Here is a 72,089-nt window from a genome sequence, read left to right as displayed (position 1 = left end):
GCGAATGTTGTTGCGTTTAATGTTGTCCCAGAGGTCTCTTAGGCTGTCTTCATTTCTTTTCATTCTTTTTTCTTTAGTCTGTTCCGCAGCAGTGAATTCCACCATTCTGTCTTCCAGGTCACTTATCCGTTCTTCTGCCTCAGTTATTCTACTATTGATTCCTTCTAGTGTAGTTTTCATTTCAGTTATTGTATTGGTCATCTCTGTTTGTTTGTTCTTTAATTCTTCTAGGTCTTTGTTAATCATTTCTTGCATCTTCTCAATCTTTGCCTCCATTCTTATTCCAAGGTCCTGGATCATCTTCACTATCATTATTCTGAATTCTTTTTCTGGAAGGTTGCCTATCTCCACTTCATTTAGTTGTTTTTCTGGGGTTTTTTCTTGTTCCTTCATCTGGTATATAGCCCTCTGCCTTTTCATCTTGTCTATCTTTCTGTAAATGTGGTTTCTGTTCCACAGGCTGCAGGACTGTAGTTTTTCTTGCTTCTGCTGTCTGCCCTCTGGTAGTTGAGGCTATCTAAGAGGCTTGATGGGAGGCTCTGGAGGTGGGTAGAGCTGACTGTTGCTGTGGTGGTCAGAGCTCTGTAAAACTTTAATCCACTTGACTGTTGCTGGGTGGGGCTGGGTTCCCTCCCTGTTGGTTGTTTTGCCTGAGGCAACCCAACACTGGAGCCTACCCGGGCTCTTTGGTGGGGCTAATGGCAGACTCTGGGAGGGCTCACGCCAAGGAGTACTTCCCAGAACCTCCACTGCCAGTGTCCTTGTCCCCACGGTGAAACAGAGCCAGCCCCCGCCTCTGCAGGAGACCCCCCAACACCAGCAGTTATGTCTGGTTCAGTCTCCCCCAGGGTCACTGCTCCTTCCCCTGGGTCCCGATGCACACACTATTTTGTGTACGCCCTCCAAGAGTGGGTTCTCTGTTTCCCCCAGTCCTGTCGAAGTCCTGCAATCAATTCCCACTAGCCTTCAAAGTCTGATTCTCTATGAATTCCTCCTCCCATTGCCGGACCCCCAGGTTGGGAAGCCTGACGTGGGGCTCAGAACTTTCACTCCAGTGGGTGGACTTCTGTGGTATAAGTGCTCGCCAGTCTGTGAGTCACCCACCCAGCAGTTATGGGATTTGATTTTACTCTGATTGCACCCCTCCTACCGTCTCACTGTGGCTTCTCCTCTGTCCTTGGACGTGGGGTATCCTCCTTGGTGAAGTCCAGTGTCTTCCTGTCGATGATTGTCCAGCAGCCAGTTGTGATTCTGGTGCTCTCGCAAGAGGGAGCGAGAGCACGTCCTTCTACTCCGCCATCTTGGTTAATCCTCTCCCTACCCCTGTTATGTGTTTTTTAACAATAAAAAACAAAACTAAAATTCACTGTAAATTAGACTGGTGAATATGTCATTATTATTTATGCAATAGAAAGATAATTCTGGACAATTCATTCTATATTTCTCCTCTCTGATTCAAAAGATAGCTCAAAAAAGCCAATTTTATTCTAATTATTGAATAAAATTTTCAAATAATGTTGGACAAAAAGATGACAGTTAATGGCCTGACTGGTTTTGTTAAAAAACAATAGCTAGCTCTACATAATCACTTTGACACATTACCAGAGACTTTATAACTTATTTTGGATCAGTTTCACTTCAGGAAAATTATTGTAGATAGAGAAGAGATTATCTTTGGATATTAAGAAAAACCATATTAAATAAAGAAATCAGTGCATAGTACACCATGGTGGTCAACTGATAGATGCAGCTCTTACAGTCAGATCTTGAAAGAATTTCTGATTTCAACTCTAAGCCATTAGGTTCCACCAAGCCAATACACAGCATGTTGTGTCCATTAAAGACTCTGCTCTGGGCCATTTTTTTCTTCTTCTTCTTTTTTTTTTTTTTGGATGCGTTGTGTCTTCGTTGCTGCGCACAGGTTTTTTTTTCTCTAGTTGTGACGAGCGGGGGCTACTCTTCATTGCAGTGCGCGGGCTTCTCATTGCGGTGGCGTCTTTTGCAGAGCACGGGCTCTAGGCACTCGGGCTTCAGTAGTTGTGGAGCGTGGGCTCTAGAGCACAGGCTCAGTAGTTGTGGTGCACGGACTTAGTTGCTCCATGGCATGTGGGATCTTCCTGGACCAGGGCTGGAACCCGTGTCCCCTGCATTGGCAGGTGGATTCTTAATCACTGCACCACCAGTGAAGCCCCTGGGCCATTCTTTTCTGAAGTTGCCAATGGCAGCAACTCTGTCTCATTTCTCAAACCTATAGATTCTATCCTCCTTGTGTCCCCCATTTCTTAATCAGTTTGCAAGCACCATCTGAAGACCCTAAAAATGCATTAGTGAAGAGAAAACATGAATAACATGACATAGAACACACTTGCAGCTGGCCATCTTTGCTGCTCTCTATCTACACAGTAGTTCCAAAAAGCCAGTTGAGGACCAACAGAGATTTAGGTCCACAGGATAATGAAAACAGTAAGAATGATATAATAAATTTCTCTTAAAACTAAATTTGTTTGAATATGAAAGATTAATTCTGAAATTATGCACATCTTAAATATTCTTTCTTTGAAGAGCACTAAATTTTCTTTCTTGAAGAAATGAATATCATGATAGATTTTTAAAGTCTTCATTTGGAAAAACAAAAAAACAAAAAAACAAGGGAAAAGTCCAAACTTAATTCTGGTGCACCAAAAGCTCTGTTTGTTTACTCATCCAATAAATATAAAACTTGAAATTATTTCTCCGAGGCAGTGATCCCCAATGAGGTACATATGTGCCCCAGGAATTACACAAGAAAGCAGCAATACCCTCCCATGGTCCTTGTCAGATGGTCCCTGTCACACGGGATTCATGAAGCCTCTTGAGAAAAGAGGGTATTAAGAGAATCAATATGTCATAAACCCTGAACATTCCTGTACATTCTGGTTGGATAGGATAAGAATTCAAGACCTTGACTGTTCTTTATGCAGGTATTTCTTAGGGTTGTAAGTGCAACAAGTAACCTTGAGAGATGAGGTAATATTTTCCCACAAAAATAGAGAAAATTTTCTTCTGCTCACTATAAAAAGGTGAATCTTCCTAGTTCTTCTACCTTTCTACTATATTGCAACCCACTGCATCTGTAGACATTCACTGTGGACCCTTTTGTACTCCTGTGGTTCTTGAGGGATTGGGGAACTATTGAGGACATGAAGCCATTGCTACTGCTTTTGCAATAAATAATAAAGTCTGTTGTGTCTGACCTGGTGTCTTGTGTCTTCTGCAGCATACATGAAACACTAATAAGCTAATCTGTTAGTTTGCAGGTTTAGTAAAACCCTAGATTTTGTGTAATTTTTGTTACAGGACTGTCCCCAATACAGAGGAGTTGACAGTGGGATCTCTCTTGTTGGTTCACTCTGAGCATGGTGCCCCTCTGTGCAGATTTACTGATCACATCTAGTTTTAACCAAATAACTCTCACAAAATGGACAAGTAGCTTTAAAAAATGTCCTACAAAGAACTTGCAGTTTGAAGGTACTAATAATGAAAACACAAGGGAACAACAAGGAAAATGTTGAATTGGTAGATTCTTACCACTTGTTTAAACTCTTTATATACCATATTGCTGGTAAAACCAATGACAAATTAATCATACCTAAAAATTCAGCCCCACAAATTAGATATTGTCAAGAAGACTTTGAAATATGGATTTATGAACAATCAATCTTGTCCTAAGTGTCTATTGTACACTGATGTTATCTAGCCAGAATGATTAGCAACATATAAACAATGCTCTTCAATATTAACCTATTATTTAGTATTTCTTTTTATATATGTTTAATAATGCTCACAATATATAGTATATCATGGTCTATCTATCATCTATCTGTCATCTATCTATCTATCTATCTATCTATCTATCTATCTATCTATCTATCTATCATCTATCTATCTATCATCATTTATGTGTCCTTTGTTTCTGATAAGGTGAGCAATCAATCACAGTTTTGGAGATCCTTTCTGGGGAGAATAGCCCACAGACCTACTGACTCCTTTGGTTCTGGAAAAGCTCCTATCTGCGAAAAGCAACCCCAATTCCAGCCCATGATTGGAGTTTAAGGGAAAAGTTGCCACTCCAAAATGTCTCTCTGGCATGCAGATTATTTCTAGCTGAAAACACTAAAGGCCCACAAGACTCAAGAAGAAACTTTGACCTTCCCCCTAACTGCCTAAAAAGAATTTAGATAGAGGGCCTGTTCCTGGAATAGAGCTGTCACCAGAGATATCTGCAAAGAATATGAGCTAAGAATGGTGGGGGAAACTTGCCAGGGCTAGAGATTAGAGTCCATTCTGTGTTCTACTGTCTCTGCATGGCCCAACAAACATTTATTTACCAAACATTTGCTTTTCCATCTCTCTGTGAATTGCCTTCCTCCCCTTTGAAGTCCCAAACCACTACACCCAACATCTCTGTCTTTAGTTGAAAGTGGTATTTAAGGTGAGGATTTCAGCCATTTGGGAGATTTACTGAGTTCTCCTGGGTCTCTTCCATGTATACGTATTATTAAATTTTGTTTGATTTTCTCCTGTTAATCTTAATCTCTCTCATGTCAATTTAATTCCTAGACTAACCAGAAAAATCCAGAAGGGTACAGGAAACTTTCTTCCTGCCCAACAGGACATCATAGTGCAGGGCACATTGCCTACCTTTGAAAACATCTGAACTTATACACATTGAGAACCCTCTCCTTTCCATGCCCCTTTACCATAGGCATAAAGATTTCTGTGCACATCGAGGCTGAGAAGAACTCCTGAGTCCATCATTGTTTCTCAAGGCAGTCATGAAGACTGTCAGAGAGGAAGAAATTTTCCTCTGCCCTTCTGTAGGCAAATGGAGTAGGGGGTCCCCAGAGAAAAAGAATCAAATATAACTTTTTGACATAAGAGAAGCCATTTTAAGCCTAAATCATTTGTGATCTAAGCCTGGTCATGATGCTTGCTCTTGAACAGGTCTCAGTAATTAATGATCTTGCCAAATAAAATTGTCACTTACCATCTGGTTCTATAAGAATGAAGTCACTAGCCACTGTAGCCTCTGACCTTGACAAAAAAGTAATCACTTGATCTAAGAGAGAACTGAAAATCTTTATTTGAGCCAAATTTGAGGATTATAACCTGGGAAGAGCATCTCAGAAAACTCTGAAAACTGTTCTGCTCGTTAGAAACCAAGGGAGGTATATAAGTTTTTTTTGAGACAGAGGGTTGTACATCAAATGACATTTTATTGACAGTTTACATAATTCAGATCTAAGTGCCATCCTGCTAGGTCATGTAACCCCTTACAAGTTCAAGAAGAAATATTATCTCTTAAGGAAGGAGTTGTCTTGTTGATGTTAGGAGAATGTTGCTCTTTATGGTTGAGAAAGTGTCCCTGCCTATGGGGGAGGTTTGGTCAATGTATAATGCAGATGCACAATGCACAGTGTGGGGAGAGAGGAGGCCAAGGGGCAGAGAAGAATTTATGCTTAAATTTCTCTTGTCTTGCCATAAAGTATAAATTTTGTTTCACAACCTTCAACACACCCTGAATGGAATTCAGGGCAGAGATCAGGAATGAGGCAGTCTATGCTCTGGGAAAACCTGGCAGAACAGGCCATCAGATAGTTAGATATTTTCAGAAGATTTTATGAGCCCAGTTTCTTTTATCTTCTCATATCTAGAAAAGCACTAAAATCATTAATGGAGACATCTGCTCTTTGTGACTAGCAGCAACCATTTTGTGACTAGCAGCAAATTTCTGCCAAAATGTGTCCTTGATTGCATATATCCCCCTTCACCAAAATCATATATATACTGACGTTTTCCCCCTACCTCTTTTGAGCAGTTCCTCAGAGCTATCTGAGAGGCTGTTTCCTTGGCTATAGTCCTCATTTTGCCCCCAATAAAACTTAACTCACAACTCTCAGTTTGTGCTTTTTTTTTTCCAGTTGACAGTTTAAAACTTTCCCAATTTGGCTGTTCAAGGAGACACTGTTTTGGAAAAATCCCTGGTGTTCTCCTTACTTGCTGCAAGTAATAAACCCTTCCTTCTCCTGCCCTTTGGCTTGGTTGTGTCTTTTGGCTCAACAAAAGAAGTGTTTCAGGTAACACTTTTAGCTGGTCTAAGAATTAAATTGACGTGAGACTGATTAACAGGAGAAAATAAAACAAAAGTTTAATAATATGTATATCTAGGAGTCATTTTTGGCCTAAGCCATTTTGCGATCTAAGCCTGGCCAGGATGCTTGCCCTTGAAAAGGTCTCAGTAATTAATGATCTTAAGGGTACAAAATAATGCAGAATTAAAGGACTGTTTTCAGGTAAGGGAAGTAACAATAACAAAGATAATTGTAAAGACTCCCAGTTCTCTTTCAATGGTAAAGATTAGCCTGATCAACTGGGAACATAAGAAATGATGATATTGACCTTTTCTGACCCTCATGACTTCAGTCCACTAAAGCTTGGACTCTATGGACCACCCAAACCCCTTCATGAATATGCATATACCCTTAGCTTAAAAATTCCCCAATTTTGTGTTCAGGAAGACACTGCTTTGGGAAAGATCCCTGGTGTTCTCTTTACTTGTTGCAAGTAACAAATCCTTTCTTCTCCCAATCTTTGTTTTTGTTGTGCCTTTCAGCTTGACACCCACCAAGAGGCAAACCCAGGTTTTTGGGTAACATTAGCTCTTTGGCTGGCAATGAAAATGACATAAGGCAGATTAACAAGAGAAAATTAAATTATTATGTGCGCATGGGGAATTCACATAAGTATGAAGAATTCCAAAGACAGCAAGGCAAGGTGACATATATATATTCTTGACTAAGAGAAGTGAAACTGAGCAGGACCCTGTGGGGCTCCTGGGCATGAAAGTCTTTCTGTGTCCCCCATTTCTTGTTTGCAGGGACTAGGCTTCAGCCTCCACAACCTTCCCTGAATTCCAAAGGGTAGGGTCAAATAGTTGCTAATCAGGGAAGGGAAGGGATGCAGAGACAAGGGAGGAACTGTCAAGAAACAATAGTGCAGCTTTGGGACAAGATCCTGGTTCTGCCTCAAGGGAAACACATAACAATAACTTTGAGCTCTTCTACAGAACTAAAATCCCCAACAAATGGAAGATGTTAACTACTTGATGAAGCATCCTTCATTCTAGAGAGAAGGTCACAGTTTGATAACCTTGAGAAGCATAGAAGCTCATCAGGAGGCCACCTGAGGCCAGATTAAAGGATTGCAGGCCCTGCACACACCATAATCCTTGTCAGCAACCCTGCCCTTGAACCATTGCTATAAAACTCCTCACCAAATCCCCCCAGGTTGGGACACACAGTTTTGAGGGCATTAGCCTGCTGTGTCCCCCTTTGCCTGGCAACGAAATAAGTGTATTCTTTTCTACTTCACCCAAACTCTGCCTCCAAATTCGATTCCATGCCAGTGCACAGAGGCCAAATTTCGGCATCAGAAGGAGGTATGGGTCTGAAATTTCAAGGGGAAGTAAGGTAATTCACAGGAAGTTAAAAAGAGTTAATGTTTGGTAAACAAATGTTTGCTGAGCCATCCAAAGACAATGAGACACAGGGAGGATTTTGATCAAATGGGATTTTCAATGTTCCTCCTGTTCTACCACACCTAATATTATACTATATTTATCTCTAGTGATAGCTTCTTCCTGGGACAGGCCTCCTGTCTTAAATTATTTTAGGCAGTAAGGGGGGAGTTCAAAGGCTCTTCCTGAGTCTTTTGGGTCTTGATTTTTTTCAGCTCAAAATAATCCACATGCCATAGTGGCACATCTTGTGGTTGCCTGCACTTAGACCCATTGGCTCCCACGTGCAAATGAGAACCATGCAATGACTCAGGGAGAGCCCTGAGCACATTATTTAGGAAGACATCAACATGATGCAATTTTTCTTCGGTGTGTTCAGTGAGAGAAAGCAATACAAGAGGCACTGTCCTTTTACTGTGGGAGAGGTTGAAAGTCCCTTCTTGGAAAGGAAAAATAAGTACTTTTAGAGCATTTAGAAAACCTAAAACCTGTGACTCGATCTTTTTAAGTGCCGAGTTAATTTTACCCAAATGTGTTTTCTTAAAAATTGCAACCAGTCAAGATCAATATCTTCAAGGGGTGCACCAGTTGTGATATTTGCTGACTTTACACTGTTCTGAAATTGCGGATATCTTCCCTCTACTCAGTTAATGTTTATTTTTATTAAGTCTTAAAACTATTTTAAGTAGGAGATCTTTTACTGGAGCCTAAGGATTGATAATGTTAACCACTGTGACACTGCCCTGTTACCTCACATCAACCAATCAAAGAATTGTGCAGGAGCTGATCACATACCCTGTGATTCCCCTCTCTCACCTGGTATTTAAAAATGCTTTCATGAAACCCTTCAGGAAAGGGAATTCAGGTGTTTTGAGCACTAGATGACCTGGACTCCTTGCTTGGCACACTGCAATAAACGCTGCACTTTCCTTCACCATAACCTGGTGTCAGTAGATTTGCTTTACTGCACGTGGGAGAGCAGACCCAAGTTTTTTTCATCAACATATTTATATATATTATAATATATTGTAGGCAATGGAGATATTTTACTTCTTTCCTATTGTGCTGTTTTATTTTTTAACTGAGTTAACCATGAAAGTCAATTTTTTTGATAGAGGAGAAAAGGTACAAATTAATTAGCTATAGTTAAAAATTTAAAGCTTTTAAAATACTTGTTATTTATAATGAGATTTATATAACAGAGAATTAGGAAATAATTCTGTATTTAAATGGTTAGATTGTGATTGTGGAACATGAAATTGGTAGTCCACAGGACATATACTAAATTTTCACCCTTAGTGATAATATATTTGTACTGTCCATGTCAAGCTAAAAAGTTGTTTTTCAACAATCTTTAGCAAACATCTTAGTTTTATTACTCAGAGGGAACATAGGAGCTCAATTTGATATAGGGAACTTGAGCATTCCATCAACATGAATTTGAAGACTACACTAAGAATATCTTCTACATTACATTGGAGTAGTGAATTACTGGTAATTATTTAGGGAATTCTTTTGAAAAATATAGTCATCAGGGGCCAATAATTGAATTCTATTGAAATATAGAGATAGATATTAATAAGAATGGAAAATCATATTTTCATTTTATATTACCCATATTTTCATTTTATTTGTAGTTTTTGAAAGTTTGCAAGAGAAAGATATAAGAATTTATACTTCATTCAGCAGAATCCCTTGGGCCAAATGATCACACACTCAGAGTACATAGGTGGAGACATTACTGACTGTGGTCCAGGAGACAAGGACAAGACCTAGAAAAGACACAGTAAATAATGGAGGGAAAAAAAGATTGGAATAGACAGGCATTTCTCTTCATGAAAAATGTTAACAGTAGAATCCTTGAGGGAGAATCTTTGAAAACATTGGATTTCTATAACAATAAAAAATTGAGTCCCAAAGTACAATGAGAAATAACAATAATGAATAAATAGGACAAAGAAATTCTATGTTAACTGGCATACATTCCAGGAGATTATCAGACTCCTGCAGAAACCAGGGCTTTCTGGCCTTTAATTCCTCCTGGGCAGAACTGCAGCGCCCCTGTCCCCAGCCTCCAGCCACCAACCCCAGGACTACAGAGGCAGAGTCCTGGCCCTTAAGGCAGGCTGCCTCACTGACTTGGATGCCCATGGAAAATGGAACATTGATCCTGACCTGAGACACAGCCCTCAGATGTTCATAAGCTGGAAAGTCTGCATCAGACTTCCTCCTTGCATCTCTCTAGGGTGAACTAGGGAAAACAAAACATCACAAAATGCTTTCCCACAGAAGAAGTCTGGGAAAAAACACATGACTATCTTGGGCTTGGTGCCAGGTGAGGATGATACAACTAGAGCACACCTTCTCCTGGGTTTGGTACCGGAAGCCAGGGCCCTGGTGGGAGGACCTGGGCTCTGCCCTGGGTTCCATGGACACAGACAAGCAAGTATGATCTCAGCAACCTTCAAGGACCCAGATGTAAGAGGCAATGAAGACACAATGGCTACTTCAGGGTGGCTTGGTGTCAGCTTAGAACAGCTGGACTTCATAAGGCACACTGTGGAGGGAAGTAATAAAGAATTTATAATAGGAACAGAAAATAGTTTTATTTGAGCCAAGCTGAGGGCTATAATCTGGGAGGCAGCCCCTCAAAAGGGTCTAAGGAACTTCTCCACTGAAGCATGGTAGTCTTATACTTTATCAGAACAAAGAACATACATCAAACATGACAGGGGTATATTCCTTAAAGATTTCAAAAGAGACAGATTTAGTACGTATATAGTGAGACAGTAGGATCCTGGTACCTAGGAAATGAACCTCATCTTCGAGAGGGTGTTAACATGGACATCATAAGAAGGGAGTCCTTATTTTTGAATCAGACATTTCTTTTCCTTAATGGTTAAAGCAGATGTGCTGTGTGTGTTTGACAGGCTCTTTCAGTTCACACAAAGTTTAGACTGAACCATGTATAAGCCTAAATGACTTCCCCATACCTCATTACGTGAAAAATTTCTCCGTCAACACTATAATTTGGGGCTTGACTAATCTTGGTGATAAACCAGACACATAATACCCTCAGCTCTCTAGGCCTCTCCACCTGCAGATCCTGCTGTCTCCTCCCTCCAGGGCACAGCCCCACAGGAGGCTGTCAGGTGAGGGGTTTGGGACTCAGAGAATTGACTCCCGAAAGTGTTTCCGTTTTCCAACATAAACAACAATACAGTTTGGATTCTAAAAATCATCCAAATAAGTGAAGAAAAAAAAATGCTACACCAACAATGAATCACAGCGTTTTTCATAAGATAAATGAATGTTAAATAATGAAAGAGTAAATAGAGCCCAGAGGCTTTAAGAAGTAAAATTAAAATGGAGTTCAGTAGTGTTTAAAACACATCAAAAGGTCATATTTATGAGCTGCAAGTCCAACTGTATTCCACAAGAATTTAGGCAAATGCATGAAAGATGAGTTATGAGTAAAGCATTATCCCCAAACTGTGGGTGTGGGGAAACTCATCCTAGCACTTTGTGCAGAACTAATACATTGCAACCATATCTGGTTTCAAAACTGATATTTTCTGCAACTAAAAAGGCAGAAATAAGCTAAATAAGCTACCTATACCCCCTCTGTCCTTCAGTTATTAAGACTTCTATTTCTTCCTCTCTTATCTATTTTTAAAAAAATTTATTTATTTATTTATTTTTGGCTGTGTTGGGTCTTCGTTTCTGTGCGAGGGCTTTCTCTAGTTGCGGCAAGTGGGGGCCACTCTTCATCGCAGTGCGTGGGCCTCTCACTATCGCCGTCTCTTCCGTTGCGGAGCACAGGCTCCAGACGCGCAGGCTCAGTAATTGTGGCTCACGGGCCTAGTTGCTCCGCGGCATGTGGGATCTTCCCAGACCAGGGCTCGAACCCGTGTCCCTGCATTGGCAGGCAGATTCTCAACCACTGCGCCACCAGGGAAGCCCAAGATGAAGCATTTTTGCAAAAGCATCTATGAATGATAAAAAGACTTAAAAAGACACAGTTAAAGATCTGGTTAAAATGCAATTGACAAAAAAAATTTGTTTACTGCTGTAACATACAAATTTGACATATTCAAATTTTAGAAATTTTATATAATTTCATATAATTTATAAGAATATCTATATTAATGATATTTAGTATAATCTAAATGTATAGCCTAAGAAGGTTTATCTCCAATCAATTGACAGTGCCTCCTATAACACACCAAATAATCCTAATTAGTTTAATATCTCTCTTTGAGATGACTTAGGGGCCCTCTGAAACATCCTAAAGCTATCTAGAGGTCAAAATAACTTTAATTAGGATTCTATCCTTGAGAAGTTTATCCAAAATGTTAAAAAGTTTCAAAACACTAGGTCAAATAGGATTACAGATCACTGTGAAACAATGCTTATCCACTTAACCAAAGTGACAATGAAAGATTTTAAAAGCAAATACAGAAAGTTGTAACAGATTATTTAAAAGGTAAAGAAAATTTGCAATCTGTAATCAAAAGCAAATCAATATTCCAAGAAAACGTTTTTCTCTTAACAGAGAGAGAAAAAAAATTCAAGTTTTTGTACCACTTTACCTTTAATCTTAAAATTCATTTACTCAATTAAATTCATTCTAATCTTAGTGAGTCCTGACAACACATAGAATTTCTTTCTAAGGATTACTTTTTCCCCAGAAATCTACAACTTTCTATATTCATATTAACTTGTCCTTTATTTTATTTCCTATTTAGAAATAACCAGCTTTAAGACAAAATTACTTCCTTTTTCCTTAACAAAATAAATTTCTATTCTTCATACCTTCTTTTAATGAAAACACACATCCTATTACCCTGTATACTAAAATGTTCTCCTTATTATTTCTAGTAGCTTTAATTCCATATTTAATTAGAATTCTCGTTTTAAAAACCTAAATTCCTAGTGAAAATTAAGAAGTAAGCAATTATGAGCTGTTCTTTACATTAGCATTCTGTAGATTGGCAAATTTATAAATAAATGCTATTTATAATTTCTAAAAATATGTGCTTTCTTATGGAAAATGTCTCAGTGTGACACCAAACATATTTATTAATAGTCTTAAATATCTTTACTTTCTCTGTAAAAGGAAGCCAATGTTTAGTAATTAATATTTCAGTATATTATTTTATTTGGAAAAGACCTCTATATTCAATGAATTCTCATCATTTAGCTTAATTTAGTTAAACTCTAAAATTTCAAGTTACTAAAAATTCCAGAAAAGCTATTTTTAAGTAGACATTCCTAAAACATAATTATTCCCAGAGTTCACCTAAAAACTCTTGTCTCATTTACCTCTATTTATTCACTTGTTCTCAAAAATTATGTTTAGATTACCCAAGAAAACTTTATGAGACATTAGACCAAGTCAGCCATTATCCCAAATTTAATATTGAATATTTTTCAGATCATATGAATCTGAAATTCATTCAAGTTAGTTTCTTTTATATTTCTGAGAATTTCTATAAGTGCTTAATTTCCTTTAAGTCAATTAAATAGAGCTCGTTTACAAACTAAGTTTGATAATACCATCCAAAGGAAAAGAGATATATTTATAATGTACACATAGACATACATACATCCAGACAAACAGAGATCTCACAGTTTTCCTGCCTGAGTTTAAAAAGGACTCTTCTCCCTTTTTTCCCCCCTCAGTCTCAGGAATTGGAGATGGTATAGACAAGAGTGAGCGAGAGTACATTAGAGCCCAGGGTAGAATATTTACATCTCAAAGGCACAGGGAGAAAAATGTAAGTTCCTCCTAGTAAGATTTGTTTCCTTAGGGTCAGAATAGTGAAGAGATACTTTTAACCAGCCAGCTTTTTCATATGCAAAAACAAGTTTTAGAATGTCAAAAAGTGCCCCATCTGGATCATTATTCTCCAGAGCCTAAAGAATACTGTGACCACATGTTTTTAGAAAAATATCACCTTCTCCTTTTCATGGGTATGAACCTATGAAACTAAGAGCTAAGAATTTCCCAATTCTGCAAAATACACTGTAGGGAATACAAGATGAAACAGAGCTCTGATTACCAATTCTCAGTTGTTTATGGCTGGTAATTTTAAAATCTCAAACAAACAAACAAATGTAGTCTCTCAGGGTTGCAAATTCCTCAGCCCAAAAGGGAAAATCCCAACAAATGTTTAGCCACTGACAGACCCAAATGGCTAAGAGAATGAATACCCTGGTATTATCACACACAAGTTCCACTACTTACTAGAGAAATCTCAACCAGCAAAGCATGTGTCTTTTTCCCTTTACCACAGAAATCAAAAATGCCATGGGCCAATGACGCCTGGTCAGTGACAAGTGTTCAGGGCCACCCCTGAGACAAAGGTGCTCAAGCAGCTGCTGAGTAGTATCCATGAGCTACAGCTGGTCAGAGCCCAGTGTGCTATGGTTGAGATGCCCACTAGGGATGGTGCCCCTTCATGGTTGCCAAAATTATTGCCAAACCAAACACAGATTCACTCACCCAATGCACAGCAAAGCCAATCTACTGATACCAGTTGTGGTGAAGGAAAGTACAGTGTTTATTTGCAGGATGCCAAGCAAGAATAACAAGCAGCTAATGCTCAAAAGACCCAAACTCCCTGACGACTTTTGGGCAAGTGTTTCTAAAGGCAACATTAGGAGTGAGGGTCTCAGGGTGCATTATCAGTTCATGGACATTCTTTTGATTAGTTGGTGGAGAGGTGACAGGGTGATGTTTTGGGAACCTTAATCATCAGCCTTCTTGTTCCAACCAGTCTGGGACCTACATGCTTGTGATCAGCATGTAGTCAAATCCTCCACCAGGTGGAGAGCCTTAGTGTCTACAAAAAAGGCTCAAGTGTCGTGGTCCAAACGTGGGTTGGAAAAGAATTTCCAGACACAAGGCAGAATGTAAAGAAGATAGAATTTATTAGAGGAAAGTGTCTCTGCCAGAACAGCAGACTGACTTCCTAGTAGTCTGGGAGAGTCGACCCCAAACATGGGCTATTGATCAGTTTTTATAGCCAGAAAGCAAAGGAATGGTCCAAGGTGAAAATTTCATTTACTAATTGGTCGAGGCACATATACCTTCCTTCTATAGGGGGGCAGTGGGACAGGGAAGATGGCTTTTCTTATTTGGGACAGGTCCCATCGCCCAGCTGGGCTCAGGAATTTCATAACCATCACAACATGGTGGGGAGGGCAATTAAGGGTCTGGTAAGGGGTATAACGCTGACACTTTTTCAGAGAGGGTTGTCCTTTGTCCTTGAAGCACCATTGTCCTTGGAGCACCACATCAAGGATATGTGTCAGACTGTTACCTATATCCATTGAGGAAAAAGGGATATAGATAACACTCTGTTTTTCAATCTATTGTTACTTTTCTTGCTTGACTGCTTTTCCTTTGTTTCTGAATTTTGTCAGTTCTATAATTAACTGCTCTTTGGAACTCAAGGGAGGCTTAGGACACTAAATCTTTTTTCTACAAACAAGAAGCAGGGAACACTGGGAGTCTGTCACTGGGAAGGCCCCACAGGATCCTACTCAGTTTCGCAATCATGAATAAAGTTGTTTCTATGAACGTTCATGTACAAATTTTGTGTGGACATATTTTTCTCATTTAAATTCCTAGGGGGTGAAATTAGGGGGTTGTATTAATGCCAAACTGTTTTCCAAAGTAGTACATCATTTCACATTTTCATCAGGAATGTATGAGACTTCTGGTTGTTCTCCATCCTTACTAACATTTGATGCTATCAATCTTTTTAATTTTAGTCATTCTAGTGGATATGAAGTTATTTGCATTGTGGTTTTAATTTTTCTTTGATGACTAATAATGCTGAACATTTTAAAAAGTTGCTTATTTGCCATTCATGTATCTTCTTTGGTTAAGTGTCTTATTAAATTTTTTGCCCAATTTAAATTAAATTGTTTGTCTACCAAGTAGTGTTTTAGTAAAAGCTGGAGAAGAAGCAAGTTTGGCTGGATTGCAGAAAACAAGGGGGAGAGTGGTAGGAATGAGGTCAAGAGAGACATGGGAGAAGGGGAGGACAGATCAAAAAGGACTTTGAGGCCTTGGTGAGAACTTTGGATTTATTGTAATTAAATTGAATTCACTGGATGATTTTGAGTATAGAGTGGCACAATCAGGCTTAAATTTTAAGGCACCTCTTTGGCAGCTCTGTGAACAGGCCAGAGGAATGGGAGTAAACACAGGATAGACTAGGAGGTTATTGCAGCAGTCAGAAAGACAGAAACTGGTTAGTTGCAGTTCTGAATGACCTTTCCCCTCACTCTTGTTCCTGACATCCCAAACTGCATAATTTCAGATGTGGAAGAGAGAAATTTCCTGGATTTTCTCAACAGAATATTGACTTACTCAAGGCCTTTAACTGGAACACACTCTACTGAGGGTTGAGAGAAAGCTGACAATAGTGGCTTGCTTAGCTTAACTCAGTGCTTATAGTTGTTAGTTGTGGTTGCAATATTATGGTTGTGTGGCTCTTTGATTAGTATTCACTTTCTCCATCTTGGAATATAAGTTTGACGAGGATGGAAAAATTATCTCTTTTTTTAACTCACTACTGTATCCTCAGTTTGAGCACAGTGCCTGCCAATTAGCATTTAGTCAATGGGTTTTTTTGTAGGAGAGTGAATGTGTGTATGTGTGAGGGAGAGAGAGAAGAGGGGCAGAAACAGAGAGGGGAAGAGACAGACATAGGGACAGGGGAACAAGTCCATATTGCAAAAGAACAGGACAATATTTTCTGAGTAGAATGCTCAGAGCCTGTGTACTGTGTTCTTTTCTACTTTCTCAGGTTAGATTTATCACTTCATAAATTTTCTTTATCTTATCCAAAATGAATCTACATTTTTTTTTCTTATAAGTATAAAGAACAAGATTTTTTTTCTGGGAAAATTTTTAATGTCTCACTACAATTCAAGTACCATACATGTCTCTTTCTATTATTTGTATATCTTGAAAATATACCAGCATTATTGTCTAACACAAAGGAGGCACTAAATAAAATTTTTTCTTTGAAACATTGGTACTATAAATTATAAGAGACAGGAGCCATGTTTTCACAGCTCTGTTTCTTGAGCACCCAGCCCAATGGTATTGTGGGGATGGAATAACAATCACCATGAGCACAGGTCACTGCTGACATAGGGACTTGCTTTCTCTCTAAACCATTTGACTTTGTTGGTGCCCAGGGCAGGATGCTCCAAAATATGCCTCAATGGAATATTACTTTGAATTAAAGTTACTGAAGAAATGACTGATGTAAGAGAGACACACTGACCTTCCTATCTGTCTCCATGAAAGCAGGAAATTAATATCTCATGTGAATGGTGCCCTCCCTGTACCCGGAGGTAGAAAGACATCATTAGCACCAGAGATAGGGAATTCAGGGTCAAGAAGACTGTATAAACCTTGTTACTTCTTTAAGTCAAGAAGGTTGGCAGGGACATTGCTTCCTCCTCAACAGTTGACAAGACAACCAGGAGGCTGGCTAAACCCTGCTTCCCACCACAAGACTGCTGCAGCTGAGAGATCCTAGGACACATGACAAAGGCCAGCAGAAGGTAAAATTTCTTATCTCCTCAACTTCCCAGGCCTGCAAGGTCTGGTGGGAGGGAAAGTCTCCTTTTCTCTATCTCTAAATTTAGATTAGCGGAAGAAAATACCTATGGAGCAATATCCTTGTGACATAGAAAATCTGGTATTTGGAAATGAGTAATCTCATCTGTTTTTCTTAATCCTTTCCTCCCAGAGATAGTCACTGTTTTTCTTTGTCTCTGTCTCCTGAGTCATGTTTCATAAGAAGAAAGAACCATAGGGCAGAATACAGGCATAGGCCCTATAAGCCCGCTGTTTGAGACAGCCTCACAGACTGGTGAGTTAACAGTTCTCTCCAGTCCAGTGTCTATTAAGACGAACTTTGCTGTCGGTCCTCTATATAAAAACTGGATGAGATTTTTCCTTCTGTATTTTTCTATGTCCTGAGAGTTTGGCTTTTTGTCCAGTGAGAATATTCTCTGTGGTCTTCACCATCTGGAAGGTGTATTTACTGGGGTGCCTCTGGTAACCAGTTGAATTGACTGGGGTTCTGAGACACAAAGTCATAAACAGCACACTCTAGTCTGGTTGTGCCATCTATCAGAGGAGTTTGTCCTAAGGGGACCCAGTCCATAAGGGGCCTTTGTTGTTTCAACCTTCATTGCCTTGTTAGTGTTGGAAAAGTCCCATTCCAGTAGCATATGCCTGATGTCACAGATTAGTAGGTTTGGGGTCAGAGGTGCCTCAAATTTCCAGGAGAGACCAGGGACACCGTTTGCATTATACCACCCTTACTGCCTGTGCAATGAAGGCCTTTGCTTTCTTAGATTATCCTTGGAAATGAATTTTCACATTATGGGGGCTATATCATCTGTGCCCTCTCCATCTGAAAGTATGCTTATTTCATCCATGGTAAAGATTTATCTAAGCCTGAAAAGTTACCTCTGGGTCGTTCCATAAAAAGGCTTACTGATTTGAGTCACTATTTGAAATTAATGTAAGGTCTTACTCCTCAATGGCCAGATGATGGATCATTTAAATTTGCTGTATTTAAAAGATAACTTTTTTGAGAGCTCTCATCATAAACAGCTGTCATATTGGTACTTATGGCAGGATCAAATTGAAAGGAAAAATAATGTATAACAGCTAGCCTTAGGGAATCCTTATTAAGATGAAAGAACAGAAATTAGACTTAAAATAAAGATCCAACATGAATTCCCCTTTTTAAGAAAAAAAAAAATTGCCCCATCTCCTCAGCAATTCCTTAGGCCCTCCTACAAATAATTAGGAAAAGATCAGTTGGAAGCCAATATTCAAGAGCTAATAGAAACAATTATCTTTGTCTTCCAAATCTCTACAAAACCAGAAATGCAACTTAGGAACAAGTCAAGGCCCATTTATCTTCACCAACCCTGAAACCTATTCCTCTCAAATTCTTGTAGATATTATAAAAGTTGAGGATAATTGTAGCAAAATTGTCCTGTACTTAAGAAGAAAAAGTTTTTAAAATAATAATTACCCTGAGACTTATGATAATAGAAAAATACACTCCAAAACTCATAGGAAAAAATTTACATTTTTTTCTCTGTCCCTTAAAGTTATAAATCTTATCATGTCTTTGAAATGTAAACACAGCCACATTACCTGAGACAGCCCAGATTAACTCAATTGTTAGAACCTGAAACTAAAATTTAAAAGAAGGAAAGAGGTTTTTTTAAAATAAAAACCACTAAAAAAACCTCTCTTGCCCAAACTCTAAATCACAGTCTCCTTAAAATTGTTTATCAAGCGCAAGTACACTTAAAGGGCAAGAAGACTTAAAAGTCTTCTCCATAAATAATAAAAGACTGTAGCTATCTGAGTGAGTAAATTTATTTTATTCCAACAAGCAATATAAAAACTCTCAAAAATATAACAAAAACTAATACAAATGTTTTTCAAATTCACATGATCTAGGATAATTTTTGGTAAGTAAAATCTAGCTCAGGTTTAATGGTTTAATTAATACAGACATATCTTAAGCGTTATCAGCATTAAGTATAATAGCTTTATTCTGTGTAGTTTTACTAAAAGTCAAATAAGCTCATGTTATCTCTATTACAAAATTTCTCAGAAAAAAGTAATAATAATAATAATTTAAGATGATGGCTAACACTACTTTAACATCTTATGAAATTGTCATGAGTAATCTGAGTGATTGTTAAGAGCAAATTAATTAAATAGACATAAGATAAGAATTCTTTTAGGTAACTTTTTTTTAGCAATAATTGTTTTTGCTATGTCAACTTAAATAGTTTTCTAAATGTCTTTGATAAATTCTACCCTTAAAGTTTTGCTAAGTTAAATTAAATGAATTGAATGTCTAGATCATTTCCAACTAAGACAAAATACTGAAATATTAATTGCTGAACGAGTCTAAGTTTACCTACTTTTGACCTCTTATTACACACTAAATATGTTTGGTTCTATGAGTAAACCTGTCTTATGCTTCATTAAAAGCTTGTACTATGAAGTAGAATATGTTTCTAGAAATTATGAAATGTATTTATGTTTGCCAAGCCACAAAATACTTACACAGTTAATAATTTTTAACTTTATCTTTACAAAAAAGTTAAAAGTTTCAAAGGATTAAGAATCCTAAATAATACATGTGGTTAAAGCTACTAGGAATTATAAGGAAATTAGAATGTGTTTTGGGGTAAGAAAAAGTGTAAGGTATGGAGATGTTTTTGTTAAAGTAAAAACTTTGTTAAGTGATTTTTGTCCTAAAGCTGGTAACTTCTAAATGGGAAAGAGAACAAGGGACAAACCGAAATGGACATAGAAAGTTGTAAGAGGTTTGTTAAAAAGGAATCTTTAGAAAGGAATTTTATGTGTAGTCAGGTCTGACTAAGATTGGAATGAATTTAATAAAGTGATTGAGTTTTAATATCCAAAGTAAGCTGGTAGAAAATTAAAATTTTTTTCTCTCTTTTTGCAAAATTTTCTTAATTATTGGTCTGCTCTTAATGAGAAATTGTAATCAAAGATTTTTTTACATTTAATATAATCTATCTAGCAAAACAAATATTGTACATTTTGTCGTTATGAGTCTTTGATTATTTTGAAGAAAAACTGAGTGCTTTCAATATTAAAAGAGCTAAGTCTTTGTACAACTATTTAACTATCTGTATTTACATGTGAATCTTTGTCACTTTGATTAAATTGATAACTAAATATTAATTCACAGTGACATATGATCATATTTGACAAACTGTTTTAAAACATTTTTATTTTTGAAAAAGTAGATTTTCCCCCAAATCAAATTCTAAATGAAGTCTTATTGACCTGGAAATCACGTTCTGTTTTTCCAGAGGCCCCCTGGAACACCTTAAAAGATTTGTTTTATCTTATTACAAAAGAGAGCTATGAAACTAATTAGGCTTATTTGGTATGTTAATTACATGGGAAGCATTGCTAAATAAATGATCATAAACTCTAGGTTATATCATAAGGGTGAATGTTATTAATATAAATGTTCTAGAAAGTATATGAAATTCCTAAAATTTGGATATGTCCTAGTATAATGTTATCATTCATAATTCTAGTTATTATCTTAAATGTTTTGTGTCACAGAGATAAATTTTCTTGTCAATTCCATTAGAATGAATCAAATTTTTAGTAATGGATATTTGTCTTTTATTACTTAGACAGTGGTTTTACTCAGATGCTTTTACAAAAGCTTCCTGAAAATTTGTTTCATTTTCAGAGAAATTCATGGAAAAGGATCTAACAAGTATTCTAGAACACAAATTTCTGATGAATTTCAAATCATACCACTGAACTGAGTAAGAACTTACAAAACCCTAATGGAGAAATTGATGGTTTCATAAAATTTCTAACAAAAGATCAAACAAAACAAGAATTAATTACATGGGACTAAGTAAACTGAAGAAGATGGTTATAATGTTTTATGATTTTAAAAATAAATTTATTTATTTAATTTATTTTTGGCTGCGTTGGGTCTTTCTTGCTGTGTGTGGGCTTTCTCTAGTTGTGGCGAATGGCGGCTACTCTTCGTTGCAGTGCGCGGGCTTCTCATTGCGGTGGCTTCTCTTGTTGTGGAGCACGGGCTTCAGTAGTTGTGGCTCATGGGCTCTAGAGTGCAGGCTCAGTAGTTGTGGTTCATGGGCTTAGTTGCTCCGTGGCATGTGGGATCTTCCTGGACCAGGGCTCAAACCCATGTGCCCTGCACTGGCAGGCAGATTCTTAACCACTGTGCCACCAGGGAAGCCCCATTTTATGATTTTTAAATTTGAAACATTGCTGTTTTTTTTTTTTAAAGTTTTGTTTCTCCAAATTTAAGGAAATTTGTTTTTCTCTCTTAAGCTTAGAGCAATTTGGTAAATTATACCCTTGTAAGCAAAATTGAATCATTTGTCTTTTTCTCCCTACCTGATTCCTCCAGAATTCAGAAGCTTTCAGTGAACATTCTTATTTTCTTGGCAATATAGTTATTTGCATAAGTTCAATAAGAATCTGTTCTCCTTATAATAGCACATAATTACAAACATTGATTATATTACCAAAGTTTTGCCTAGAATGTCATATTTGAGAGAGACATACATAAACTCAAATTTGACCAAACAGCTTTAAGAAACTAAGGTTGACTTCATGGAGCCAATAAAACCCCTTGGGAAAATAGTGTGGTACCTTGCTTACAGAGTTCCCAGCAGCCTTACTAGCTGAGTAAGGAAGGTCACTTCCTGACAAATGCAAGAACCTCAGAATATTTGGGGGACATTGAGGAAAGGAATTCACCCAAATCTATAGATGTCAAATGATTGGCTTGGCTTCTTAGCCTCAAGGGACTATTAAAAGTTTAATCTGGAGATTCCTTATAAAAAGTTCCAGCAAAGCAGATTTAAAAGAGCCTATATGGGAGATTTCCCTCTAACCCTGGAGATATTCTGCAGAGATAGTGGTTGACCAGAGGTAAAGCCTGAAGTCCTTCATGAATTTCCATCAAAATTGAATTTTAAGAAGCCAGAACTCCTCACAGTGACATTCAGGAGAGAGGGTAGAGACAAAGATGGCAGAGTAGAAGGACTTGAGCTCACCTCCTCTCATGAAACCACCCAAATCACAACTAACTGCTGAACAACCATCAACAAAAAAGACTTTAACGTACAAAAAAGATATTCTACATCCAAAGGCAAAGAAGAAGCTACAACAAGATGGTAAGAGGGGTGCTTTCATGATATAATCAAATCTCATACCTGCTGGGTGGGCGACCCAGAAAGTGGAAAATAATAATCATATCACAGAGGTTCTCCCACAGGAGTGAGAGTTCTGAGACCCACGTGAGGCTCCTCAGCCTGGGGACATGGCAATGGGAGGAGGAGATCCCAGAGCATTTGGTCTTGAAGGCCAGTGGAACTTGAGGGCAGGAGCTCCACAGAATTGGGGGAAACAGAGACTCCACTTTTGGAGGGTGCACACAAGGTTTCATGTGTACTGGGACCCAGGGCAAAACAGTAACTCCATAAGAGCCTGGGCCAGACCTACCTGAGGGTCTTGGAGGGTCTCCTGGGGAGGAAGAAGTTGGCTGTGGCTCACTGTGGGGGCAAGGACACTGGTGGCGGAGGACCCAGGGAATATTTTTTGGTGTGAGCTCTCCTGGAGGTCACCATTTGGGCACTGAGACCTGGCCCCACCCAATAACCTGCAGGCTCCAGTTCTGGGATGCCTCAGGGCAAACAACCAACAGGGTGGGAATACAGCCCTTCCCATGAGCAGACAGGCTGCCTAAAGTTATTCTGATCCCACAGCCACCTCTAAACACACCACTTGACACAGCCCTGCCCACCAGAGGGAGAAGACCCAGCTCCACCCACCAGTGGGCAGACACCAGTCCCTACCACCAGGAAGACTGCACAAGCTCCTGGACCAACCTCACTCATCAGGGGGCAGGCACCAGAAGTGAGAGGAGTCATGATCCTGCAGCCTGAGGAAAGGAGGCTACAAACACGGAAGGCAGAGAAATGTGTTCCAGATGAAGGAACATCATCAAACTCCAGAAGAACAACTAAGTGAAGTGGAGACAGGCAATCTTCCTGATAAAGAATTCATAGTAATGATAGTAAAGATGATACAAGTAACTGGAAAAAGAATGGAGGCACAGACCAAGAACATAGATGAAATTTTTAACAAAGAGCTAGAAGTTTTAAAAAACAAAGAGAGATAAACAATAACTGAAATGAAAAATACTCTAGAAGTAATCAATAGCAGAATAAATGAGGCAGAAGAATAAATAAGTGAGCTGGAAGACAGATTGGTAAAAATCACTGCTTTGGAACAGAATAAAGAAAAAAAATGAAAACAAATGAGGACAGTCTAAGAGACCTCTGGGACAACATTAAATGTGCCAACATTCACATTATAGGGGTCCCAGAAGGAGAAGAGAGAGACAGAGGGGCTGAAAAAATATTTGAAGAGATAATAGCCAAAAACTTCCCTAACATGGAAAAGGAACAGTCACTCAAGTCCAGGAAGCACAGAGAGTCAAATACAGGACAAACCCAAGGAGGAACATGCCAACACATATTAATCAAATTGACAAAAATCAAAGACAAAGAAAACATTAAAGCAACAACAGAAAAACAACAAATAACATACAAGGAAACCCCAGTAAGGTTATCAGCTGATTTTTTCAGCAGAAACTCTGCAGGCCAGAAGGGAGTGGCCCAATATATTTACAGTGATGAAAGGCAAAAACCTACAACCAAGAATACTCTACCCAGCAAGGCTCTTATTCAGACCTGACAGAGAAATTGAAAGCTTTATAGACAAACAAAAGCTAAGAGAATTCAGCACCATCAAACCAGCTTTACAACAAATGCTAAAGGAACTTCTCTAGATGGAAAAGAAAATGCCACAACTAGAAAAAAAGAAAATTATGAATGGGAAAGCTCACCATTAAAAGCAAACATACAGTAAAGGTAGGAAATTATCCACTCACAAATATGATATCAAAACAAGCAATCATGAGAAGAGGAGAGTACAAATGCAGGATATTGGAAATGCATTTGAAATTAAGAGACCAGCAACTTAAAACAACTTTTTGTATATATATATATACACTGCTATATCAAAACCTCATGGGAAATGCAAACCAGAAAACTACAATAGATACACACACAAAAAAGAAAAAGCAACCCAAATGCAACACTAAAGATGGTCATCAAACCACAAGGGAAGAGAAGAAAAGAGGAAGGGAAGAAAAAAGAGCTACAAAAACAAACCCAAAACAATTAACAAAATGACAATAGGAACATACATATTGATAATTACATTAAAAGTAAATAGACTAAATGTTGCAACCAAAAGACATAGACTGGCTGAATAGATACAAAAGCAAGAACCATATATATGCTGCCTACTAGAGATTCACTTTAGATCTAGACACCCACACAGACTGAAAGTGAGGGGGTAAAAAAAGTTATTCCATACAAATGGCAATCAAAGGAAAGCTGGAGTAGCAATAGTCATATCAGACAAAATAGACTCTAAAATAAAGACTATAACAAGGACTAAGAAGGACACTGCATAATGATCAAGGAATCAATCCAAGAAGAAGATATAACAATTGTAAATATATATTCACCCAACATAGGAATGCCTCAATATATAAGGCAAATGCTAATAGCCATAAAAGGAGAAATTGACAGTAACACAATAGTATTGGGGGATGTTAACACCCCACTTTCATCAATGGAAAGATCATCCAGACAGAAAATCAATATGAAAACACAGGCCTTGAATGACACATTAGACCAGAAGGACTTAATTGATATTTATAGAGCATTCCATCTGAAAGCAGCAGAATACACATTCTTCTCAAGTGCACATGAAACATTCTCCAGGATAGATCACATGTTGGGCCACAAAGTGAGCCTTGGTAAATTTAAGAAAATTGAAATCATATGAAGCACCTATTCCAAACACAATGCTATGAGATTAGAAATCAACTACAAGAAAAAAAAAACTGTAAAAAACACAAATACATGAAGGCTAAACAATATGCTATAAGCAACCAATGTATCACTGAAGAAATCAAAGCAAAAATTAAAAAATACCTACAAATGAAAACAAAAACATGAAGATCCAAAACCTATGGGATGCAGCAAAAGCATTTCTAAGAGGGAAGTATATAGTGATAAAATCTTACCTCAGGAAACAAGAAAAATCTCAAATAAACAACCTAACCTTATACCTAAAGCAACTAGAGAAAGGAGAACAAACAAAACCCAAATTTAGTAGAAGGAAAGAAATCATATAGATCAGAGCAGAAATAAATGAGAGACAAAGAAAACAGTAGGAAAGATCAATGAATCTAGAAGCTGGTTCTTTGAAAAGATAAACAAAATTGATAAACCATTAGCCAGCATCATCAAGAAAAAAATGGGGAGAGCTCAAATCAATAAAATTAGAAATTAAAAAAAAGTTACAATTGACACCACAGAAATACAAAAGCTCATAAGAGACTACTACAAGAAACTATATGCCTGTAAAATGCACAACCTAGAAGAAATGGACAAATCCTTAGAAAGGTACAACCTTTGAAGACTGAACCAGGAAGAAATAGAAAATATACACAGACCAATCACAAGACCTGAAATTGAAACTGTGATTAAGAAACTCCCAACAGGGCATCCCTAGTGGTGCAGTTGTTAAGAAACCACCTGCCAAGGCAGGGGACATGGGTTTGAGCCCTGGTCCAGGAAGATCCCACATGTCAGAGAGCAACTAAGCCTGTGGGTCACAACTACTAAGCCTGCTCTCTAGAGCCCACGAGCCACAGCTGCTGAGCCCGTATGCCACAACTACTGAAGCTCGCATGCCTAGATCCCATGTTCTGCAACAAGAGAAGCCACCGCAATGAGAAGCCCATGCACCACAATGAAGAGTAGCCCCCGCTTGCTGCAACTAAAAAAAGAAAGCCTGCATGCAGCAACAAACACCCAATGCAGCCAAAAATAAAATAAGTAAATAAATTTATTAAAAAAAAAAAACAAACTCCCAACAAAAGTCCAAGATCAGATGGCTTCACAGGTGAATTCTATCAAGCATTTAGAGACTACTAAACACCTGTTCTTCTGAAACTATTCCATAAAATTTCAGAAGAAGGAACACACCCAAACTCATCCTATGAGGCCATAATCACCCTGATACCAAAACCAAACAAAGGTACTACAAAAAAAGAAAAAATAAGTCAATATCACTGATGAACATAGACTCAAAAATCCTTTACAAAATACTAGCAAAGTGAATCCAACAACACATTAAAAGGATCAGACACCATGATCAAGTGGGATTTATCCCAAGGATGCAAGGATTTTTCAATATCCACATATCAATCAGTGTGATACACCACATCAATGAATTCAGTAAAGTCACAGAATACAAAATTAATACACAGAAATCTCTTGCATTCCTATACATTAAAAACAAAAGATCAGAAAGAGAAATTATGGAAGGAATCCCATTTACCATCACGTCAAAAAGAAAAAAATACCTATGAATAAATCTACCTAAGGAGACAAAGGACCTGTACTCTGAAAACTCTAAGATGCTGATGAAAGAAATCGAAGGTGACACAAACAGATGGAGAGATATACCATGTGCTTGGATTGGAAGAATCAATATTGTCAAAATGACTATACTACTGAAGGCAATCTACAGATTCAATGCAATCCCTATTAAATTACCAGTGGAATTTTTTTTTTTTTTTTAGATTTTTTTGATGTGGACGATTTTTAAAGTCTTTATTGAATTTGTTACAATATTGCTTCTGTTTTATGTTTTGGTTTTTTTTTTTTTTTTGGCTGCATGGCATGTGGGATCCCAACTCCCTGACCAGGGATCAAACCCACAGCCCCCTCATCAGAAGGCGAAGTCCCAACCCCTGGACCGCCAGGGAAGCCCCCACCAATGGCATTTTTCACAGAACTAGAACAGAAAATTTTAAAATTTGTTTAGAAACACAAACCCCCCAATAGCCAAAGCATCCTATGAAAGCAAAATGGAGCTGGAGGAATCCGGCTCACTGTCTTCATACTATATTACAAAGCTACAGTAATCAGTACGGTACTTGCACAAAAACAGAAATATAGATCAATGGAACAGGATAGAAAGCCCAGAAATAAACCCACACAACTATGGTCAATTAATCTATGACAAAGGAGGCAGGAATATACAATGGAGAAAAGACAGTCTCTTCAATAAGTGGTGCTGGGAAAACCGGACAGCTACATGTAAAAAAATGAAATTAGAACATTTTCTAACACCATAGACAAAAATAAACTCAAAATTCATTAAAGACCTAAATGTAAGACTGGATATTATAAAACTCTTAGAGGAAAATCCAGGCAGAACACTCTTTCACAGCAGCAATATCTTTTTGGATCCACCTCCTAGAGGAAAGAAAACAAAAACAAAAATAAACAAATGGGACCTAATAAAACTTAAAAGCTTTTGCACAGCAAAGGAAACCATAAACAAAACAAAAAGACAACCTACAGAATGGGAGAAAATATTTGCAAATGATGAGACTGACAATGGAATAATCTCCAAAGTATACAAATAGCTCATGCAGCTCAATATCAAAAAAACAAACAACCCAATCAAAAAATGGACAGAAGATCTAAATAGACATTTCTCCAAAGAAGACATACAGATGGGCAAAAAGCACATGAAAATCTGCTCAACATCACTAATTATTAGAGAAATGCAAATCAAAACTACAATGAGGTATCACCTCACACCAGTCAGAATAGCCATCATCAAAAAGTCTACAAACTGTAGACTACAAAAATGTTGGAGAGGGTGTGGAGAAAAGGAACCCTCCTACACTGTTGGTGGGAATGTAAATTGGTTCAACCACTATGGAGAATATTATGGGATTCCTTAAAAAACTTAAAATAGAACTACCATATGATCCAGCAATCCCACTCCTAGGCATGTATCTGGAGAAAATTATACTTCAAAAAGATACATGCACCCCAGTGTTCAGTGCAGCACTATTCACAATAACCAGGACATGAAAGCAACTTAAATGTCCATTGACAGATGAATGGATAAAGAAGATCTGGTACATATATACAATGGAATATTACTCAGCCATACAATTGAATGAAATAATGCCATTTGCAGCAACATGAATTGATGTAGAGATTATCATACTAAGTGAAGTAATTCAGAGAAAGACAAATATCATATGATATCACTTATATGTGGAATCTAAAAAAATGATACAAATGAACTTAATTACAAAACAGAAACAGACTCACAGATTTAAAAAACAAACTTATGGTTACTAAAGGGAAAACGTATGGGGAGGGATAAATTAGGAGTTTGGGTTCACATATACACACTACTATATATAAAATAGATAATCAACAAGACCCTACTGTATAGCAAAGGGAACTCTACTCAGTATTCTGTAATAACCTATATGGCAAAAGAATCTGAAAAAGAATGGATATATGTATATGTATAACTGAATCATTTTGCTGTACACCTGAAATTAATTCAACATTGTAAATCAACTATACTTCAATATAAAATAAAAATTAAATTAAAAAAAGATTAAAAAAAGAACTGTCTTCCAATGCAAGGATCAGATCAAAGAACATGAATGCAATATTCCTACTGGGATGATTAGGAGGATAACACACCCTTGGTAGGTGCAGAGCCTGTTCGCTTATCCTCTGACTTTCTTGTTCCCTTTCTCCACTACATCCAATTAAACACATAAAAACTTTGAGAAAGCTGCCTCTTCCTTCACCAATGCCAAGAAGGACAAACTCAAAGAACCATTTGTCTGTCTGTCTTCCTCTGATGTTGCTTCTTCATGTTTGAGCTATTGGGAGAAGAGAGAGGCAATAAATCCTCTTAATAAAAGCAAAAAATAAAAATAAAAATAAAAAATAAGCCTATATGGTTAGTCACAATCCTTGCTATACTTATATAAATAACAAGACCAAGTTTATTGAATCTAGACTTATTTTGCAAACAAATTTGTCTTAATTTGGCTATCTTTGATAGAAATGAAGATGATTTTAGAGAGAAAAATTATCTTTCAATAGAAACCAAAGTATGTATTGTGGATATTAGATTCTAGTGCTATTAATTTTCCTTGAAGTTTTGTTAATTACCTGAAAACTGGACTGTATCCTGAATTTTTCTAGTTTCCTCCACTACCTGACTACAACTCTCCAAACTAGTGTTTCCAAATTTTCTCCCACCCTTTTGACTTGGAATCATTAAAACTAAAACTGCCTTTTTTTCTGAAGCCTTGCATACTGAAGGTAGATATCTTAATATAAACTTCAGAGAAATCGCCACAACAGCTCATGTTTAGACAATCTTCTTCATTCCTGTTGCTAAATGGACCACTCAGAAAGTTTACCTGAACATCTGATGACATCATCATGGACATTCAAACTACAAAAGATGCTTTAACCCTGACATTTAGAGATCTTCTCAACTGTCTACCCTCAGAACTCAAAAACTGATATGAAATTTGCCTCAATTATTAACCATTGTTTTTTTTGTCTCCATAGCAATGCCTCTCATTAAATACCTGATTGCTTGTGCAGTAAGTTTAACTTGTACTTGGAAATACTGCTTTGGAAGAGAAAATTAAGGTAAAATGATCATATGGATGGACTCTAATCCAATATGACTTGTAGTTTTATAAGGGGGGAATATTAGAACACAGACATGCACAGACTGAGGGGCAACCATGTGAGGACACAGTGAGAAGGTAGCCATCAAAGGAGAGAGGCCTCAAAGAAACTAAACTTGACACCTTGATCTTGGACTTCTAGCCTCTAGAACTATGAGAAAATATATTTTTGTTGTTTAAGCCACCTAGTAGCCAATGTGGTATTTTGTTATGGCAGCCCTAGCAAACTAATACAATCACTATTAGGGAAAAAAAATCATGTGCTTTGTTATTCCAGTAGAATGATTTTAACACTGATTACTTCTTACCTTGAGATTATAAAAGACAGTGATAAACATTACTGTAGAGTATATATGAGTTGTGTCCTATGAAACAAAGCTAGTTAACAAACACCTCTCAGCTGTAGATGATGCCATGTGTTCATCCGGTCAGCAAGAAGACATGAGTGGAAGGGAGAACCTTTTCTGCTTCAGACAATCAACTTCCTGGCTTACCCTGAGTATGACAAAGAGGACCATTGCTTGGGGACCAGGTCTTCAAGCAGTCACAACAGGCCTCAGGAACCCACAAGAAAATTGGGAAGGAAGAATATTACTAGCCAGGCCCATATGAATCTTTTCCTCCCATCACTGCTCTTTTGTGAAAAATTCTTCCAAATACACATTTTTGTCCCAAAATATCATGTTGGATGCTCCCTACTAGGAGCAAACTTTTCTAGCATCTCTGTTGGATGAATTTTCACACTTGCAAAATCACTCAGAAAAGAGTTCATCCTCCCAACACCTCCCCTGCACCAGTGTCCCCCTAAACAGCATCTGACCACAATATGAAGGAACTTACCTCCCAGGTAAACAGGTGCTTGAATGTGATTTAATTATCTCTGCATCCTCTCCCTGGTCTCCCTGTGAAATCTAGTCACCTCTTTGCATTAAAGCATTTCTGTGAGAAGCCCTGTAAGGTGCTGGCTATTCTCAATTCTGTCTTGCTGGTTTCTCTGAAGTGCCTAGAAGCTGTCCTCTCCACACACAAACTGTTCCGACAAACTTCATTTGAATGATTTGGATTTTAATTCTCAATTTGCTTCTGTTCCTAAGCTCTTAAGGCTTTTTTTTTTTTTTTAACCAATTCAGAAAAAACATCATTAAAAAAAAGACAAGGTTACTCGCAGATCTAACATGCTAAGCTTTAACTTAGTAAGTTCTTAAGACTGATGTTTTCCAAGGAACAAACTTTCTTGTCTCCTGTGCAATAATAAAGGTTTGTCATAAAAGTACAAAAAGTGAAAAAAAATAAAAATAGTGGTATCTTCACAGTTGAGTTCTTAACATATTTTCTGATATATGTAAAAAGAGAAAAATTGGCAAAATGGGTACCAACATTTTAAAAAATAATAATTAAGCCTAAATCCTTAGATTTACCAATTTTATAAAATAAGAAAATAACATTTTATAAAATACAATTTTATGAAATATGATTTTATAAAATTTGTATAGCTAGGTAACAAATGATTTGCCCAAAAAACAGATTTAGCAGGTGGAGTCCAGGGACACATTCTACAAAATAAATTTATTGACACTGTAAAGGGTTACTAGCATAAAATTGTGGTGGGAATAAAAAGGGCAGTGACCTTCTTCCTGAAGTTTAGGAGTGATCCCTGAATAGAGAGATATCTGAGTTGAAGTGGTCATTGGAAACAAATGGTAGAGACTGTGAAATCACAGAGAGCAGGCTGTATCAATTCCAGCTTCTGGACTCAGAGAAGGAAGGAAGAGCTTCAGATTTCACTGCAGAGAATGAGGCTGAGAAACTTTAAAATCAGATGCATTTTCCCAGATCCAGCGGGCCAGCTAATGCACAAAAATGCTTAAAGCCAGATAGGTATGTCACCTTTATTTCCTAGAAAAGATGTTAGCATTTTCTAAATCCTCATCTACCATTCCTGGCATGCATTCTTTTATAGCTTTCTGGAAGTTTCATCAGCACCACTTGTATATCTGTAGTACGATGTGTCTGTGGAGAGTACAGATTGCAGGTCCGGGGTGGGGGCAACGGACTCTTCTAGCTACCACAGTGAGTGGCGCCCCTGCAAACCTGAGTAAGGAAGACAACTTGCCTTTATGCGGGTAATGTTACAATCTGCATGTCTAGGGGCACAAATATAAAGACCGACCCTGTTCTGGGAATGGTTATGATTCTGACTGACCTCAAAGAGGTAATTATGAAACCCCTGGATCATCAGGATCTGGATGTTCCCTACTTTTTCCATGGTGTGATCATGACAGAAAGTGTGGCTGTAGATATCTGGGAACATTTCCAGAAATGTCTTCCTGTAGGAGTTAATTATAAAGTAAATGTGTATGAAACAGAAAATAATATTGAAACCTATCAAGGGGAATAGATCTTAAGGGTTAATATTGTAGGCGGACTACTTTGGAAAAAATCTTTTTCCCTTGGAGTATTAAGAAGTCATCACATAATTGCCATCTCTCCACATTTTGTTCTAGAGTGCCTGGTTTATTGATATCAGTGTGAGACCTGTTTTAAATAAAAATCTATTCGTAAAAACCTAAATTTGTAATATGTTCTAAATATCATTATAGAGTGTCTTTTAACTGTAGATTAAAAATCACTTCATTTTCAGCAAAATATTTTGATGTAAACATCAAATGTTTTGAAAACAAAGGGGATCTGTTTTTGTTGTTTTCCTTTTATCTAATTTTTGTATCCATTTTGTCTGGGCATATTAAATGGTAAAAATATTTATAAGATTTGCACTAGGTGAATCATCTTAAAAAGAAAATACTGAAGGCCACAGAGTCTGGGAATATTAATATCTTTTTAATAGATTGATCCCCCTTGATTTCTTATTCTGGAGTAAAGGTACAAGTTTTTCCATGAAAATTAGACACACAAATCATCTGACGCAATGTATGACAGATGGAAAATGATTGATGGGAATTTTGCTTTAATGTACATTGTTCATAGCAATTTTGCCCAGCTTAATGAACTGTGAATTAATAATGAGGAGCAACACATTCAACATATTAAAGTAATAAAGTGCTTTTATGGACATTTTTCATGTTTCCAGACTTTCTTGGCCACCCTGAACAACTTTAACTCAAAGGATTAAAAAATAATCACTTATTTAACTGTGTTAAAATAGTCAACTTTGAAAAGGATATTTTCCTGTATGAACTTTTTCCTAATTGATTCCATTTTGTTCTGATCAGTAAACTTACCTGCGTAAGCTGCACTATTAAAAAAAAAAGTGATCTGATAGAGTATTAGATGACATACGTGACTATATTCCATTGTTTTCTGATTCAGTGACATAAAGGAGTAAAGTGAAAAATTAATAATTATACTTTTTTTAATTAGGAGAATAGAAAAACTAAATTTCTTGTAGAAATAAGCAAAAGAGTCCTCGTGTCAGCCCTGCTCCTCTTAAAAGACTGTGATGCTGTAATACCAATGGATAATCTGGGAGACTTAACCAGCTGTCATTAAAATAGATTTTACCAAGGCAAGGACAATAGGGTGCTTATTAGCAGTGAGAAATCAGTAGTCTTTTAGAAGTGTACCCATTGGAAAGTGTGGGATATATAATAAATGAAAGCCTTTCATTATTCATTGTTATAAGCCAAATGTAGATTAAATGTACACTACCTTCAATTCAGATATTAAGGTATCCTTCCCTCAGTAATTTTATGAGGTAACATGTATAATCTCAAGCATAGGCTAAGTCATATATTTTATAATCTTTCAAAAAATTTTAAAGCAATGTGTTAACCCTATAATGAATATAAAATGGATCCTAACTGCATGTCTTAGAAAATGTGCATTTCATAGAATTATTTAAGAATGAATCCTTAATAGCCCATCTTTTTAAGTATGTTAGCTGAACGTTATGATTGTGTAATATCATTTTAGGGCATTACCACATTTTATGAAATAAAATAATATTCAGAAGCATAATTTTGCCAGAATGTAAAATTTAAAACCAGAAATTTAACTTGTGAAAAATCCTCACATGATTATTGGCCTGTTAAAAAATAAAGCAAACCTCACAAACTTGATGCAAGCTATTATGTGCAAAATAATGTGCTAGTTACACAGCCCTCTGGGAAGTGAATGTGAGTCCCGATGCTTCTTTCTTGGTTTATTTCATTCCTAGAGTACATTTGTTGCAGGTTTTTCTTATGTTTCCAAAGGAAACAAGTAAGCCGTCTCAAGTTTAGGTTTGTCCCCAGTAAAGTAAAAAATGTGCCAGATACCACTTGACTGGATGATAACTAAAACTGGACAAATATTTTCTCTCACTGGAGACTGACAGTGTTTTAGTTGTGTTTAAAATTTGTGATTCTCCTAAAAAAAAGGGTACAAATGAAAACTTATGGTTACCAGTGGATAAGGCGGGGAGGGATAAATTGGGAGATTGGGATTGACATATACACACTACTATATATAAAATAGGTAACTAATAATAACCTACTGTATAGCACGGGGAACTCTACTCAATACTCTGTAATGGCCTATATGGGAAAAGAATCTTTAAAAATAGTGGATATATGTATATGTATAACTGACTCACTTTGCTGTACACCTGAAAAGAACAAAAATTTGTAAATCAACTATACTCCAATAAAAATTTTTAAAAATAAAAAAATAGAGTACTACATGCATTTCTAAGAAATAAACATTATTTTCTTCATTTTTCTAAAAAAATAAAAATAAAAAATATAATTTCTGATTTTCAAGCTAATGAACACCTAAGAATGAATTTTGCAAATCTACATGTGTAATGTATAATTCTTTTGTTCAGAGGCAATGACATTACAAAAGAACAAAACTTCTCAAACATTTCCCCATTTAGAGTAATGCTGACAATGAGTGTCTGGTGGATCTCAGAGGGGCACAACTGATAATATATTTATCATGCTGCCAGTTTGGTAAGTGGTTTCATGTTCACTAAGAAAGACTTGTCAATGGACACTGAAGAATAGATGTGAGGTCTCTGTGAGGTCTTTGTGCCAAGTCTCTGTGTGTTGTCTCTGGGTGAGATCTCTGTGTGAAGTCTCTGTATGAGGTCCCTTTGGAAGGTATCTCTGGGAAATCTGTTAAATCTGTGCTAGGTTTCTGTCTGAGGGTCTGTGAGGCAACACGAGGTCCCTGTGTGAGGTCTCAGTATGTGATCTCTGAGAAAGGTGTTTGTGTGAGAAGTCTCTCTTGAGAGGTGTGTCTGTGAAGTTTTTGTGTATTGTCTCTGGGTCTCTCCATTTCTTTCTTTTTTTTTTTTTCTTTTGGTCTCTCAATTTCTTGTCTTATTGTACCTTATGGAAGACGGAGCAGCAAGAGAAGGGCAAAGGGACTTGCTTCTTTCTGTTTTCTTGCTGTTCCATCAGCATCACCTGTCTGCAGCACTTCTCCCAGCAGGAGCCAGGGGGGTCCAAGTCCAGCTTCCCCATATTCCCAGAACTCACTTCTGGGTGCCCCTGAGAGGACCCAGCAGCAGCCAGGCTCAGGTCCCAGACCTGTCCACTCTTTCCTCTGGTTACCAACCCCTCCCACAAGTCCTGGCTCCACTCGCACTGCTCTGCCCATTCTGGAGGCTGCCTTGGGAATTGGGGCCCAGAGGTAGGGCCTGGCTCCAGGGAGAAACCAGGGGTGTGAGCAGTCCTGTGCTCACTCTGCCCCCTCCACCCCAGGTCCCAGCATTTCCACATGTTGAGGGGCCTGACAGGTATGGGGGATGGGGTCCATTTCTGTTGTCATCTGGATCAGGGGCATCAGCTGGAACAGAAATCTCCACAAATGAGAAAGACACCACCTGGAGCTGTGTCCACCATGCGCCCTGTGCATGGCAGAAAACACCAAATCACTCTAGAGAAATTCTTCCTCATCTCCCTGCTTTCCCATATGGATGGGGGTCAGGAGACAAGAAAAGCTGTTCTAGAAGCAGATCAGTGGAACACTCCTGGACTGCACCTTGCCCCATCCATTTTGCACAGGTCACCCCCACACCACCACCACCACAAATCCTGTCTGATTGCTTCTTCACCTGCCAGGCTCTGGGGTGATCAAGGACTGGGAGACAGGCAAGGCTTACTACACAATCACAAGCCAGTCCCCACCTCTCCCCTGGAGCAGGAGTCCTTGGGCCATGTGTTTATGTGAAGGTCACCAGACTAGGAGTCACATCCCAAGTTCCCTAGTCCTGGCTTTTACACCTATTGTTAAGTTATCCTTTCTAAAAGTCAAGAGGTGATGATGTGTAAGCTTATTAAATACAGTATTAAGAGATTAACCTTCCCTGATTTGCTTTACTTCTATAAGTTTGACCTTCTGTTTTGACCTAAAGGTGGTTTCTCTAGGTCTGTGATCTTAGAGTTGGAATAGGGTAGAGACCCTGGGGTGGGGCCATGATGAGCTACTGGACCCTTAACTTTTCCTCCCCTTTAGGCCTTTAGATGGTGGTTGTATGTCAGGGGGCTGCTCTTTCACTGCACATTTATGGGAATCTGGTACCACTTTGCCTCCTTCCTTGGATAGAATGTTTTTTCTTCACCTACATCCCACCCTAAATTCACGGTGTTTGACCATCAGATAGTTACTACACACAGTCACATCCCTATTCCATTCATCCAAAACTCCTTCTTTGGGGTTAACATAGAGTGGAAGGTAGGTGACCCATGAACATAGCCATTCATTTATATGGGACTGGGCTCAACACAGCCCTCAGCAGCCTCCCTGATACTCCCCCCATCTACACACACAGAGCTGGAAATGCCATCCTTGCTGCTGCTCTAAAGTGTGGGAAAAACAGAGGTGGGGGAGGGTGATCCTGTACGTTTTATTATGGCTAAGCTAAAAGGGGTTCATAGGGCACATCTCAATCCCAGCCTTCATCAGAGAGAGAAGGAGTTCTTAAGAGCAGATGTTGTATATTCCCTACCAAGAGATCCAGGGGCAAGATTTCTCCTGCTTCTGAACTCAGAGCCCATACTCTATTTCCCCAAGACTTCCATACACTTGGCTCTGACACTTCCTGGAGCCTGAATTGGAATGTCCGGCCCTATCGTGTAAACCTATCCGCTACAGTTGCATAAAGTTCAAAGTAGCATAGAAGAAGGAGAAAGACTGGTTGAACCAGATCCTTGGGTGTGGGCTTCATAGGTTTTTCCCATCTCATTGTTAGAGTAGTTTTGGTTTGTGTAATGACAGTATTATAAGGTGCAGTGAAGGGACACGAGACAAGGAGCAAGCTTCTGATGCTACTGTCAACCTCCCTCCATGCCCCTCCCTTCTAGAAGACAAAGTGCACAGCACAGACAGCAGCCATTACACTATGCTCTTATGAGAAAAAAATTTATATATATATATGTATTGGGGAACATTAAATATCTTGGATGTGCTAATGAGAAAATCATTTTCTCTACATGGACTGAATTTTTACTTGGAGACATGTTTTCCTACTAAAGGGAAGACTAAAGAAGGATTTTACTGTTGACCAGGCAAGACACCTCCCCAAAGATGACAATGCCTTGGACAGTGTTGATGGTAGGCTGGAGCACCTGGAATCCTTGGCCCATACTGGCAGGTACTAACTGGAAACAAACTCTTCTTGGGGGGCGAGGATGGGAGGCACCTTAGGCCCAGTTTCTCATCGTCGAATCTTACACTTTTCAAACTCTGTTGGTGTCTGACTTCCCTTTCCCTGATAGAACAACTCTGGCCCTTGGAGGTGGCTTGATGACTGCAGGCTATATAACCCATCATTCTCCCTTGCTCTGGGTAGGAAGTAAGCCTATGGTAGCAGAAACACCCACATACTGGGGCTTGGAATTCCTGTTTGTGTTCATTTAACTTTGTGGCATGAAGTCCATGGTGAATTGCTCTTTTTTCTTCTAGGATCTGTCCAACAGCTGTCATGAGTGCCTGAGCCTCAGCAGTCTCACTCTTCAAGATTGATCTGCTTTTGACTGATCCGTGGCTCTGGGCAGTGGCTGATATGGGCTTGAATTTTTGCAGAGCATCTTGACCATTGACTTTTTTATTGGGGAAAATCCACTTTAAAAACAGCCTCATCCTTTTTCTGAAGAGGTTTTCTGGAGGGCTGTGTTTCTTCTCTGGCATGAGCTGGAGACATTTGCTCCCAACACAGTCTGTTATTCCCCTGACCTGGGCAGGGCGGCTCATACTTCCAGCTTGAGAGGTACCTAATTCTTTAAACCCTTCTTCTTGCTCTCCTGGTTTATGCCTCCTACAGTCCTCTCTTTTGTAAGTAGGGGCAATCATCTTGCTCTGGCTCTTCCATGAGTCCTGAAGTTTTGAAGTTTTGGGCTCCTGCTGCCCTAGGTTGCTCCTTTGGGCTGCCATAAGGCCACTTGGCTCCTGGAAAGCTAATCTGTCTCTGGTGGGGACTCTCTGGGGATGGCACTGAGGCACCTGAGAAGCCAAGTTGTCTGCAGCAAGGAACATGTGTTTGGGAAAGTCCTGAAGCTGGTTGTCTGACTGTACCTTTACTTTGGACTTAAACTCACTAGCAACCTCCGTGTTAAGGCATGGCTCACCTGGATGTTGGAAAACAGACATTCTAGGTAGTAGGAAACTTTTACTGGTCCCTGGCACCTCTAAACTCCTCATATGTACATCTGTGGTTTGGGATTTTGTCAACCCTTTGGTTTCCAAGATAACACTAGACTGTGGTTGAAGAGCAGGGGACTCCTTGGCTTCCACAGCCTCCCTGGCCTCTTCACCTCTCAAAGATTGGGATCCTAAGTTCACCTCCATCACTGTTACCCTATGGCAGGGGTCTCGTGAGGCCTGACCACCACTCACCTCTCTTGGCTCATTCCTGACCATTGCTGAACTTGGACCTGGCTCTAGGCTGTCCCTCTTGGCCCATTCCACAGTCTCACTCTTCCAGGTTCTGCCCACAAGGCTGAGTGTGAGGGACTGAGAAGGTGGGCTGCCCTCCTGTCCAGTCAGAGAAGCTTTTGAGGGCCCATGGTAGTCACCAGATGGAATCCCTCCCAGGGGACTCTGGATTTCCTTACACACAGGTGAGGGGACAAGGAGAGGCCTCACCAGGGTAGGAACTGACTCTTCTGTTATCACCTTTCCTCCTGAATGAGACTGAGGAGGTTTTCCCAGGAACTCAGCAAACTTGACTGTCGAGTGGGACCCAGATACACAGGTGGCTGAAGGGAAAAAGGCAAACTGCAGAATGGTGGAGGGTTGAAACTTTTTCAACTTAAAGAGATTTATGGGCTTGAGGACCTTGAGGGGTAGGGTCCACCTGTGCTTTACCAAAAACCTTATAATATGTGCTTCCAGCACCTCTTGAGTGTCTGAATCAAGGAAGGAAACCCTACGGGAGGTGTTCATGCAGGGTTCCCAACCCTTCAAGATTCCTAGATTTCTGGTTTCCATGTGAATATCGGACTTGGGAGAAGCATGCTCGAGAGCAAGGCAGGATTGACGCACATTCACAGGAATCAAACCCTCATTGATCTGCCCCAACTTTTTGCCCAAATGGCCTTTCAAAATGTTTTCTAGATTCTTGTCTAAGCTCCTTAGTAAATCAATTCCTGAGTCATTCCTCAAGAGCCTCAAGTCACTTTTTGACTCCTCAGAGTTCATCCCCTGAAACTTCACTAGGGAGCTTTCTGAGCTTCTGGATAGATCTTTTGGGACCTTCCCCAGAATATGTCCCAGGCCCTTGCCCAGTTCCTGACTTAGCCGGAACCCCATCTTCTGTGCATCCTTGTTGCTTTCACCTGTAAACGAAGAGGGCTGTGAGGGTCCCTGCTTGTCCTTTGCCTGGCATGTCCCTGGTAATTCTCCCTGAAGCTGCCTTATCTCTAAAGACTTTTGGATCCTTTGGGGCAGCTCCCACCGGTGTTGGATGAGCCACTTTTGGAGGTGTTGTTCCAGTTGCTTCCGGAGCTCAGGACTGATTGGAAAATTCTCAGGAAAGATGGAGGCAGCCCAGCTGTCCTCAGGAATGTTGGAAGTGAAGACACTAAAAAGTTCCTGAGATCTTTTGACTACAGAAGATAAAGCCCACCCATTTTCTAGTTGCTTCTGCAACAAGGACAATTCTGAATGTTGAATCTCAGTTGGGGTAAGAAATTGTACCTTATTCTGGGCTGTAGGGCAAGGTACTCCACAGGCCCTAATCCGGGGTAGAGAAGAAGGTGGTAGGATTGGGAGAGAGGATTTGAGATGTCCCTGGGTTTGGACCTGAGCCAGAAGTGGGGGCTGGAATTGAGGTATTGTTGGAATAAAGGGTTGAGATTGGAACTCTAGATGGGACAGGGGCTGGAACTGGCAAAGCAGTGGAGATATTTTAGCTTGCATTTGAACTGGGCAGGCATTCGAAATTCCATTGAATAAGAAAGAAGGAGACTGTGGTGCCGAAGAGCTCTCAGAGATCCAAGCAGTAGCCACCAAGGATTCACTGTGCAGAGAAGGGAGACCCCAGAAAAACTGGTTATATTTCTGCTGTAGATGGTCCCCCAAGACCTTGGGATATGAGAACTGCTGAAGACAAGGCAGCTGCTCTGGTTTGTCTTTTGTGCTCCAGAAAAGTTGGGGGGTTGTAGTGTCCTGCTCAGTACCTAGTGATTTCATCATGTTCCCCAAAGAATTCAGGTGGCAGTCTGGGCTCATTTGTTTTAGATGTGATCCATTGTTTTCTTTTTCCTTCCGAATCTCGATCTCAACTCTCTTTGTGACTTGTATCTCCAGGAGGTTCTGGTCATCAGAGCTGAGCAAAGGAGGGCTACTCACCTCTACTTGTCTGTCTGTGAGGCCTACCCAGAATGAGGCCTCTGGTGGGTTGTGGGAAAGGTGCTTTTTTTGGGACTTGCACTGTGATGAGGTTGATAGGCACAAGGATTTGGCAGCTGCCTGCCACCAGGACAGGGCTGAAATGGGACAGTTTGAGTGACCAAGGCCTGAGATGGCTGGGATGACAGAAGCTGACCAAGGAGTATGTGGAGACATGCTCTGTGGGACAGTGCCCAGTGGTAGTGCCATTGAAGAGTCACACTGAGTAAGAGTCAGAATTGAGTCTGGTGGTGGTAGGGCAGAGGAGGCTGTCAGAGGGCAGGCCTCTGAATCAGGCGGACATGATGGGGGAGAGGAAAGAGCAAGTGGCAGGGGTGAAAGGCTATCCTGTGGAAGAAAAGGCTCTGGTGACTGAGAGGCACTCAGGGGTGTGTGTGAATGAACAGAAACTGAGGAGGTCGTTGGGCCTGGAGAAATGGAATAGGCCAGATGTAGATGGCACTTGGTCAGAGGAGCCAATAGGGACGTGGCAGGAGCAGTATCTTCCACAGGCTCCCTGCATGGCTGGTGGGCTCCAGCAAGCACTGCTTTGCACATCTCACCAGGAGGGTCTTGACATGAGAGCTGATGAAAGTCGCCCTTGCCAGGGAGCCTCCCCAGGCAGCTGCAGGAGAGCAGATGGGACCAGGAGGGCTGGACAGGCCAAGCAGGGGTGGGCACCTGCAGCCCAAGAACCCTCCTCTGCCCCCACACTGACTTCATAATGCTCCTGCTCTCCGTCACCCTAGGGCTTTAGCCACACCCTCCCATGGCTCCCCCTCCCAGGACTGGGGTCACATTATAGGCTCTGGGAGGAAGGACGACCCAGGAGAGAAGGGGAAAGATTCTTTACCTTTGCAGAAGTGAAACCAGGTTGTGAGTCCCCTCCAGTTCTTCCAGGCAATCTCTGCAAGCTGGAAATCAGGAGACTGGGTCATGGTGGTGAAGGCAGAGGCCTAAGAGTCTTTCAGGAGGCTGAGTGCAATGGCCCTTTAAGGTAAATCTTTGGAGGATTAGACTCTGGAGCCCAAGTATCAGTGTCCAAGGCCACATGTCCCTGACAGTGATGGTAAGGCTCACTTGACAAGGGTTTGTCCTTTGCAAAGTGCTTCCACATTAATTAACCCCTGTAGCCCTTACAACTGCCCTGTAGGGGAGAAAGGTCAGTGGTCATCACACAGAGGAATCTGAGCAAAGTTAAACAACTTGTCCACAGTTGGACTTGGAGGTTCCACTTCCCAACCCAGGCATCAATGGTCCACCACAGTCCACACACCTCATTTCTAGGTCCTCATGGCTTCATTCTAAGCACAAATTTCTGGGAAGTATCTGGGCTCTGATCTCCTTCCCAGGAGCCTCCCCAAGGCTCTGTTTCCTGAAGAATAGGCTCTGCCACTGGCATCCTCAGAGACCATGAAGCTGGGCCCTCAGGATTAGGAGAGATGGAAGCTAACTCTCGGGGGCATGCAAGGCTGAATGGCAAAGGCTTACCTTTCAAAGATCTACTTTTCTTCCTACTCCAGCTCCTCCCCTTCAGCTCTACTTGATGCTGAGAGATAAGAAAAAATGAGGGGCTAACACCCAACTCTCACTGTCCTCTATCTAGGCAAGCTGTGTTCACGAACAACATGACTTTCTACATTTAACTAAAACTCTGTGGGTTTTTCCCCCTTTTACTTATTTTTAAAGTGGATAACAATATTTTCAGTTTTTCTTCTTTGAAGAGTGCAAAGAAGGATTTTTTAACTTTTAATCACCATAGATTTCTTCTGTCACTGTTCCTCTGATCAAGAAACACGCACGTGAGGAGGAGAAGATTGCTGAAGAGTAAGACGCGGAGATCACCTTCCTCCCCACAGATACATCAGAAATACATCTACACGTGGAACTGCTCCTATAGAACACCCACTGAACGCTGGCAGAAGACGTCAGACCTCCCAAAAGGCAAGAAACTCCCCACGTACCTGGGTAGGACAAAAGAAAAAAGAAATAACAGAGACAAAAGAATAGGGACAGGACCTGCACCAATGGGAGGGAGCTGTGAAGGAGGAAAGGTTTCCACACACTAGGAAGCCCCTTCGCGGGCGGAGAACGCGGGTAGCAGAGGGGGAAAGCTTCGGAGACACGGAGGAGAGCGCAGCCACAGGGGTGCGGAGGGCAAAGCGGAGAGATTCCCGCACAGAGGATCGGGGCCGACCAGCACTCAGCAGCCCAAGAGGCTTGTCTGCTCACCCGCCGGGGCGGGTGGGGGCTGAGAGCTGAGGCTCGGGCTTCGGTCGGATCGCAGGGAGAGGACTGGGGTTGGCGGCGTGAACACAGCCTGAAGGGGTTAGTGCACCACAGCTAGCCGGGAGGGAGTCCGGGAAAAGGTCTGGAGCTGCCGAACAGGCAAGAGACTTTTTCTTGCCTCTCTGTTTCCTGGTGCGCGAGGAGAGGGGATTCAGAGCGCCGCCTAAACGAGCTCCAGAGACGGGCGCAAGCCGCGGCTATCAGCGCGGACCCCAGAGATGGGCATGAGACACTAAGGCTGCTGCTGCCGCCACCAAGAAGCCTGTGTGCGAGCACAGGTCACTCTCCACACCGCCTGGGAGAAAGCACGGCGCGCCTCAGGCTGCTGCAACGTCACGCCGGCCTATGCCGCTGCAGGCTCGCCCCGCATCCGTACCCTTCCTGCCCCCCAGCCTGAGTGAGCCAGAGCCTCCGAAGCAGCTGCTCCTATAACCCCGCCCTGTGTGAGCGAAGAACAGACGCCCTCAGGCGACCTACACGCAGAGGCGGGTCCAAATCCAAAGCTGAACCCCGGGAGCTGTACGAACAAAGAAGAGAAAAGGAAATTTCTCCCAGCAGCCTCAGAAGCAGCGGATTAAAGCTCCACAAACAACTTGATGTACCTGCATCTGTGGAATACCTGAATAGACAATGAATCACCCCAAATTGAGGAGGTGGACTTTGGGAGCAGGATATATTATTTTTTCCCCTTTTCCTCTTCTTGTGAGTGTGTATGTGTGTGCTTCTGGGTGAGATTTTGTCTGTATAGCTATGCTATCACAATTTGTCCTAGGGTTTGGCCTGTCCGTTTTTTTTTTTTTTACTTAAAAAATTTTTTTTCTTAATAATTTTTTCTTATTTTTATTTTAAAAAATTAAAATAAGTTTTTATGAATAAGTTTTTCTTAATTTTTTCTTACATTTTATTTTAAAAAATTAAAAAAATTTTTTCTTAATAAATTTTTTCTTAATAATTTTTTTCTTATTTTTTATTTTAATAGTTTTATTTTATTTTATCTTTTATTTTATTTTATTTTATTTTATCCTCTTTCTTTCTTTCTTTCTACTTTTTCTCCCTTCTATTCTGAGCCGTGTGGATGAAAGGCTCTTGGTGCTCCAGCCAGGCATCAGGGCTGTGCCTCTGAGGTGGGAAAGCCAACTTCAGGACACTGGTCCACAAGAGACCTCCCAGCTCCACGTAATACCAAATGGTGAAAATCTCTCAGACATCTCCATCTCAACACAAAAACCCAGCTTCACTCAACAACCAGCAAGCAACAGTGCTGGACAACCTATGCCAAACAACTAGCAAGACAGGAACACAGCCCCATGCATTAGCAGAGAGGCTGCCTAAAATCATAATAAGGCCACAGACACCCCAAAACACACCACCAGACGTGGACGTGCCCACCAGAAAGACAAGATCCAGCCTCATCCAGCAGAACACAGGCACTAGTCCCCTCCACCAGGAAGCCTACACAACCCACTGAACCAACCTAAGCCACTGGGGACAGACACCAAAAACAACGGGAACTACGAACCTGCAGCCTGTGAAAAGGAGACCCCAAACACAATAAGATAAGCAAAATGAGAAGACAGAAAAACACACAGCAGATGAAGGAGCAAGGTAAAAACCCACCACACCTAACAAATGAAGAGGAAATAGGCAGTCTAACTGAAAAAGAATTCAGAATAATGATAGTAGAGATGATCCAAAATCTTGGAAATAGAATAGACAAAATGCAAGAAACATTTAACAAGGACCTAGAAGAACTAAAGAGGAGCCAAGCAACGATGAAAAACACAATAAATGAAATTTAAAATACTCTAGAAGGGATCAATAGCAGAATAACTGAGGCACAAGAATGGGTAAGTGACCTGGAAGATAAAATAGTAGAAATAACTACTGCAGAGCAGAATAAAGAAAAAAGAATGAAAAGAACTGAGGACAGTCTCAGAGACCACTGGGACAACATTAAATGCACCAACATTCGAATTATAGGGGTCCCTGAAGAAGAAGAGAAAAAGAAAGGGACTGAGAAAATATTTGAAGAGATTATAGTTGAAAACTTCCCTAATATGGGAAAGGAAATAGTTAATCAAGTCCTGGAAGCACAGAGAGTCCCATACAGGATAAATCCAAGGAGAAGCACGCCAAGACACATATTAATCAAACTATCAAAAATTAAATATAAAGAAAACATATTAAAAGCAGCAAGGGAAAAACAACAAATAACACACAAGGGCATCCCCATAAAGTTAACAGCTGATCTTTCAGCAGAAACTCTGCAAGCCAGAAGGGAGTGGCAGGATATACTTAAAGTGATGAAGGAGAAAAACCTACAACCAAGATTACTCTACCCAGCAAGGATCTCATTCAGATTTGATGGAGAAATTAAAACCTTTACAGTCAAGCAAAAGCTGAGAGAGTTCAGCACCACCAAACCAGCTTTACAATAAATGCTAAAGGAACTTTTGTAGGCAAGAAACACAAGAGAAGGAAAACACCTACAATAACAAACCCAAAACAATTAAGAAAATGGGAATAGGAACATACATATCGATAATTACCTTAAATGTAAATGGATTAAATACTCACACCAAAAGACACAGACTGGCTGAATGGATACAAGAACAAGACCCATATATATGCTGTCTACAAGAGACCCACTTCAGACCTAGGGACACATACAGACTGAAAGTGAGGGAATGGAAAAAGATATTCCATGCAAATGGAAATCAAAAGAAAGCTGGAGTAGCAATTCTCATATCAGACAAAATAGACGTTAAAATAAAGACTATTACAAGAGACAAAGAAGGACACTACATAATGATCAAGGGATCAATCCAAGAAGAAGATATAACAATTGTAAATATTTATGAACCCAACATAGGAGCACCTCAGTACATAAGGCAAATACTAACAGCCATAAAAGGGGAAATTGACCGTAACACAATCATAGTAGGGGACTTTAACACCCCACTTTCACCAATGGACAGATCATCCAAAATGAAAATAAATAAGGAAACACAAGCTTTAAATGATACATTAAACAAGATGGACTTAATTGATATTTATAGGACATTCCACCCAAAAACAACAGAATACACATTTTTCTCAAGTACTCATGGAACATTCTCCAGGATAGATCATATCTTGGGTCACAAATCAAACCTTGGTAAATTTAAGAAAATTGAAATTGTATCAAATATCTTTTCTGACCACAATGCTATGAGACTAGGTATCAATTACAGGAAAAGATCTGTAAAAATTACAAACACATGGAGGCTAAACAATACACTACTTAATAACGAAGTGATCACTGAAGAAATCAAAGGGGAAATCAAAAAATACCTAGAAACAAATGACAATGGAGACACGATGACCCAAAACCTATGGGATGCAACAAAAGCAGTTCTAAGAGGGAAGTTTATAGCAATACAAGCCTACCTGAAGAAACAGGAAACATCTCGAATAAACAACCTAACTTTGCACCTAAAGCAATTAGAGAAAGAAGAACAAAAAACCCCCAAAGTTAGCAGAAGGAAAGAAATCATAAAGATCAGATCAGAAATAAATGAAAAAGAAATGAAGGAAACAATAGCAAAGGTCAATAAAACTAAAAGCTGGTTCTTTGAGAAGATAAACAAAATTGATAAACCATTAGCCAGACTCATCAAGAAAAAAAGGGAGAAGACTCAAATCAATAGAATTAGAAATGAAAAAAGAGAAGTAACAACTGACACTGCAGAAATACAAACGATCATGAGAGATTACTACAAGCAACTCTATGCCAAAAAAATGGACAACCTGGAAGAAATGGACAAATTCTTAGAAATGCACAACCTGCCATGACTGAACCAGAAAGAAATAGAAAATATGAACAGACCAATCACAAGCACTGAAATTGAAACTGTGATTAAAAATCTTCCAACAAACAAAAGCCCAGGACCAGATGGCTTCACAGGCGAATTCTATCAAACATTTAGAGAAGAGTTAACACCTATCCTTCTCAAACTCTTCTAAAATATTGCAGAGAGAGGAACACTCCCCAACTCATTCTATGAGGCCACCATCACCCTGATACCAAAACCAGACAAAGATGTCACAAAGAAAGAAAACTACAGGTCAATATCACTGATGAACATAGATGCAAAAATACTAGCAAACAGAATCCAACAGCACATTAAAAGGATCATACAACATGATGAAGTGGGGTTTATTCCAGGAATGCAAGGATTCTTCAATATACACAAATCAATCAATGTGATACACCATATTAACAAATTGAAGGAGAAAAACCATATGATCATCTCAATAGATGCAGAGAAAGCTTTCGACAAAATTCAACACCCATTTATGATAAAAGCCCTGCAGAAAGTAGGCATAGAGGGAACTTTCCTCAACATAATAAAGGCCATATATGACAAACCCACAGCCAGCATTGTCCTCAATGGTGAAAAACTGAAACCATTTCCACTAAGATCAAGAACAAGACAAGGTTGCCCACTCTCACCACTATTATTCAACATAGTTTTGGAAGTGTTAGCCACAGCAATCAGAGAAGAAAAAGAAATAAAAGGAATCCAAATCGGAAAAGAAGAAGTAAAGCTGTCACTGTTTGCAGATGACATGATACTATACATACAGAATCCTAAAGATGCTACCAGAAAACTACTAGAGCTAATCAATGAATTTGGTAAAGTAGCAGGATACAAAATTAATGCACAGAAATCTCTTGCATTCCTATACATAAATGATGAAAATTCTGAAAGTGAAATTAAGAAAACACTCCCATTTACCATTTCAAGAAAAAGAACAAAATACCTAGGAATAAACCTACCTAAGGAGACAAAAGACCTGTATGCAGAAAATTATAAGACACTGATGAAAGAAATTAAAGATGATACAAATAGATGGAGAGATATACCATGTTCTTGGATTGGAAGACTCAACATTGTGAAAATGACTCTACTACACAAAACAATCTACAGATTCAATGCAATCCCTATCAAACTACCACTGGCATTTTTCACAGAACTAGAACAAAATATTTCACAATTTGTATGGAAACACAAAAGACCCCGAATAGCCAAAGCAATCTTGAGAACGAAAACTGGAGCTGGAGGAATCAGGCTCCCTGACTTCAGACTATACTACAAACCTACAATAATCAAGACAGTTTGGTACTGACACAAGAACAGAAACATAGATCAATGGAACAGGATAGAAAGCCCAGAAATAAACCCACGCACGTATGGTCACCTTATCTTTGATAAAGGAGGCAAGTATATACAGTGAAGAAAAGACAACCTCTTCAATAAGTTGTGCTGGGAAAACTGGACAGGTACATGTAAAAGCATGAAATTAGAACACTCCCTAACACCATACACAAAAATAAACTCAAAATGGATTAAAGACCTGAATGTAAGGCCAGAGACTATCAAACTCTTAGAGGAAAACACAGGAAAAACACTCTATGACATAAATCACAGCAAGATCCTTTTTGACCCACCTCCTAGAGAAATGGAAATAAAAACACAAATAAACAAATGGAACCTAATGAAACTTAAAAGCTTTTGCACAGCAAAGGAAACCATAAACAAGACCAAAAGACAACCCTCAGAATGGGAGAAAATATTTGCAAATGAAGCAACTGACAAAGGATTAATCTCCATGATTTACAAGCAGCACAGGCAGCTCAATAACAAAAAAACAAACAACCCAATCCAAAAATGGGCAGAAGACCTAAATAGACATTTCTCCAAAGAAGATATACAGATTGCCAACAGACACATGAAAGAGTGCTCAACATCATTAATCATTAGAGAAATGCAAATCAAAACTACAATGAGGTATCATCTCACACCGGTCAGAATGGCCATCATCAAAAAATCTAGAAACAATAAATGCTGGAGAGGTTGTGGAGAAAAGGGAACACTCTTGCACTGTTGGTGGGAATGTAAATTGATACAGCCACTATGGAGAACAGTATGGAGGTTCCTTAAAAAACTAAAAATAGAACTACCATATGACCCAGCAATCCCACTACTGGGCATATACCCTGAGAAAACCATAATTCAAAAAGAGTCATGTACCAAAATGTTCATTGCAGCTCTATTTACAATAGCCAGGACATGGAAGCAACCTAAGTGTCCATCATCGGATGAATGCATAAAGAAGATGTGGCACATATATACAATGGAATATTACTCAGCCATAAAAAGAAATGAAATGGAATTATTTGTAGTGAGGTGGATGGAATTAGAGTCTGTCATGCAGAGTGAAGTAAGTCAGAAAGAGAAAAACAAATACAGTATGCTATCACATATATATGGAATCTAAGGGAAAAAAAAAAAAAGGTCATGCATAACCTAGTGGCAAGACGGGAATAAAGACACAGACCTACTAGAGAATGGACTTGAGGATATGGGGAGGGGGAAGGGTAAGATGTGACAAAGAGAGAGAGTGGCATGGACATATATACACTACCAAATGTAAAATAGATAGCTAGGGGGAAGCAACCGCATAGCACAGGGAAATCAGCTCTGTGCTTTGTGATCACCTAGAGGTGTGGGATAGGGAGGGTGGGAGGGAGGGAGATGCAAGAGGGAAGAGATATGGGAACATATGTATATGTATAACTGATTCACTTTGTTATAAAGCAGAAACTAACACACCATTGTAAAGCAATTATACTCCAATAAAGATGTTAAAAAAAAAAAAAAGAAACACACACGTTCTCCAACCTAAATGCCCATGTGAGCTTTGTCAGATAGGATTCTGCTTCCCAAGGCCAGACCTCCACTCCAGCCTCTGCTCTGAGGCTTTCAGGGGCTGAGCATTGCCCTTAGATCAGCCCCAACACAGAGGAAAGTCTCGCTTGAGACACCTGCTGTGGGAAGGTGGCTGGTGAACCAGGGCTCAGGGGTCAGCCTTCCTGCAGAGATTGAACTCGTAGTAATCCACTTCTTGACCATTAGTCACTGCATTTGGGACTTGCCGTGGAGCCCTCTACCATACCTGAACTCCTGGTCTAAGATCTTGGGCTAGAAATCTTCATGCCCACTCTAACCCCTCTCTGGCCTGGCTTTTCCCTAGAAGGATGATGTTCTATACTTTTCTGAGAGTTCGCATCTCAGGAGTCTCTCTAGGTGGTTTAGAAAAGTGGAAATAAGAATAAGAAAAAAAGAGATAATCTCTGCTGGGATTAAGGCAAAGGTTTCTTACCTTCCTGATATTTCTATGTTTCCTAGGTGGTGCTAAGAATGGATTACTCTGGAAGCAGGGGAGTAACATTAGGAAGAGCCCCAGTCCACACAGGAACGCAAGGATGATATCAATCACCCAGGATGTGGGGCTGGATCTCAGCCAGATAGCAACAATGTTTTTCAAAGAAAAGAGATTCTCCATCTTCTGAATTGCATTGCTGCCCTTAGGCAACAGAGCACTGGGAGTTCACTTGATGGCAGAACCCCAGGCCTGCATCACAAAGCTGTGGCCTTGTCACAAAGGGCTCCTGAGTGTGGGGGAGGGGGCAATAAGACAAATAGGCTGAATAACTGCCCCTCCTTCCCATCCAGCCCCACAGACACCTGCACCCTCCTGGGGCTTCCAGATCCCTCCTTCCAACTACTCTCATCCTGTCAGAGAGACCTTAGCCAATTTTCTGTTCGTTCCATCTGGAACCTGGTTCCTTCATCCATTAGAGATCTTTACTTGAGGCCCACCAATTTTATAACTCTTGAAAATCTTAAGTTGACCCTGGAAGATTGGCTATTTCACAGCAATTTTTACACTCAGGATTTCCTTTGTCCTCAGCTCCAACTTTCCCACATCATGTTTGTGTCTTGTATAAACCCAGGGATAGAACTTGAATTTCTTTTACACTTATTTAGTTTTGTGAATTTTGAATAGTGTATGTTTTGCCTCATTTTCTATCAGAGGGACCTACACACAAAAATTAAAATAATTTATTTTTCAAAATTCATAAGTATGAAAGAATTATAAGTGGTTATGTAATAAGGAAGAACAAATCTGACTCCACTTTAGATCTTTTTTACTTTAATCTTTTTTTTTTTCTTTTTTTTCTTTTTCTTTTTTTACCGAGCTGATCTCCCTGTGCTATGCGGCTGCTTCCCACTAGCTATCTATTTTACATTTGGTAGTGTATATATGTCCATGCCACTCTCTCACCCTGTCACATCTTACCCCTCCCCCTCCCCATATCCTCAAGTCCATTCTCTAGTAGGTCTGTGTCTTTATTCCCGTCTTGCCACTAGGTTATGCATGACCTTTATTTTCCCTTAGATTCCATATATATGTGTTAGCATACTGTATTTCTTTTTCTCTTTCTGACTTACTTCACTCTGTATGACAGACTCTAATTCCATCCACCTCACTACAAATAATTCCATTTCATTTCTTTTTATGGCTGAGTAATATTCCATTGTATATATGTGCCACATCTTCTTTATGCATTCATCCGATGATGGACACTTAGGTTGCTTCCATGTCCTGGCTATTGTAAATAGAGCTGCAATGAACATTTTGGTACATGACTCTTTTTGAATTATGGTTTTCTCAGGGTATATGCCCAGTAGTGGGATTGCTGGGTCGTATGGTAGTTCTATTTTTAGTTTTTTAAGGAACCTCCATACTGTTCTCCATAGTGGCTGTATCAATTTACATTCCCACCAACAGTGCAAGAGTGTTCCCTTTTCTCCACACCCTCTCCAGCATTTATTGTTTCTAGATTAATCTTTAATCTACTTTAATCTTTATGCTTTGTTGTCCTAGCTAACTCTGTCCATCCCTGTGACCCAGGCTGGCTCTGCACTTTTTGTAAAACAATGTTGCGTATAGCCTGAAATATACAGGATAGCCTATTTCTAAGGCTCTGACTTTTAAGAGCCCATTCATGGAGATAAGAAGTTGCAGAACAGAGAATAATAATTGTTTTGTTGGAGGGTTACAGGAACATGTGACCTGACCAGATCTGACCCATCTGGACAGCTGCTAGAACAAAGGATCCAACACCAAGATATTTGCAACAATTAGCCATGCCCCTCCCTCACCTTGCCTTTAAAAAGGCTTTGCTGAAAGTCTTCAGGGAATTTGGGGTTTTTCCTGGGCATGAGCCACATGTCTTCTTGCATGGCACTGTGTAAACCTTTCTCTGCTCCAAACTCTGATGTTTCAGTATTTAGCCTCACTGTGCATCAGGCACACAGACTTGCATCTGGTAACAGTTAAACCTTTAAATGATATTTCTGTAAGTTTGTAGCATTTATAATTCTGGAGTTAGTAAATCTTTAAACTGCACAAAAACTTTTGGGACACACTGCAAACATGCACACACATACATGCACTCATCTTTCCTTAACAAATCCAGTACTTTCAAATCCAATAATCCATAATTTTCTAGTTAAAAAAATCTGTCATATGTTGTCTCAACCCAACTTCTTAGTTTGCAACGATAAGACAGTCCCCACTCTCCAGATAAATTTTGAAATATGTGGTCTTAATCCATTAGGGCTGCTATAACAATATACCATAGACTGGGTAGATTAAAAACAACAGACATTTATTATCACAGTTCTGGAGGCTGGGAAGCCCAAGATCAAGTCACCAGCATGGTCACCTCGTAGTGAGAGCTCTCTTCCTGGTTCACAGCTGGAGCCTTCTCTCTGTATCCTCATATGATGAGAGGAGACTAGAGATATCTCTGGAGTCTCTTTTGTAAGGCACTAATCCCATTCATGAAAGCTCATAAGCACTTTTGCATGGCCCTACCTCCTATCTTTAGGAGTTAGGGTTTCAACATGTAAATTTTGAGAGAACATGAACATTCAGACATGTGCACTCATACTATATCCAGAAGCTAGGAATGGGTTAGGATGAGCAAAGGTCCTGACCCTAAAGGGCTGTAGGGTGAATAGTAGGACTAGGGGTCAAACCCTTGGGGCTGAGTCAGGTCTTGAGCAGCCTCTTCAGATATCCCTAGTGTGTTATGTATGTATTCTCTTTTCTGAGTGCTCCTTGCCTTCCCTGCCCCAGCCTGAACCATATAGAAAGGGAGCTTTGAGTCTTACACAAAATTCCCTTATGACACCACTCTCTATCCCTTAGCAGTAACACAGGATTCACTGAAGGATTCACATGATAAATTTGTCTTAATGCCCCATGAGGGCTTTAAAATAATGTGTAGTCTCTGCTTGTTGGTCATAATTTTATACAGTTTTAGTGGGAATGTGGGCATGTGAGTTTATTTGGCTATATTGCCATGAATGTGCACTTTCACAAACATATCTTCTACATCTACTATTGTTCCTACAGTCTTTTCTTCCCATATGATATTCTCACCTTAATTCAACCTTTTATCAAAATTTAGACTTAGGTCTGTCACCGGGTGGACATGCTTTGTAACAAAATAGCTTCAACCGAGGAGGTCAGTGGAAGGCCTGGACCAGCTATCTTGGTTCCATGATAGTAAGCAAAGGATTGCAAACTACCATGTTAAGCTTAAGCACAAAGCAAAGTTTATTTAAGCATAGGTACACTCTCAGAGAGGGAGAGAGAGAAGGAGAAAGAGCAGGCTGTTTCTGACAGTGGGCTATTTCAGCGAAGTTAAGCAAGCCCAAAGCAAAGTATATCGAAGCAAAGGTACACTCTCGGGGGTGGGGGTGGGGGCGCTGTTTCTGCAAACTGAAAGCAGCATTCCTATAAAGGCTTAAGAACGCTTTTAAGGAGCATTTTGCAGGGAGGTGGGGGTGAGTGATAGGGGATCATTATTTGATTGACAGTCCTGAGCTATGTAACAAGTTTACTGCTGCGCATGCTCTCACCCTTGAATCTCCAAGAAATTCCTACTGGGTGGGGGGAAGGGCAAAACCACATGTAATTTATTGTAATTATGGTATAATGAGTTTGGGTTTACTATAGGTTATACACCTGTCTGGTCTGGGCATGCACAGCCTGGAGAAGTCCCCTCGTGTTACTGTGCCTCTCTTTATCAGGATAAGCTGCCCACCACACGACCATAGTTTCGCCCCTTCTGGGTGGAGTCAAGGGAGAGTCCCCAGATCGCTGGGTGTGTCTCGATTTCTTTTTCTTTTCTTTCTCGCCACTGTCACCTCCTCGTTGCTAATGTCTGGGAGGGTCCCCAGATGGTTGGGTGTGTGACCCAATTTCTTCTTCTTGTCTTTCTCACCACTGTCACCTCCTTGCTGCTAATGTCTGACTAACTACCTAACAGGTCTTCTTTGCATTCATGTTTGCTCTATAAATTTTGTCTGTTACTTTATTTTCAATATACTTTGTTTGATGGGGTTTTTTTTTTTTTTAATTTAAAAATCTTATGATAACATTTACCTTGATTTATTTAATTATTGTTCTACTGTTATTGATCTCTGCCATCTTATTTTATGCTTTATTTTCTACATTTTCTTTATTGTTTCTTTTTTCCCCTTCTTTGGCATCTTCCATTTTACAGGTCAAGGGTACTTATGTTTGTTTGACATTTGGGAATTTTTAATATTGTAATGGTTTTATATCATGAATTATGTTAATTTTCTCCTCAATTTCTTACCCGTGGATGAAAAATGTTCCCTGCCATATCAGTAAACAAAGGCTGTTGCAGCCATCAAGTCAGACGTCAAAGCAGGAACCCTCAACTGTGCACCCTGAGGGGATTCGGGATGGAGAAAAACAGGGTACTGATTCTAGAGTTAAGGTGCATATCAAAGGAATGATTTCAAGGAGCCCAGATTCTTTCATCTTCTTATACATAGAAATGTGCTAAAGTCCTTAACTTGAGATGTCTAGTTTTCTTTAGTTAATAGTAATCTTTTGATGTTCTGACTACCTGGTTTTTGTTGACTCCTCCCTTAGGTCTTCTGAGCAGTTCCTCAGAGTGATCTGACAGGCTGTGTTCTGGGCTTAAGTCCTCAGAAAATCTGCCAAATAAAACATAATTCTCCTTTTGGGTTGTGCATTTTTTTCAGTCAGCAGTCTTGGCAACCAATGAAGGGGCCCAGAGCAGACTCTTCTTCTTTGCCTGAACTCTATGAGGATCCAGAGTCTTGGCACCAGCAGAGGCTTCTTGGACCTGTCCGCTTTCTCAGAGAGTCCAGATGAATTTGGGTGAGTCTCTCCTGGTTCTTGGATCTCCTGTTTTGGTTGATGATCTTAAGTTTTATTCAGTGGTGTTAAACTCTTCTCTTGAGTAGTAGGTTATCCTTGAAACTTGGTTTCAAGAAGAAGTACATGGGTCATCCTCAGTGAAAGATACTGGGAAGATTTTTACTCAGTTTAAACACTGAGAGCTTATCCTCTGTAGAAAAACACTGGGAAGACTTTTGCTCAAGCGGGTTAGCCTCACTTAAAAGACACTGGGAAGATCTTGCTCAGTTTAAACACTGAGTGGTTTATCCTCAGTTGAAAGACTGGGAAGACTTTGCTCAGGTAAAAGACACTGAGTAAAAGTTGGACTGGGTAATTAGGTGGAAGACTAACCTGTCTTCCTTGAATTGGCTACTTTAATAGAGTTTGTCAAAATGAAAGTGATCTTCACAAATTGAACTCAGAATGGGGAACTTAGCTTTCAATACAAAAGAAAAAGGAACAACAGGTTTCCAGCCTCCTACTGATACCCTGGCCAGGTTTATGTACATACAAAATTTGCATTTACAAGTGCTTACTTACTTGGGACTTAAAGAAAATCTTGCCCTAAAAATGACTAAGATGGGGCTCTTTTATTGCATATGCAGTTAAGTTAGAAAAAGCTGGCTTGATAAAAACCTCTTTTCAGAATTCTGACTTCAAAAAAACAAAAGGCTTTCTAGGGGAAACTTGCATTTCTCTTCCTGTGTCTTTGAAATGTAAGTGTTCTATCTGATATTCTTCAGTGTGTGTGTGTGTGTGTGTGTGTGTGTGTGTGTGTGTGTGTGTTTTGAGAACTTGGTCACTACCATCCAAAAGTACTTATATGGTGTACATTTGGCAGCCATTCAAATAGACTGGGATTCTGAGCAGTCTTTTGTCTGACTGTACCAACTCTCAGGGGCTTTTTGCCATCTTAACCTTCATTGTGTCAGCCTGTACAACAAAGACCATTACTTTCTTAAACTACTTTTGGGAGTAAACTTTCTGGATCTTATTTAGGCAGCATCCTTTACACTGCCTTGTGGGGAGCCCTCTTGCATCTTATTGGTTTGAGTCACTATTAAGGTATACCTCATTTATGGCCAGATGATGGATCCTTCAAATTGGAGAAACTTCTAAATTGGTAATTTTTTAGAGAGCTCTCATTATAAACAGCTGTTTTATTGGCTCCTATGGGGGGAAAATTTTTGGAAATTAGACATATTAGACCTAAAATCTCCTTTAGTTTCAAACAAACCCAAAAAATTGGTTTGGGAAACCTTATTTGTGGTCTCTGCTTCCCCTCAATGGGTCTTACAGGTGCTAATAAAAACATTAGAGTAATTATTGTTAATTAGGTTAAGTAACAGGGGAAAAAACTGAAGGAAAAGTCTAGAAATTTTTTCCCAACAGGGTGGAAATTTTAAAGGGACTTCTCCTAAATGAATAAGAAATCGTTAGATGGTTATTTTAAAGTGGGATAAATAAAACAGACATTAATGAGATAAATCAAAGATTGGATACAACACTACCTAGGATTGGATGGGCCAAAAGGATATCCTACTTGTCCTCAACATTAAAGGGCCAGACCCAAACAAGTCTGCCCTATTTACCCCAGTTTAAAATATGTATATTTTATTACATATAAATTTTATACACGTAAAATTACACTGAGATACCTGACCAACAATTACTTGGGACAAAAGTTAGACCAATTAATCAAGTTAAAAGATTGACAAAAGTGCCTGAGTCCCTTGGCTCAACCACTCTCTGGGGACCCCAGAGTCTTTCCTACAAAATAGATAAAATGGTTGGGGGACACAAGAAAGGAAAGATTCTAGAACTCCTGTAAGACCAAGACTTGATTGGATCCTAATGGAAACTAAAGTCAAAGGTACAAAATTGATAGAATTGAGATGAAAGTTTATAAAAATTGGTATGTTTAAATGGGCATTGTATAAGATAATTACCTCTCTTTTGCCTAATTATATTGTGTGGGATAGACATGTTTCACTGGGGAATTCTTCCCCTGCTTGATATTATAAGACGGTATATGAAGGAAATATTAATTAAACATACTAAAGGAAACCAGTGGGATTACCTGAGCCTATACAATATAAAGTAAAAACTGAGAGCTAATATTTAGGGGATAATAAAAATAAATAATGGAGACTTTACTCTGGGTCTAACCTGTGCACTCAGAAAGAGGGTCTTTGTTGAATGCCTTATGCAAGTTTTGAAGGTATGATAAATTAAACCATAAAGTTCTAGACTATAGAATTCTGAAATTTCAGTCTAGTTGGAAATTTCAGTCTAGTCACTGATACAGAAAAGCAAATTAAAGAAAACATAGTTGGGCAAATCAATCTTTTAATATTATTTAGGTGACAGGCCAGTTCTTTGGGGAATTAAAAGCAACTGTCTTTGTCTTGCAAATTGCTACAAATCAGAAATGTAAATACAGACCACAATGACCTGAGACTGAGCCTAATCAGCTAAATTAGGTAGAACCTGAAACCAAGGTTAAAAAAGGGGAAAAAGTGGCCTTTTAAAACTCAAACTGCTGATTAGTCAGTCAAGAAGACGGAGGAGTAGGAAGATGTGGAGTTCATATCTCCCCACAAATGCATCAAGAATACATTACAAATGGAACAATTCTCACAGAGCACCTGATAAACACTAGCAGAGGACCTTAGGCACCTGAAAGGACAAGAAAGATCCCCACGTAACCAGGTAGGATGAAAGAAAGAAGAAGGGAAAAGGAAGAGCAGATGAAGTGGGACGTGACCTGTGACTCTTGGGGGGTGGGAGCTGAAGGTGAGAAGAGGTTCCCGCATCTGGGGAAGCAGCGGGGAGAGCAGCTGGGGCAGAAGGAGAAATTTGGTGGCTCAGAGAATAGTGCAGCAACCAGTCTGTGGCAGGCAGGAGAGAGTGAGGCTTACACAAATGATCTGGCCACAGCTCTGCATGCCCCAGCCACTGGTGTCCACTGGTGCACACGGGGGCTGAGTGTTGGAATGTGGGGTTTGAAGAGCAGACCCAGGAAGGGGAATGATGTTGGCTGTGAGGAGACAGCTCAAGGGGATAGGAGTGAGGAGCTCCACAACAAGAAATGCTCCTGGAGGAAGCCCAGACCACCAAAGAAGCAAAGTGCCATTGTTGAGTGATGCACAAAGGGCGGGGCTGCCATTGCAGCTTCTCTCCTCACGCACTGGCCCCTGCCTCCACAGACACTAGGAAGGGCTCCTGCCAGAGTGGCTCACATGCCCCCAGCCATCATCACCTCAGCACTCTCCCACCGGGGTGGCCCATTTGCCCAGCTTGCCACCTTGACTCCCTCCTGCCTGACAGGTTCGTGCATCCCATAGCCACTCAGCACCCTCTCACCTGGGCAGCCTGCCTGATTGCCGCCTCTACATCCTCCTGCTTGACAAGCTCACGTGCTCCAGCAGCCTTGGGAGCAGACGCCAGTGGGTGGCCCACATGCAGAGATGGGGCTGAAACCACAGCTGAGTTCCAGGGAACATGCAACTAAGGAAGAAGAGCTGAAATCTCTCCTCATGGCTGTGCAAATCATGACATTACACTTCCTCTGATGGTTTCCTAAATTCAGCACCTGGGAACATCCCAATAGACAAGTGCTCCTGCAGCTGAGACGGGTCTGGCTTTAACAACTGTGGGTTTTGTGGGCACGTACATGCTGCGGTTTGGCCAGGCCAGAGTCTGAGCTGCCTCCATATCTCACATATTGGGTCCAGGTACACAATTACTGCAGTCCTGGGACCTGACCTCAGTGGATCTGGGCCAGTGGCCTGGTGAAAATGATGCCTGAGTCACCAGGGCCAGTTGCCGGCATAACCATGGTTAAGGTGGGACTGAGAGCAGTACCAACAGCAGTGTACTTTGTGAGCCCACACAATGGGTGAAAGGAGACAAAACAGAGCATACCGACAGGTGAACACCTCCAGAGGAGGAATACTCAGTGGCTTCTTTCCCAGTGGGAGTGCTCCAATCCTCCCTACCTCACACCACAGATCAGAAACACAGCTAAGAAACAAATCTGAGGGCCTCTACTGCAATGACTAGGGAGCAGAACCCAACCCTGACAAAGCAGTGACAACCACAGAGGAAAGGGAATGCCCGACTCAATATCCAGGGCAGGCTATGGTCACCACAACACCAGTCAAACCCCCTATCAAGGTGATAACAGACAGCATACTCTAAGGAAAGTGGTAGCAGTTATCTATACTAAAAATAGCCTTCGCACCAAAAAAAAAGAAAAAAGAAAAAAGAAAAGGAAAAAAAGAAAAAAAAATAAAACCATGCAGGCTACACAGGAATATTTCCACATAAAAATAACCCTCCAAGACAGTCTGAGGGTCAGGCATGGGGAAGAAGAACCCACAGAGCATTTAGCCTTGAAGGCCAGTGGGGCTTGAGTGCAGGATCCCCACAGGGCTGGAGGAAATAGAAACTCTTCAAGGGTGCACATGCACTGGGACCCAGCACAAAGCAATACCTCCATAGGAACCTGGGCAAGACCTACGTAGGGGTCTTGGAGGGTCTCCTGGGGAGGAAGGGGTCAGATGTAGCTCACTGTGGGGGCAAGGGGAGTGGTAGTGGAGGCCCCAGGGAATATTAATTAGTGTGAGCTCTCCTGGAGGATCCCACTTCAACACCAAGGCCTGACCCTATCCAACATCCTGCAGGCTCCAGTGCTGGAATGCCTCAGGCCTAACAACCAGCAAGATGGGAACACAGCCCCACCTATCAGCAGACCAGCTGCCTAATGTCATACTAAGCTCACAGACACCCCAAAACATACACCTTGACACAGCCCTGCCCACCAGAGACACAAGACCCAGCTTCCTCCCAACAGGAAGCCTACATCAGGCCCTGGACCAATCTCACCCACTAGGGGGCAGACACCAGAAGCAAGAGGAACTATGATCCAGCAGCCTATGGAAAATAGACTACAAACACAGTAAGGCAGACAAAATGAGATGACAGAGAAATATGTTGCAGACAAAGGAGCAAGATAAAAAAGCCTACAAGAACAACTAAATGAAGAAGAGAGAGACAATCTATCTGAAAAGGAAGTCAGAGTAATGATAGTAAAAATGATGCAAAATCTCAGAAAAAGAATGGAGGCTCAGATCAAGAAGATACAAGAAATGTTTAACAAAGACTTAGAAAAACTAAAGAACAAACAAACAGAGATGAATGATACAATAACTGAAATGAAAAATGCTGAAAAGGAATTCAGAGTAATGATAGTAAAAATGATGCAAAATCTCAGAAAAAGAATGGAGGCTCAGATCAAGAAAATACAAGAAATGTTTAACAAAGACCTAGAAAAATTAAAGAACAAACAAACAGAGATGAATAATACAATAACTGAAATGAAAAATACACTAGAAGGAGTCAATAGCCAAATAACTGAGGCAGAAGAACGGATAAGTGAGCTGGAAGATAGAATGATGGAAATCAGTGCCATGGAACAGAATAAAGGAAAAGAATGAAAAGAAATGGGGACAGTCTCAGAGACTTCTAGGACAACATTAAACACACCAACATTCAAATTATATGGGTCCCAGAAGAAGAAGAGAAAGAGAAAGTGTCTGAGAAAAATATTTGAAGAGATTATAGTTGAAAATTTCCCTAACATGGGAAAGGAACTTTCACCCAAGTCCAGAAAGTGCAGAGAGAATCCCATACAGGATAAAGCCAAGGAGGAACATGTGGAGACACATATTAATCAAACTGACAAAATTTAAATACAAAGAAAAAATATTGAAAGCAACAAGAGAAAAGCAACAAATAATATACAAGGGAATCCCCATAAGTTTATCAGCTGAGTGTTCAGAAGAAAGTCTGCAGGCCAGAAGGGAGTGGCATGATATATTTAAAGTGATGAAAGGCAAAAACCTACAACGAAGAATACTCTACCCAGCAAGACTGTCACTCAGATTCGATAGAGAAATCAAAAGCTTTACAGAAAAATAGAAGCTAATAGAATTCAGCACCACCAGACCAGTTTTGCAACAAATGCTAAAGGAACTTCCCTAGGCAGGGAGAAAAAAAAAAGAGGCCACAACAAGAAGCAAGAAAATCACAAATGGGAAAGCTCACTGGTAAAGGCAAACATACAGTAAAAGCAGGATATCATCCATATACGAATATGATATCAAAACCAGCAAACATAAGAAGAGGAGAGTACAAATTAAAGAAATGGAAATTGCATTTGAAATTAAGAGTCCAGGAGCATAAAACCACTTTGTGTGTGTGTGTGTATATATATATATATATATATATATATATATATATATATATGTGTGTGTGTGTGTGTGTGTGTGTGTGTGTGTGTGTATATATATATATATATATATATATACACACACATATATATAAACTGCTACAACAAAACCTCATGGGAAATGCCAATAAAATAAAAGGACAATATCATGAATGAACATAGAAGCAAAAATCCTCAACAAAATACTTGCAAACCAAGTCCAACAGCACATTAAAATAATCAGACACCATGATCAAGTGGGATTTATCCCAGGGATGCAAGGATCCTTCAACATATGCAAATCAATCAATGTGATACATCACCTGAGCAAATTGAAGAATAAAAACCATATGATCTAATCATTAGAGAAATGCAAACCAAAACCACAATGAGGTTCACCTCAAACCGGTCAGAATGGCCATCATCAAAAAAATATCTACAGAAAATAAATGCTGGAGAGGGTGTGGAGAAAAGGGTACCCATCTGCACTGCTGGTGGGAATGTAAATTGATACAGCCATTATGGAAAACAGTATGGAGTATCCTTAAAAAACTACAAATAGAGCTACCATATGACCCAGCAATCCCACTACTGGACATATACCCAGAGAAAACCATAATTCAAAAAGATACATGTACCACAATGTTCATTGCAGAACTATTTACAATAGCCAGGACATGGAAGCAACCCAAACTGTCCATTGACAGATGATTGGATAAAGAAGATGTGGTACATATATACAATGGAATAGTACTCAGCCATATCAAGAAACAAAATTGAGTTATTTGTAGTGAGGTGGATGGACCTAGAGCCTGTCATACAGAGTGAAGTAAGTAAGAAAGAGAAAAACAGATACCAGATGCTAACACATGTATATGAAATATAAAAAAAATGGTACTGATGAACCTAGTGGCAGGGCAGGAATAAAGACACAGATGTAGAGAATGGACTTGAAGACATGGGGGTGGGGAGGGGAAGGGGAGGCTGGGATGAAGTGAGAGAGTAGCACTGACATATATATACTACAAAATGTAAAATGGATGGCTAGTGGGAAGCTGTTGCATAGCACAGGGATATCAGCTCAATGCTTTGTAATGACGTAGAAGGGTGGGATAGGGATGGTGGGAAGGAGGCACAAGAAGGAGGGGATATGGGGATATATGTAAACATATAGCTGACTCACTGTGTTGTACAGCAGAAACTAACACAACATTGTAGAGCAATTATACTCCAATAAAGATATTAAAAAAACAAACAAAAAAACCCCCATATGATTATCTGAATAGATGCAGAAAAAGATTTTGGCAAAATTCAACACCAGCTTATGATAAAAACTCTCCAGAAAGTGAGCATAAGGGGAACCTACCTCAACATAATAAAGGCCATATGACAAACATACAGTAAACATCATTCTCAATGGTGAAAACCTGAAAGCATTTCCTTTAAGATCAGGAAGCAGACAAGGATGGCCACCCTCACCACTTTTATTCACCATAGTTTTGAAGTCCCAGCCATGGCAATCAGAGAAGAAAAAGAAATAAAAGGAATCCAAACTGGAAATGAAAAAGTAAAACTGTCACTGTCTGCGGATGACATGATCCTATACATAGAAAATCCTAAATATGACACCAGAAAGCTACTAGAGTTATCAGTGAATTTGGTAAATTTGCAGGATACAAAATTAATGCACAGAATCTCTTACATTCCTATACACTAACAATGAAAGATCAGAAAGAGAAATTAAAGAAACAATCCCATTTACCATCACATCAAAAAGAATAAAATACCTAGTGATACACCTACCTAAGGAGGCCAAGGACCTGTACTCAGAGAACTATAAGATACTGATGAAAGAAATCAAAGATGACACAAACAGATTGAGAGGTATACCATGTTCTTTGATTGGAAGAATCAATATTGTGAAAATGCAAATCTACCCAAAGCAATCTACATATTCAATGCAATCGCTATCAAATTATCAATGGCATTTTTCACAGAACTAGAACAGAAAATTTTACAGTTTGTATGGAAACACAAAAGTCCCTGAATAGCCAAAGCAATCTTGAGAAAAAAACGGAGCTGGAGGAATCAGGCTCCCTGTCTTCAGACTACAAAGCTACACTAATCAAGACAGTATGGTACTGTCACAGAAACAGAAATATAGATCAATGGAACAGGATAGAAAGTCCAGAGGTAAGCCCATGAACCTTTGGTCACCTAATGTATGACAAAGAAGCCAAAAATATTCAATGGAGAAAAGGTAGTCTCTTCAATAAGTGGTGCTGGGAAAACTGGACAGCTACATGTAAAAGAATGAAATTGGAACATTCCCTAACACCATATATAAAAATAAGCTCAAAGTGGACTAAAGACCTAAATGTAAGGTCAGATACTATAAAACTCTTAGAGGAAAATATCGGAAGAACACTCTCTGTCATAAATAACAGCAAGATCCTTTTTGACCCACCTCCTAGAGTAATGAAAATAAAAGCAAACATAAACATTAGGACCTGATTAAACTTAAAAGCTTTTGCACAGGAAAGAAAACCATAAACAAAACAAAAGACAACTCTCAGAATGGGAGAAAATATTTGCAAATGAAGCAACCAACAAGGGATTAATCTCCAAAATATACAAACAGTATATGCAGCTGAATATCAAAAAAACAAACAACCCAATCAAAAAATGGACAGAAGATCTAAATAGACATTTCTCCAAAGAAGACATACAGATGGCCAACAAACACATGAAAAGATATTCAACATCACTAATTATTAGAGAAATGCAAATCAAAACTACAATGAAGTATAACCTCACATTGGTCAGAATGGCCCTCATAAAAAGTCTACAAAGAATAAATGCTGGAGAGACTGTGGAGGAAAGGGAACTCTCCTACACTGTTGGTGAGAATGTACATTGGTGCAGTCACTATGGAAAACAGTATTGAGATTCCTTAAAAACTAAAAATAGAGCTACCATATGCTCCAGCACTCCCACTCCTGGGCATATATCTGGAGAAAACCATAATTCGGAAAGATACCTGCATCCCAATGTTCATTGCAGCACTATTCACGATAGCCAGAACACGGAAGCAACCTTAATGTCCATCAACAGAGGAATGCATAAAAAAGATGTGGTGCACATATAGAATGGAATAGTGCTCAGCCATAAAAAAGAAAGAAATAATGACATTTGCAACAACATGGATGGACCTAGGCATTGTCATACTTAGTGAAGTCATTCAGAGAAAGACATATATCATATGATATCACTTATATGTGGAATCTAAAAAAAATGGTACAAATAAACTTATTTACAAAACAGAAATAAAGCCACAGATGTAGAAAAAAACCTATGGTTACCAGGGGAGAAAGGACAGGGAGGGATAAATTGGGAAATTGGGATTGACATATACACACTACTATATATAACATGGATAACTAATAAGGACCTTCTGTATAGCACAGGGAACTCTACTCAATACTCTCTAATGATCTATATGGAAAAGAATCTATAAAAGAGTGGATATATGTATATGTATAACTGATTCACTTTGCCGTACACCTGAAACTGATTCAACATTGTAAATCAACTGTACTCCAATAAAAATTAAATTTTAAAAATAAATAAAATAAAATGAAATTTGCATTAAAATATTAAAAAGTAAAATAAAGTAAAACTCAAGCCACTGGAAAGTCTCCCTCAGTCAAAAATCTAACTCATAACCTCCTTAAGTTTTTCAAGAACACATTAAGTCTTTTCCACAAATAGTAAAGCCTTAGTCTTCTAGGCAAACAAATTTATCTTATTCCCACTCTTATAACTTGTAAGTTTATATTTTAGTATCTGATTCATAACTAAGTTTTTAAAGTGAAGCTATGAAATCTCTAGTTTTGTCTCTTTACTTGTCTGTGTGTACATTATATGCGATGTGTTACCTCTGGAAAATATTACCAAAATTAAATTTATAAAAGAGCTCTATTTAATTGACTTAAAAGTAAGAGCTTACAAACGAAATATTTCTAAATATGAAAGAAATCACCCAGAATAAATTTCAGGTTCACATGATCTAGGAAATATTCAATATTAAATTAACATCTGGTATTAAAGCTAGCTTAAGCTTACTGGTTTTATCAATATAGACATGTCTTACTTTTATTGTACCTACGTTTACTGAAGGTCAATGTGCTCATGTTATTTCTGTTACAGAGTTTGTCAGCAATAAAATTAATTTGGCATGATGATATTTTATAAGTTATAAAAGAAAGGTAAATGAAATAATAACTTTTGAGTGAACTCTTTAGGAATAATTAAGTTTTGGGTTACATCTATCTAAAATAGTTTCCCCAGATTTTTGGCAATGAGTTTGCTAAGTTAAGTTAAATGATGGGAATTCATTGAATATCCAGGTCATTTCAAATAAGATAAAATACTACAACATTAATTACTAAATAGGTCTAAATTTACCTATTTTGTCTCCATATGAGAGGGAACCTAAAGATATTTAGGTTTTTTAGATGCATGTCTTGTACCACACAGAAGAAAGAAATTATAAAGTGTATGTTTCTAGAGGCTATGGAATAATCCTAAATTTGCCAACCAGAAAAAGCTGGTATGATAAACAGTTAACAATTACTTGCTGCTTGTTGATTTTCACTAGAGATTAAGGTATTAAGGGTTAAAATTTTAATACATAATTAGAGCTACTAGAGATATTAACAGAAACATTTCAGTATACAAGGAAGTAGGATGTGTGTTTTCAGCAAAAAAAAAAAAAAAAAAAGACATGAGGAATGAAAATATGTTAAGAGGAAAGAATGATTTTGTCCTAGAGCTAGTTGTTTTGGATGGAAAAATAAGGGACAAACTAATATGGATACAGAAAGTTATCCTGAAAGGGAGCCCTGAAAAAGGAGTTTTGTACATGGTCAAGTTGGGATTAGATTAAATTTAATTAGGTAAATGGATTTTGTCATTAAAAGTAGGATGGTACAAGACTGGATTTGGTTTCTCTCTCTGTCAAGAACACAAAGTTTTCTTGGAATACTGCTTTTGGTAACAGACTGTGTGAGTTTCTTTGCCTTTAAGTGATCTGTATTTGTTTTTGAAATCTTTTGTCACTTTGGTTAAGTGAATAAGTATTGTTTCACAGTGACCTAGGATCCTATTTGACCAAGTGTTCTGAAACCTTTTTGATATTTTTGACAAACTTCCCAAATATCAAATTTTAACTAAAGTTCTTTTGACCTCCAGCTAACTTTGGGACGCTTCAAAGGAACCCTGAGACATCTCAGAGAGGAATATTAAACTACTTAGGCTTTTTGGTATGTTAAATTACTTGAGAAGCATTGTCAAATGATTGGAGGTGAACCTTGGGTTACATTTTATGGACAAACCTTGGGTTACATTTTATGGACAAATGTCATTAATATAGATATTCCAAAATTTATATGGAATATAATGTATAATGTTATTAGTATACTGGTATAATGTTATTAGTCACAATTCTAGATATTATCTTAAAATGTTATATGTCACAGAAATATCCAAGTGTCTTGTCAATTGCATTGTAATCAGATCTTTAATCATGCCATTTTAAGTCTTGTCATTTATAGACAATTATTGTTTTACTGTGATGTTTGTATAAAATAAAGATCCTCGAGAAGATTTATAAAAAGAACTTTTTGACAAATATGTTTCTGATAACTTTTAGATCATACCACTGAACCAGGTAAGAAATTACAAAACTCTAATGGAAAACCTGACAACTTCATCCAGATCATCAGGAATTAAGTACATGGACCTGAACTAACTGATAAATACAATTTATAATTTTATGACTTTTTCTGAAATATACTAGTTTTAAATCTTTGTTTTTCAGAAAACATTTTCTTTTACACTATGACTTACAAGTTGATAAAATACACCTTTGTAAATGAAGATTAAACATTTATCTTTTTCTCTCTGCCTGATTCTTCCAGAATTTGACTTCTCCAGCTGGCTCCCCTGTGGACTTGATGGTTTATTGAAACCAGATTACAACTAGTTATACTAATCATTGTTTTAGTTTGTCCTCTGTTTCCAAATTGCTTATGCTTTGTGTCTCTCTTTGCTGTACTATGACCTTATTAATGTTACTAGTTATATTACTTATTCTGTCTAGTTTATAAGGTCATCTCTTACATTACCCAATGTGTAACTGGGTCTCAACAAAATTAATGATGGATAAAAGTCTTGAGACACAAGATAGAAAGCCCAGAGATAAACCCACGCACCTATGGTCAACTAATCTATGACAAAGGAGGCAAAGATATACAATGGAGAAAAGACAGTCTCTTCAATAAGTGCTGCTGGGAAAACTGGACAGCTACATGTAAAAGAATGAAATTAGAATACTCCCTAACACCATACACAAAAATAAACTCAAAATGCATTAGAGACCTAAATGTAAGACCGGACACTATAAAACTCTTAGAGGAAAACATAGGAAGAACACTCTTTGACATAAATCACAGCAAGATCTTTTTTGATCCACCTCCTAGAGTAATGGAAATAAAAACAAAAATAAACAAATGGGACCTAATGAAACTTCAAAGCTTTTGCACAGCAAAGGAAACCATAAACAAGATGAAAAGGCAACCCTCAGAATGGGAGAGAATATTTGCAAATGAATCAATGGACAAAGGATTAATCTCCAAAATATATAAACAGCTCATGCAGCTCAATATTAAAGAAACAAACAACCCAATCCAAAAATGGGCAGAAGACCTAAATAGACATTTCTCCAAAGAAGACATACAGATGGCCAAGAAGCACATGAAAAGATGCTCAACATCACTAATTATTAGAGAAATGCAAATCCAAACTACAATGAGGTATCACCTCACAACAGTTAGAAGGGGCATCATCAGAAAATCTACAAACAACAAATGCTGGAGAGGGTGTGGAGAGAAGGGAACCCTCTTGCACTGTTGGTGGGAATGTAAATTGATACAGACACTATGGAGAACAATACGGAGGTTCCTTAAAAAACTAAAAATAGAATTACCATATGATCCAGCAATCCCACTACTGGGTGTATACCCAGAGAAAACTGTAATTCAAAAAGACACATGCACCCCAATGTTCATTGCAGCACTATTTACAATAGCCAGGTCATGGAAGCAACCTAAATGCCCATCGACAGACGAATGGATAAAGAAGTTGTGGTACATATATACAATGGAATATTACTCAGCCATAAAAAGGAACGAAATTGGGTCATTTGTTGAGACGTGGATGGATCTACAGACTGTCATACAGAGTGAAGTAAGTCAGAAAGAGAAAAACAAATACCGTATATTAACGCATGTATGTGGAACCTAGAAAAATGGTACAGATGAACCGGTTTGCAGGGCAGAAGTTGAGACACAGATGTAGAGAACAAACGTATGGACACCAAGGGGGGAAAACCACGGTGGGGTGGGGAGGGTGGTGTGCTGAATTGGGAGATTGGGATTGACATGTATACAATGATGTGTATAAAACTGATGACTGATTTAAAAAAAAGACATTTGATCATATATACATAACTATACATAGAAGAATTGTAATAGTGCAACTCTACATATGTGAAGAAGCAACATGGGAAGACACTTCCTGGACCATAATAGACAATAAGACAGGCAATCCAGAGAATTTTAGATTATCATCAAGACTTAATCAAAAAAAAAAAAATTAACACATTGAGTAGCCTATCAACAGAATCTTCACCTGATCTAGGAATGAGAATTCTTAGCACCATGGGACAAAATTGGTCATAAAATGACTCCCAAACATTAGTTGAATTTAAGACCAAGGAGAAGCAATGTGAATGAAAAATGTTGCCTGCTATATCAGTAAACAAAGGATGATGCAGCCATCAAGCCAGCAGCCACTGCAGACACCCCAAACTGTGCACCCTGAGGGGATTCATGATGGAGAAAAACAGGATACTGACCCTACAAAAGAGGATGTAAATTACTTAAAGTGACCATATAAACATCAAACTATATTCGCTAAAAGTTGAAAACCATGATAGAGAATGTTGCAAAGGAGGTAAGTTGAGCACTAATCTCCACATCCTACTGAGAAAAGCAATGTTGCACAAAATGGACAGACAATATATTATTTATGCATAATATTAAGCACAGAATGCATACTATTTACTGAAAGTAAAAGAAAAGGACTTTTAAAAAACTTTTTAAAAGAACAAATAGAAATGTACTTTTAGGAGAAGAAACTGGGATAAATGAACCATGTTCTCTATTATTCATAAGAAGTAAAACTGACTTAAAATTGATCAAACAAATTAGGTGATTATAAAGCATTATTTAGAGTTCAAAGGAATAGTATATAATAAAACAAGAAAGTGGTAAAAATTGCTTCCCCCTAAAGAGCAGGACCAGGGCCTGTGGAAGGAAAAAAACATGCTTTTTGTTTTCATTTTTTGCTTATCAAAGTATTTGAATGATTTTTCATGTGCATGTATTGCTTCCATTTTAAAAATGTCCTGCTTGTAGATCTCCTTGAAATAGTCTAAAATGACATATATGTGTAAAATTAGGTTTCGTTTAGCAAAAGTGTGTGAAAAGTAATCGACTTGTCTAATGTCTTATGAGGCTTGAAGTTAAACAATATTAAACTATACTTTTTTGGAAGAATGTAAATAGACTCATAAAGCAGCAATAACATGACACTTGGCTATATGTTCTGCTTACCTAAGAAGTAAAATTCTTATAATAAAAAATAATGATGTTTCACATTTTCTAAGGAAAAATTTTGGTAAAACTCCTAGATCTTCACTTGTATATAATAAAGCTCCTTATAATCAATAGTAGAATAAAGTCAATCAAGATATACTGTTATATTTTCAAATTTATATTGTAATAAATATCTTTATCAAAATGTGTCATCACAGAACACTGTAAAGAAACTGTTTGTTTAGCAATACCTTCTCATTTCTTTCTGTGATTGGCATCAAAAGTCATGGTTGGAGCATTTAATCAAAGAACTATACTTGTAATTTTTGAATGTACATCGGGGGAGAAATTTTATTCCTACTACATATGTGTATATGTATATTTACTTTATTTTTTCTTCCAGTTTTATTAAGAAATAATGACATACAACACTGTATAAGTTTAAAGTGTACAGCATCATGATTTGACTTACATACATTATGAAATAATTACCACAGTAATTTTAGTGAACATCTATCATCTCATATAGATACAAAATTAAAGAAATAGAAAAAAAAATTTTTCCTTGTGATGATAAATTTTAAGATTTACTCTCTTAACGACTTTCATATATAACACACAACGGTGTTAATTATATTTATCATGTTGTACATTGCATTCCTAGTACTTATTTTTCTTATAACTTGAAGTTTGTACCTTTTGACTATCTTCATCCATTTTCCCCTCCCCCAACCTCCCAGCTCTGATAACCACAAACCTGATCTCATTCCCAATGAGTTTGTTTGTTGTTCTGAAATATAATTGACCTACAACTCTATGTTTGTTCCTTGGGCAAAACATAGTGATTCACTATTCCTATACATTTCAGAATGATCACCATGATAAGTCTAGTTACTCTTGAGAAGGAAGAAATTTTACTCTACCCTTTTAGGTTCTTCTGTTTTGTCTAAAAATTAAACTGGCATGAGACAGATAAACAGGAGAAATTAAATGAAAATTTAATAACATGTATACATGGGAAAGATGCAAGAAAACTGAGTAACTCACCAAAACAGCTGAAACACATACTGTAAATATTATCTTCAGCTAAAAAGAAAAAAGAGGATGTTGGGGGTAGAGGTTTAGGACCTCGAAGTGGGAGGGAAGCAGTTGACATGAAGATGAAAAGCAAATGGTTTATAAACAATGTTTGCTGGGCCATGCAGAGACAATGGGACACAGAGAGGAATTTTAACAGAGTCTGCTATGTTCCTCCCTATTTACAAACCTAGCTCACAGTATAGTTATCTGTGGTGATAGCACTTCCTGGAACAGGCCTTCCATCTACATTCTTTAGGCAGTGAGGAGGAGGTTCAAAATTTCCTCCTAAATCTTTTGGGTCCTGATTTTTTTCAGTTCATTATAATGCACATGACAAAGAGACATTTTGGAGTGGCAAATTTTGCTCCTCTATGTTACCATCTGCCACCATACAAAGATATTACATAATTATTGACTTATTCCCCACACAGTACTTTTCATGTCTGTGACTCATTTATTTTGTAATGGGAAGTTTGTACCTCTTAATCTCCCTCAACTATTTCTCTCATTCCCTCACAACTCTGTCCTCTGGCAACCATCTGTTTGTTCTCTGTATCTGTTTTGTTATGTTTGTTCATTTTTTTTTTTCAGATTCCACATATAAGAGGAGTCATATGGTATATGTCTTCTCTGACTTATTTCACTTAGCATAATACCCTCAAGGTCCATCCATGTTGTTGCAAAAGGCAAGACAATTCTTTTTTATGGTTGAGTAATATTCTATTTTCTGTGTGTGTGTGTGTGTGTGTGTGTGTGTGTGTACACACAATATATATACCACATCTTCTATATCCATTCATCTATCGATAGGCACTTAGGCTGCTTCCATGTCTTGGCTATTGTAAATAATTGTGCAATGAACATAGGTGTGTACATATCTTCAAATTAGTGTTTTT

General features: G+C 38.9%; 1 protein-coding gene across 1 annotated transcript; it reads right to left on the bottom strand.

The window, feature by feature from the left end:
- Window positions 1-37,350: 37,350 nt before the first annotated feature.
- On the bottom strand, window positions 37,351-41,409 carry LOC133097363 (spermatogenesis-associated protein 31A6-like). The gene has a single exon (XM_061199226.1). The coding sequence runs from the start codon at window positions 41,407-41,409 to the stop codon at window positions 37,351-37,353; it is 4,059 nt and encodes a 1,352-aa protein (XP_061055209.1).
- Between the last annotated feature and the right edge of the window lie 30,680 nt (window positions 41,410-72,089).

This window comes from Eubalaena glacialis, chromosome 9, assembly GCF_028564815.1.
Source record: "Eubalaena glacialis isolate mEubGla1 chromosome 9, mEubGla1.1.hap2.+ XY, whole genome shotgun sequence".
In the NCBI taxonomy this organism is placed as follows: domain Eukaryota; kingdom Metazoa; phylum Chordata; class Mammalia; order Artiodactyla; family Balaenidae; genus Eubalaena; species Eubalaena glacialis.
The sequence above is the reverse complement of the archived record's forward strand: the minus strand, read 5'-3'. Positions and strand labels throughout refer to the sequence as shown.

Coding starts and splice junctions, on each gene's coding strand:
- LOC133097363 (XM_061199226.1), bottom strand. CDS start 41,409: ATGAAGTCAGTGTGGGGGCAGAGGAGGGTTCTTGGGCTGCAGGTGCCC.